Here is a 72,089-nt window from a genome sequence, read left to right as displayed (position 1 = left end):
CTATAGAAAGAAAGTGTATATTAAATATTTGTCGATAAGTCTATAAAAGAAAGTGTATAGAGATGTATAAAAATGAAATTAAGAAAAGAAAACATTGTTATACTTGAAACACCGGATTGCATTTCAAATTGTGTAACTGTCACTGAGGTTTGACAGGTAATGATGCCAAATAAAATTAAACAGTTTCTGTCTGTAACTAGTTATAAATCGGCATGCGTTGTGAAAAAGTAAAACGTTGCTGAAAAGGGGCGTTGAACTCGGGTATGTTGTCTGGACAATTATTGTTGATTTCGACATAAATGAATTATCCATTGTTTCTTTTATGAGTGGTGATGCATACATAAATTATGTAAAGACTATAACCAGACTTTCAAAATTGTTAATTATTTCGTTCATATTCTCAACAAATCGAAATCAAAAGCTAATGAAATTTTAGACGATGAAAAATAAATGTAAAACCCTCCAAATGTCATCTGTTCCAACGCCAGATCAAGTTCCTGGGGAAAATTGTATCAGCGGAGGGAGTCTCAATCCAGAACACGTTGAGTCTGTAAAGAACTGGCCAACACCGAAGAATAAGAAGCAGCTGGAATCCTTCCTAGGTTTTGTAAACTACCACCGAGACACCTAGCAGATATGACATGGCCCCTTCATCAACTGAAGGGCAAGAAAAAGGAGTGGGCCTGGATGGATGAGCATCAACAGGCCTTTGAGGAAATCAAGGAGGCTCTGTGCAATGCAGTGACACTTGCTTTCCCGCATACAGAGGGAAACTTCATCCTGGATACTGATGCTACTGACAAGGCTCTGGGTGCCGAGTTGAGCTAGGTACAGGATGGGAAGGAGAAGGTAGTGAGTTATGCTAGCATGGTCTTGACAGCTCCACAGAGGAAATACTGCACCACAAGGAAAGAACTGTTGGCGAGCATAACCTCCACGAGGCAATTCCGCCATTATCTGCTTGGGCGACCTTTCATTGTTAGAACAGATCATTGCAGTTTAACCTGGCTGCTTAACTTCAAACACATAGAAGGCCAGCTTGCGAGGTTGGTTGAGGAGTTATCACAGTAAAGCATGACAATCCAACATCGACCGGGAAAATGCCATGGAAATGCTGATGCATTGTCACGAATACCGGATGAGTTGTCTCCGTATGAATGCTATTCCCCAGAAGTACCTTTAAGTGCGCTGCCCTGTGGTGGCTGTCCATACTGCACTCAAGCCCGAGCCAGTGGCAGGTTTTTGAGGAGGACATTGATAACGTCGCCCCCCTCACCATCCGTCAAGCTCGTTTGACTGACGACATACAGGTGTCCGACTGTAATTGGGTGGGTGCCCCGACACCTCAGGAGCTACGGAGCAAGCAGAGAGACGACCCTGATCTCAAACAACTAATGGATTGGCTAGAGACAGGGTCAGTCCCGACTAAGCAGGAGTTACGCCTTTCCGGACTGGTGGTCAGACATTGGTGGTCCTGCAAGTCACAGGTCGTAATCAGGGAGGGGGCGTTGTACTACCGCTGGGAGGATCCGCTTGAAATTAAACCGCTGGTTCCCATCGGGATGAAGAAAGAGGCATTCCAACAGTGCCATGATGCAGAGTCTGTAGGGCATCTAGAGCGTGAGAAGACATTTGAGAGGCTCAAAAACTCCGTCATTTGGCGTGGAATGGCAGAGGACTGTCGAAGATATGTCCAGTCATGTGAAACATGTAACAGGGCCAAAAAAGCTCGGGTTAGGCCAAAGGCGGGCCTTGGTGCTTATCGTGCAGGACTTCCTACGGAGAGGTTGCATTTGGATATTGTGGGGTCCCTCCCGGTAACCAGAAAGGGGAACAAATACATATTGGTAATAATAGATCAGTTTACCAAATGGATTGAGTTCTTCGCCCTTCCGAACCAGGAGGCGGATTCCATCTCAAAGATGCTAGTGGAGGAGTTTATTTTGCGGATTGGTTGCCCAATAGAACTCCATACTGATCAGGGGAAGAACGTGGACGGAAATGTCATCAATACACAGGTACTGTCGGGGTGACGTCATAAGATGGCGATCTGCATTGTCCTAATCTGACCAGCTCCACCAAGAAATGCTGTGTTATACATCTGTGTGTGTTCTAGACGGTGGGTACATATCTGTCATTTTGACAGCGTGCTAATTAATCTTCTTGACATAATGCTATCTTCACTCCGATTATACCCACCCATGAAGAGACGTTTATGTTTTTGTCAACCGACTCGTCACTGTCCTTTGTTCGAAAACTTCAGCCATCTTGGTTTACATGTCTTTGTATAGGTCATATACATAGACCACTAAACACGTTCTAGTATTTTTCGTATTTGGTCATTCTACTCTAACTACATAAGGTCGGCTTCAAGGACCACCCCGTCAGGCCCAGCTAAAAGGAAGTCTCCGGACTCAGTGTCCCCCAGGCTTACTGACCACCCAACCCATAGAAGGCGGAATTCATTCTTGGGGGTACCTTCCTCTATGGAGGAGGGCCAGCCACTCCAACTTGATGTAGGCAAAGGCAAGATTATAGACCTTACCAGCTTGATGCATTCCCCCCTATCCAGTCCTTCATTTGTATCCAGTATAGCACCTGCATGGGCTGAGGCGTGCATACCCCACCTCCGTGAAACTTTCCAGACTATTGTTCGCGATACTATGGCAGACATGAGTATACCGCTACAGCAGACGATACATGACCAGGCCACTGCAATCAATGAACTTAAGACATTAAACGAATCCTTGTCATCCAAATGCTCAACTCTTGAGAATCAGGTTAGCTCCCTAGCGTTCCAAGTCGGGGAGCTTGAGCAGTACGGTAGGAGTAACACCCTCAGATTTCATAACATTCAGTTATCTAGAGAGCAACAACGTTTCACTGACCCAGTCATTATTGACATCTGTAAATCTCAGCTAAATGTTGAACTATGCCCTGAAATTATTTATAGGTCTCATGTAATTGGGAAGCCCACTAGCGAAGGGAAACATCAAATTATATGCCGGTTTAGCAGCTGAAATCTTAAAAACTCTGTATTCAAAAATAAAAAAACGCTTAAAAAATAACCCGTCTAAACTCTTCATTACCGAATACCTGACCAAAGCTAGGCAAGCGATAGTTAAGGATCTTAAACAAGCCGAATGGACCAAGTCCATTGATTCTTACTGGACCAGCGATGGGAGAATTTTCTTCAAACGATCGAGAGACTCGGAAAAAATCCTAATCAAAAACATTCACCATCTGCACTTCCATCATTCCAACTCTTCACAATGACTCCTCTGCATGATCAGTACTGAAGTACTCTCAGTACTTTGATTTAGTGTATCGCGTCCTGCAACCAGCATCAGCAACATCTTCATCAGCACCGTCTATATCTTCTGCAACTTTCTCCGCTCGAATAACCTCACTGTTGACTGAAAATGTCACGTACGTTCAAGATGTGTGTACTATTATCACTTAACGTGATGATCCAGTATCCTTTTTATCGATCCATATACATAGTTAATCCTTTAGAGATATTCATATCCTTGTATCGTAATGCAAACTTACCATTATATTGGACATCAATATGGTTGTATTGCATACAGAATGATGTTATTTATTGTTAGATATTTAAAAAGAATTTAAAAAAGTGTCATTCGTTTGATATCTAAGGCAAGTATCATCAGTTTCATATATATATTGCTTGATATCCAAAACACATATCATTTATTGTTTTATAACCAAAATAAGTATCATATAATGTTTGATACCCAAATTAAGTATCATTTCTGGCCTGATAATAAAAACGAATATAATTTATTATTTTATATATCAAAACAGGGATCATTTGTTTGATATCAGAACTAATAGCATTTATTGTTTGATATCTAAAACTGATATAACTTATTGTTTGATATCTAAAACATATATAATTTATTGTTTGATATCCAAAACAAGTATCATTTATTGTTTTGATTTCTAAAACAAGTATTATTTATTGGTTCGATATCTAAAACAAGTATTATTTATTGTTTGATATCCAAAATAAGTATAACGTATTGTTTGATAACCAAAACAAGTATTACTCATTGTTTGATATCCAAAACAAGTATTATTTATTGTTTGAGATCCAAAATAAGTATAATTTGTTGTTTAATAACCAAAATAAATATAATTTATTGTTTGATATCCAACAATAAATATCATTTATTGTTTGCTAACCTAAACAAGTAATATGCATTGTATCATCTATTGTTTGATATCCAAAACAAGTATTATTCATTGTTTGATATCTAAAACAAGTATTATTCATTGTTTGATATCTAAAACAAGTATTATTCATTGTTTGCTCTCAAAAACAAGTACTATTTATTGTTTGATATCCAAAATAGGTATCAAGTATTGTTTGATATCCAAAAGAAGTAATATGTGTTGTTTTGAATCTTCAAATAATTATCCTGTGTTGATTGTCAAGAACCACAATTCCAGATATCCTGTGATGATTGATATCTCAAATCAAGTATCCTATGATGGTTGATATCACAGAAGACAACTATATTGTTTTCACTGATATCACTAAAACAGGTAGCCTGTCTTGATTGATATCCGTATGATTCACGTGTCTCCCCAATAAATGCCTACGTTGTTACCCATGCCTTCTTTCGTTTTACCTATGATCAGATGATATGGTCTATGTGTAACCCTCTACGTAGTCTGATTCTGTCTACCTTGTCAATATAAGCTATCTAAAGTGTCTACCTATAGTACCCTACCCTGTGTTGTTTGTGTACCAATTGTACACATTTGTATAATCAGTTTGTGCCAAGCTGACTTGTATATAATTAATGACTATGTTATTCATATAGTTATACCATGCTGAAAATGTAAATAGTTTTCCCATTTTTCTATACATTGTCATTATATACAAAATTATCATAATCTGTCGGTCTATCTACCTAACACTCAGTTTAACACTTACTCTTCTTTATAGCAGCAGGAACATCCTTCGGTTCTCCATCTATGTTTTCTTTTATTTACCTTTCCTGTTTACTATTCCCCCTTCCCTTCCCACTTCCCTCTTGTTTACTTCTGTGTGACCTTCACCTCGAGTCCGATTGTACTATTGGACAGGTGTATACGCAGGTGTAAACAATGGTTTATCTTACTTTTGGACCAGTGATACTATAAATGGTAATATGTACAAAGTAGTAGAACAACGATTTAAAGATTGTTACGCCCAGGAAATGAGAGCAAGAATTATAAATGCTGCCAGAGGTGACCTATACAAACATCTAATTGATCATTTTTGCATGCAATATTATTTACTGAAACCTATTGATAATATATATAAAACATCTATAGCCAATATTAGATTGTCATCACACCAGTTAAAAATCGAAAATGGCCGCTATCACAACATTGATAGGAGACGCAGAATATGTGAATGTTGCCAAAGTTTTAAAATTGAAGATGAGTTCCATTTTATACTGCAATGTCCATTTTATATAGAAATTAGACTAAGGTATATTAAAGGTATTATTATAAATCACCAAGCGTTTTCAAACTTGTGCAACTGTTAAGTATAAATAATGTTAAGGAACTAAATAATCTTGGAAAATATATTCATTTTGCCTTTAAGAAAAGAAAAACGCACTTTGGCTAAAAGTGAATATTATCGTTAAATACCTCACATATGTATTTCAGGTATATTTCGAATTCCAAGAAAAGCATGTCATCGATGAAAACGAATTATTACTTTTACTTCTGTCTGTCTGTATAACAGAAGTATGATTGCTGATGTTGTACAACATATATTTAATACTAAACTTAATCAATAAGTGATGCATAAGTGGTAGATTGACTCAGCACTAATGTAATCCCATTCAAGGTAACATTGGCTCATCTCTGTCAGTATGTGTTTGTTAAGTTAAATTTAACTTAAGTTAATTTTTCTTGTACTATTATGTTTATGATGTATTTTATACATACATGTTTATGTTACTTTCTGTGTTCGGTATGCTTGTCATGCGAGATCACTCTCCAAATACGTATGCAATAGGTATGTTTTGTAACCATGTATACCTTGGCATTCTGTCGTTAAGTAAAGAAAAACATACTTTGGCTAAAAGCGAATGTTATCGTTAAACACCTTTCATATGTATTTCATGTATCATTTCGAATGCAAAGTAAAGCATGCATATACTGAAAAATAATTATTACTTATACTTCTGTGTGTGTGTGTATGTCTGTCTGTCTGTCTGTGTGTGTGTGTGTGTGTGTGTGTGTGTGTGTCTGTCTGTCTGTATAATACAAGTATTATTGCTAATGGTGTCAAATGTATATTCATTAAACTTAGTAATAATTGGTAGATTGACTCGGCATTTATGTAATCGCAATCAAGATAATATTGCCACGGAGTTACCTCCCGTCTCTGTCAGTATGTTGTTTGTTACTTTCTGTGTTCTGTATGCATGTCATGAGAGATCACTCTCCAAATATGTATGTTATATTATGTATTATATTTATGTATGCCTATGGGTCGTAAGGCCCCCGGAATAAACTTGAATTGAATTGAATTGAATGTTCTTTGCCGATAGCCACCCAACCATGACCGTTCTTGATAATGGGTAACGATATAGTAGCACACAGGGTGGCGGTCGGCAATTTCTACATGCGTACACACCGTAACCACTCGAGCTAATCTTCAATATTTAAAATTAATTTAAATTTCGTATTTGATGAATTTAGAAATCTATTTGAAATCCTTCTTCTTACATTTAAGACCACGCAATACAGTATTCTCTTTTATGTTATTCATAGCTAGTTCAGTAACACTAATTTCATCCTTATCCTCCATCTTTTATTATTGATTTGCATGGACATACATGAAAACCTTGGGCCTGATGTATCTTCCGATGAATTAACAATTTTCAATTTAAATATACGTAGTTTACGAAATAAGCTAACTCACCTTGAAAATATTGCAGACGAATTTCACGTAGTATGTATCACGGAATCCCACTTAGACAACAGTATATCTGACGAAGAAATAGCACTTCCAGCTTTTAATAATAATCCCTTCCGGAAAGACCGTGAATATTCACAGGGTGGGGGTGTCGTTGTTTAGATTTCGCCTTTAATCTCTGCCCAGCGGCGTTTTGATTTAGAATTTCCATCAGGTGAGGCCATCTGGGTCGAAATTATTTTTAATAACTCCTCGTATCTTCTATGTACAGTATATAGACCAAATGACTGTGTAAATCCATTTTGGGAACAATTTGAAAACTCCATTGAAAATGCACTTGATGAAAACCCACATGTCATTATAGTTGGTGACATAAACGTTGAAACTCGTCATAAACTGAACGACATTATCCGCACGTATCTGTTTTCTAATGTAATAAACCAAACAAATCGGGTAGGCCCAAACAAGTGCTTCGCTCCTTGACCCCGTGCTCGTGAGCGATATGTGCGTTGTTGGTTTTTCCGATGTTATTGAAATTGACAGGGACATTTCCGACCATGACGCTACTCTCGTTGAAATTAAACTAAACATTTCTCTTACTAACAAATTTAAACGCATGATTTGGTGTTATAAAAATGCTGACTATCCTAAATTTAATAACCTGTTACAAAACACCGATTGGCAATACGTATTTAGGAATGTTTTTTTACAGATAAGTATTTGGAATATGCCCATCTTTGTATTCCAACTAAGGTTATTACTGTTAGACCGAATGATAAACCGTGGTTTACTACTGAAATACGTCGTGAAATTAGGATTAGAAATAGATTGCATAAAAAAATAAAAGTTATAAGAGTTTTTTCTGTAGAGAATTTAGCTAAATTTTAAAAAACATAGAAACAATGTCAACGATCTCAAACGTAGGACAAAAGAACATTTTTATGCTGATATTAATGGACTTTAAGATAATTATGCAAAAACTAATCAAAAGAATTTTTGGAAACTGGTTCGGAGATTAACTAAAATTGCAGATGTATCTTACATTATACCTCCTCTAAAAGACCCTATTACTAATTCTACTGCAGTAGATGATGAACGGAAAGCTAATATTTTAAATGACTATTTTGTGTCTATCTCTACTATAGACGACTCAGGTGTACCTCTACCACAAGTTGATATGAGAACCCAAAGTCGTATAGATAAAAAAAAATTTACACAAGCTGATATTGTTGACATCCTTAAGTCTCTAAAATTAGGTAAAGCTGTTGGATATGATAAAATTTGTCACCAAATGCTTAAAAACACAGCTCTTTATCTTTCATTTCCGCTATTTCTTATATTCAGAAAGTCTCTTGATCAAGGAATTTATCCCAATTCCTGGAAAAAAGCTTTAGTCATGCCCATTTTTAAGAAAGGTGATAAACAATGGCCCAGTTATTATAGACCAATAGCTTTATTAAGCACTGTAAGGGAAGTTTTTGAAAAAGTTATTACAAAATTTCTGCATAATTATATATTAGAAAATTCATTGTTATAGAAATACCAATCTGTATTTCAGCCATTTCACTCTACAGTGCATCAACTAATTGAAATTTATCATAATGTATGTATAAACCTAGAAAACCGTCATCATACCTGTCTTGTTTTTAGCGACATTTCCAAAGCTTTTGATCGGGTTTGGCATGCAGGTCTTGTACACAAATTAAAAAGCTATGGAATTAATGGAAATCTTTTAGACTGGCTATCCGATTATGTACAGAATCGCCATCAACAAGTCTTCATCCACAATGTTTCTTCTCATACTAAAACAACTAATGCTGGTGTATCCCAGGGTTCTGTCTTAGGTCCGCTTCTTTTTCTCTTGTATATCAACGATATAACTGATAACCTCGTCAGCCCTTCCCGTCTTTTTGCTGATGCTTCTTCCCTATCCGTCTCTTCTCCTTCCGCAATTGAACTTGAAACTACTAATAACCGAGATCTTTAAAAAAAATCATAACTGGGCAGAAAATTGGCTTGTTAAATTTAGTCCTAATAAAACTGAAGCACTACTAATTTCAAATACCAATGCTGAGCTTGATGTCAATCTTATTTTTAATAATGTTAATATTGATTTTATTGAACATCTTAAACATCTAGGGATTTTCCTAGATGCTAACTGTAAATGGACTCGCCATATTGATAACATTTGTAAAACTGTTAAGAAACAAATAGGAATTCTCCGCAAGTTAAAATATACTTTAAATCGCAAGACATTAAACAGAATTTATCTTACTTTTATACTCCCTCTGCTTGAATACTGTTGCGTAGTATGGGACGGTTGTACAACTGCCGATGCAAATAAACTTGAAAACTCGAGTTAGAAGCGGTGCGTATTGTCACCGGCCTGCCATCTTTTGATAGTAGAGCGTCTCTTTACTTCGAAACTGTTTGGGAAGTCTTGTCTCAACGTCGCACCCGCCGCAAACTTCAACTTTTCTACAAAATTCACAACAATATGACTCCCTCTTACCTAACTGACCTTCTCCCGCCACTAGTAGCTACTTTAACTCCTTATAATTTGAGAAACTCTGAGAACTATTCCATTCCTAATTTCCGCTTACAATCTTCACTCAACTCGTTCATACCTTCTACTTTAAGACTATGGAATGAGCTTGACACTAATATTAAAACTGCACATTCTTTTAAGAGCTTCACAAACTGCCTCAAAAAACAAAATGAAACATTTAAAGTGCCTGTTTTTTATTTAGCCGGTGACCGTAAGTTAAATATTTTACTAACCAAACTCCGTCATAAATGCAGCCCTTTAAATGATGATCTCTTTAATGTTAACCTAATCAACTCTCCTATTTGTGCATGTGGATATCCTAATGAAAATGTTCATCATTTCTTTTTTACATGCAGTATATATACTGATCAAAGATTTCAAATGTTTAGAAATCTTTATGAATACTTACCTCTAAGCTTAGAGAAATTATTATATGGCCATGAAGATTATTCGAGTGAAGAAAATAAAAAATATATTTATATATGTCCAACAGCATGTATCGAGTACTCGCAGGTTTTAAATATGGTCACGTTCTTCTGTCTCCTCTCCAAAAGTCCTCATTATCTTTCATATTCATTTCTTAGCTTGTGTCCGTATTACATGGCAAAACGTGCACTTGTGTGTTCCTTATTATTTTAGTAATCCTCTGTAATGTTTAACTTTCTTTTAAGTGCACGAGAGCGTGAATGCAAGTGTGCGTGTGCTTGAATGTATGCGAGTGAGTGTGGAGATGTGCGTTACGTTATTTCTGTAAATAGTTCCACTTACCGTTGTATATAATGTATGTAATATAGGCATGTGATGGGCCATTCAGTTACAGTCAGTGCGGAGGAAACGAATTTTCGAGAAAGGGTGGAATGAAAAGGAGAAAGCCACAAAGCACGGGACGTGACGAACTGTTGAATAGCTCAAAGTATGGAATAGTGCCAGGATATCACTGCGCTGGCTGTGCTGGCTGGTTCCATTTTCATGACAAATTTTAAAATCTACTATAATTTGTACATAAAAGTCTCTCTCTCTCTCTCTCTCAATAATAGATAAATGTAGTGATTTAAACTATGAAAGCCATCTTATGATGTGTATATACAATTATTTAATTATGTATCTTATAAGAAAAGGGCGTTTATAATGTTCATGTAACTTGTGCCAAATCCTTTTGCATTTTTTAGGCAATAAAATATGTTTAAACTAAATTAAACAAGTACTGTATTGTATGCAATCAAATGTTTGAAATGTCGTCGACCTAACATAAGGAAGACACAATGTCGTCGATTTGTCATTAAAAATATTGACATTTAAAAACAGCAGACACCAACGTTGAAGTTATTTTGTAAACATTTTCACTGATATATTTTCGTATCTTTAGACCGTAGAGGTACCACAGTCTGTACCTTTTTTTAATATAAATATTCCGGCACAGAAACTGATCACGACGTAGTGCTGTTCAATGACGACATGATTGGATAAGTTTTCAGTGTAGAGCAGAAACATATAAACAGAGACGTATAATACATACGTCTCTGATATAAATTATATACGTCTCTGTGTAGAGTAAAGAAACTGATTGCAAACTGTCTTTCCAGCTAAAATTAAGAAATATCTTTGATCGAAAACATATTTCTGTTTAATTTCCCTCAAACTCGTATATTCGAAAAAAATCTTAATCTGACGCTATATGACCTTGGCTGTTCTTGATAATCGCCTATTCCTTCGATGGTTACCGCTACATGGGTTGAACTTGTGACGTCACAGCCGATAGGGGTCAAATCACCACGAGTTACGATTATGCCAATTAGCGGAAGAAGGACAGGTCAAAATTGTACAATTAACACGTCAATATATCGGTGGCTTGTTCTCAGTTCCCCTATTTTGTAAAATAGCATGGGGTGATGACGGGAGATCCTCCATACCAAATTCAAATTCTAATTCAAATTAGTTTATTATAGTGTCACGTGTAAAAGGTACAAGTATTACGATCTCTAAAATATGTCTACTCACCCACCCTTGCATCCTGTCTATATTAGACTTACGAGACACTCACTCTTCCCCTATCATTCTAGACTGTAAAAGTATTACATATATGTACATACTTATGAATTAAAAAAATTGCCAATATAAAACTATGAAAATAATTGACATTAAAAGACATGTTACTGCTTAATTATCGATCAAGTTGCGACGGCGATTAAGAATATTAACACCGGTTTTGGCACAGGACCTCGCCAAGTAAGGGTTACAACTAACTTTCCATCTTCACTCATATTGTAAAAATCACTTGTGATTTTACTAGCCTTCTGCAATAGACCCGGTCGGAGATCATCATACAAGTTACATTCTATTACAACATGACTCTCTGTTTCTACTACGCTTTTACACGCGAAACACTTTCTTTCACTCAAATGTATTCTCTCATACCGGCCTGTTCGATGCGTATCGGTGCAACCCCACACCTAAACTTAGCTAGCGCACTACGATGTGATTTAGGCATTACTAACATATTATATTTTTTTTACCTCAAAATTAAACTTAAATAACCTATACGTACGTAGTTTGTTACCTCCAGAACTACAATTTTTGGCTCCGGGACGGTTAAGTTCCCTCTCCCAATTTTCAATAAACAATTCCAAGCCACGGACCTTAGCGTCCTTAAGTAAATTTTTACTATTAATTGGACCTGTGCTATAGTTATCCAAGCCTAGTTCCCCGAGTCTGGAAATTACCCTGAAGTTCCAATTTTTATTTCGGTGAATACCTATATGCTCGCTCCATGTAGATACAGCCTTATTCAATCTAGTATCCGACAGATTATGAAGACGACTCCAATGTCTAAAAACAGCTTGCCATTGGTTCACTATTACTGGAGTCCAACCCATGTCCCCGCTAACCGCTACGTTAGGTGCATAGCGACCAAGGCCTAGATAAATCTACATGCGCGATTTTGAATAGCCACACTACATCTAAATGTACGTGTACCCCATATAGCAGCACCGTAACTAATTACTGGCCACACCGTACTCTCATACAGTTTTGTGAAGGTTTTATATGGTAGCCTCCTATTGATTTAGATTTAGCTATTAACAAACCAAGTGCTCTACCCGCTGATTTGGCCACGAGTTTTGCCGTTACATTAAAATCCAAGTGTTCCGTAAATGTAAGACCCAGGTATGTATACTGGCTACGTATTTCTAGGGCTAGCTTCCCACACGAAAACGTACTATCACTGACTGTTACAGACGTTGGACGAAATGAACAATAGCCGACTTATCAGTGTAATATTAAGTTTATTGGATTCACACCAAGTATTTAGACCATTTAATAATAACTGGAGACCACGCTCAGTACTAGCCATGATCACCAGATCATCTGAATAGAGTAGGGCACCTATTTTACGCTCCGTTACCTCTATATCAACCCCCAAACTATTGAAATATGTTATAAGGTCATTTATATACAAGTTGAATAAAATCGGTGATAAAGTACATCCTTGTTTTAAACAGCACGTGACGTCAAACTACTCCGTACTTAATCCATTTGCTCTCACATAGCCTTGTACATTTTTATATAAAGACTTTATAGCTGAAAAGAGGTTACCAGTAATTCCTAGTTTATTAAGTTTACGGAATAACAAAGGCCTGTTTATACTGTCATATGCCTTTTTAAAGTCAATAAAGACTGTTTAAGTAGAAAGTTTTTTACGTTGTCTATTCTCGATAATTGACGTCATCGTCGAAATATGGTCAACAGTAGATCGGCCCTTCCGTAAACCATTTTGTTCATCGCTAAGTATGTCGTTTGTTTCCACCCAGGAATCCAGACGGTCGTTCAGAATACCACAATATACTGTAAACACCGACGAGGCTAACGTTATACCTGTGTAGCCTAGGGGCTCACGAGGATCCACAGTGGACTGGAACGATCACACCCCTCCTCGTTAAACCCGGTATAACATTTGAAGTAAAGCACAAATTGAAAAGATTACACAGCACATACAGCACTGAATCATTTTTAAGCACTTCCGTAGGCAAACCATCGAAACCAGGCGCTTTACCAACTTTTGCCTTTTTTAACACTTTATAAACCTCTTGTGGTTGTATTACTAATTAAATAACTCAGTATTTAGAACATTCACTGGGACTTCCGCTTCCGGTATATCATCGTCTACTGTGATACCACTGGCCACACGGAGCCACGCAAGTTACAACTCACAGGAAACCCCGAATCGGCGTCGTAATCCAAAACGTGGACGTATGAGGTCTACTCCTGAAGGTCCCTAGGGACGCAGGGGGAACAACACGAAGTCTAATGACGTCAGATTTTCATCCCACCATCTTAAGGTACTTTCACTCAACTGCTGTGGAATCAGGCGTAGACTTAATCGAAGCATGATATCGTAGGTTTCCAGGAAACTAAAACTGACGACATGGATGTGTTGAAATTGGAGGATTATTAGTTTGTCATAAAAAAAACCAGGAAAAGTACAGTAAAACAAGGTCAGGAGGGATTGTATAAGGTTTAAAATCTGAATTGAAACAATACTTGCATGTACACGGAAACGAAAGTAGCTTTGTTTTATGGTTTGAATTGTCCAAATATGTTATCAATTTAGATAAAAGTGTTATAATTGGCGTAGTATACATCCCACCCGAACATTCCAAATACAGTAGCAGAGATGCATTTAACAGTATTGAATCTGAAATGCACCAACTAATGAATGATGACAAGTATTTGTTGTTAGTTGGTGACTTTAACGCAAGAACCGGTGCAGAAAATGATTATTTAAATTTTAATAATGATGAGCATGTCGTTGACTTTTTCCCCAACGCATTTTATCCTGAAATTATAGTTCAACAGGTCAGAAATACCTCCGAAAAACTGTAAACACATTTGGGAGATTACTCCTGGAAATGTGTAAAACTAATAATATCTGTACATACTGAATGGTCGTATAGGCGACACTACAAGTGGGAATACTATACATGTAAAGGGTCAAGCGTAGTTGATTACTTCATTTCTAGTCACAATCTTTTAGAATATGTATTAAACATGTCGGTTGATGATGTAAATATACTCTTATCTGACGTACATTCTCCCATCACATTGTCTCTCAAGTTTCCTTCAAATTCCCCGCTAACCCCGGACAATAACCGTTGCTCTGAAGTAATTAAACCGTGGGATAATAGTAAACGAGATATTTTCGTTAGGTCAATTAATGTTGAAGAGATTAACAACATGAGTAAAGGTATAGACCAACTATTTCAATTGCACCAAGTCACAGCGGAATCGATTATTAAAAGTGTTGAAAAAATTAATACAATGTACATAAATGCTGCAGCTACTGTATTCGGAACATTTAAAACGGGTACTCAAATTACTAATCAATTAAATGATGACAAACATTGGTTTTCTTCGGCATGTAAACAGGCACGGAACAAAATTCAGGAAAAGTAAGAATTATTTTACTAGATGTAAATAGGACAACGCTAGATCTTATATGGCACAGACAAGAAAATATTATAAGTTAATTTTAAATAAAGACTTGGCTAAATACAGGAAAAAGATTAAAAAACAATTACATGAAATGAAGTCAAAACATCCTAAAGAATACTGGAAGATAATCAATCCAAAGAAAAGTAAGCATAATGATATATCTACTGAAGCCTTATTTAACTTTTTCCGTGACTTAATAGTTCACCTACTATCAGCTCAGAAGCAAAGCAAGAACTTGAAAATGAAATAGGCAACGTTGATTTACAACAGATTAACATTAGACTTAATGAGCCAATATCAACTACTGAAATAGAAAAATGTGTTAAAAATTTGAAAAATAACAAATCAAGCGGTGATGATCAGATCAAAAACGAATACATTAAGGCTACCAAAGAAATAATGCTACCTTTTTATGAAAAACTTTTTAATGTTGTATTCTCAACAGAAGTAATTCCTAAGTATTGGGTCGAAGGAAATATTATACCAATTTTTAAAAATAATGATCTGTATTGGATCCTAAGAACTATCGACCCATTACCATTCTGAGCTGTGTAAGTAAACTATTCACAGCAATACTTAGCAATATATTAACTAAATTCTCTAAGGATTTTCAGATTATGAACGAAAAACCAATCTGGCTTTTGTAGAGGTTATTCCATAATTGACAATATCTTCACCGTACATTTGCTATTTGAACTAATCAAAAGTCAAAAACGGAAGAACATATATTGTGCTTTTATTGACTTTGAAAAGGCCTTTGATACTGTTTAGCGTGAGGCACTATAGTACAAATTATTAGCTAATAACATCAATGGAAACATCCATAGAATTATAGTCAATATATACAGTGAGATAAAGTCAAGAATAGTAAATAATGGAGAAACGTCAGATTTCTTCAGATGTGAAAAAGGAGTCAGGCAAGCTGAAAATATGTCATCTTTCCTTTTCTCCATCTTTCTCAACGATATACAATGTTTCTTATCATCAGAGAATATAATGGTCTTAATTCGGTATCTGAATTACTTGAAAACAAGCTCGGTGTGTACCTAAAGTTATTTTGTTTGTTATATGCAGATGACACTGCATTATTAGCAGAAACCCCAAACGACCTTCAAAACATGCTGGATGGTTTCAAAACATATTGCGATAAAGGGAACATGAAAGTAAATATTAGCAAGTCAAATATCATGATTTTCAGTCGCGGGAGAATACCTGATGATTTGAGATTTAACTATGATGGCAAACCGCTTGAAATAATCAAGGAATTTAAATATTTGGATATTTTATTTTGTAAGTCTGAATGTTTTTCTAAAGCAAAAATATACTAGCGCTTAAAGGAACTATAGCCATGTACGAGGTACTGAAAAAGGGTAAATTGCATAATCTAACAATATAGTGTCAACTTGATTTATTTGACAAAATTGTTACACCAGTTTTATTATATGGTTGTGAAGTATGTTTTTTTTCTAATAATACCGTCATAGAAAGAGTCCATTTAAAAATCTGCAAATTATTACTTCACCTTAAATCTTCTACCCCTGACATCACGGTTTATAGAGAGCTCGACAGGCATCCTCTTGGTATAGAAATCAAGACCCGAATGATATCATATTGGTCAAAACTGATTCGAGGTAAAGAAAGTAAAACAAGCAATATTTTGTATAGATTATCAATTATTATCAACGAAGAAAAAAAATGGTTCCTTCGCATGGATAGAAAGCATAAAGAATACTCTGAATAATTTCGGACTCCCTAATATCTGGTTAAACCAAAATTCAATTAATCCAAATGGCTTGTTTCAAAAATAAAACTGAACTTGACCGATCAGTTCAAACAAAACTGGTCAGAAAATGCAGAGACTCTCCAAAATCCACAATATACAGAGTTTTTAAGGAAGAAGTCGTGTTCGAAAACTACTTAAATATTCTCTCAAAAAATGATATTTATACTCTTTGTAGGTTTAGAACCAGAAATAGTAACTTACCTGTAGGACGTCATAGTGTATTATCGCTTAAGGTTATATGTCATCTAAAACAAAAGCATTCCTAAAAAAATTATGTACTTTTATCAAACAAATAAATTCTGTCTGTTCCCCTGCATGAGAGTATTTATTATATGTAACTGCAGTACATCTCCGTTTCTATTATACTGTATCCCTCTATATAGCAACGCATGCTAATTACTGTACATGAAATCTTTGTATTTATATATAGGACCATTCAGTATGTACAGATTATTAGTTTTACACATTTCCAGGAGTAATCCCCAAATTGGTTTACAGTTTTATCGGAGGTATTTCTGACCTGTTGAACTATATTTTCAGGATAAAATGCGTTGGGGAAAAAGTCAACGACATGCTCATCATTATTTAAATTTAAATAATCATTTTCTGCACCGGTTCTTGCGTTAAAGTCACCAACTAACAACAAATACTTGTCATCATTCATTAGTTGGTGCATTTCAGATTCAATACTGTTAAATGCATCTCTGCTACTGTATTTGGAATGTTCGGGTGGGATGTATACTACGCCAATTATAACACTTTTATCTAAATTGATAAGATTTTTGGACATTTCAAATCGAATGAACGAGTTTGAGGGAAATTAAACAAAAATAGTCTCAATGTTATCGATCAAAGATATTTCTTAATTTAAGCTGGAAAGTCAGTTTGCAATCAGTTTCTTTACTCTACACAGAGACGTATATACTTTATATGTTTCTGCTCTACAGTGAGAACTTATCCAATCATGTCGACATTTCAAACATTTGATTGTATACAATACAGTACATGTGTATGCGTTGCTAAACTAGATCACGGACTTTTATAATCTAATTCCAGCATTTTATTTATCTCGAAAATATCATTGAATTATGAGATTGATTCTTTGTGAAAATGCTCATTGGTTTAAAGTGACAAAATTCGCACAGGCGTCCTCGGAAAACAATATGACTTGTTCTTAATCATTTAAAAGACTCACCTGCAAACAACGCACATGTTCAGGGATTTCGGTATGTTTTTCTTTTTCCGGAAACGGCCGAGGAAGACCGATTGAAATGTGACGTAGGTGATGACGTCGTAGTAAGGATAGTAAGCTAATCTCAAAATGACGCTTCATGCTTGGCAGTATCACATTTGTGTAATGAGCTAATCTTATTCAAAATGCGCCTGTATTTGATCTAAATCGGAAAAATTGAAAAATAACAACACAATACTGGATTTTGTTATTATCAAGACTGTCATTTTGACTTCTGTTCAAGAATATACCTCCTGTTTCTCCGTGGAGGTACTGGTTCCGGTTTCTCGGACCATTCGATTTCAAGGGTAGCAAATCTTGTTATAATTAAACAATCGATTGATTAAAAGAAATCAAAATGAGTATTTGTTTAATTTCAAAAAAGGTAACGAAGGGGAAATACTTTTGGGGACGCAGCGAGCTACAAATTAAATGAATGTAATGTGTCCTTTCATTGGTCGTTGCTATACGTATCTAGAGGAGACGTATTGAGAATGATTATGTATGCACGTTTCTTAAATGATCTAATTAATAGAATATAACACTCGTGTTCATGTTAAAAATAATCACACAAGACTTCTGGAATATTCGACTTGAGGAACAACCAATAGCACGCGCTTTCTCCGAGGGTATCCAGTTCCTTGTCAAGAGGGTTCCCGCCGAACTGTCCAGTTCCTTGTCAATAGGGTACCCGCTGAACTGTCCAATCATGTCAAGAGGGTATCCGCCGAGCTGTCGAGTTCCTTGTTAAGAAGGTACCCGCGCGAACTGTCTAGTTCCTTGTCAAGAGGGTATCCGTGCGAACTGTCTAGTTCCTTGTCAAGAGGGTACCCGCCAAACTGTCCAGTTCCTTGTCAAGAGGGTACCCGCCGAACTGTCCAGATCCTTGTCAAGAGGGTACCCGCCGAACTGTCCGGTTCCTTAAAACATGAAACAATTCAATCCAGACGTCAGAATTCTGTTTCCGCGACATTCCCCACCAGCGTTTAATCCTGGTATTTGCTGCAAATAAAGCCTCGATCCCCTGACCTGTCATCAGTGTACTCTGACCGCAAATGCAACTGGATTTTCCTCAAGGAAACATTTTTCGAACCCATATTATAAACCTTACATACCGTCCATGGACCACTGCGGAGTGTACACAATGAAATGAAGCACATCAGCCAACGGGAGATAACTCGTATAAAGTGCTATTCCTTCCATTCCTTCATTTTCTTCATGACGTATACCACTCCAGATCACATAGCAGATATAGTTTTCCGCATTCTTTTGTGCGCGACTATGTGTACTGTTGGTCCGAAATAACAACCCTTTTTCCTAAACACGCAGCAATTGTACGAAGTCCTTTAACTCGGTATTACTGACAAGTCTTCACGTTTCAAGGAAGAAATATTAAAAAATGAAAAAAAAAAAAATGAAATAAAAACCATGCATCAAATGAAAATAACTTTATTGGAACATTGTCAATTAACGCAAGCCCCAATCCATTCAGGGCTATCCTTTATATCGTTAAAATGTTTTCGTTTAAGTTTCAAACATCCAAATAAAAATGTCGCCAACATTTCTCATTTAAGCATTGAACTGCTTTCAGTTAGCATTCACAGGCAATATGAATGCTAACTGGACAAAGGTAAATTCAATGAAGCGCGCTATCGCTTCATGTTGGATTTGCCTTTTTACAGTTGGAATTCATACTGCCTATGAATGCTAACTGAAAGCGGTTCAATACTTATATTTACGATTTTTGGAATCTATTTATCTCATAGAAAATTCAATTACACTTATTATAATTTAGCATTTATTTCAAAAAATGTATGTATCGTGTATGCTTCTTCAATGAATAGAACAGTCATCACTCAGGGAGGGTCAGTGGTATCCAACGTAACAATTATGACGACATAATAATGATGACGTCAACAATAGTTCTATGGCATTCATAGCCTTTATGAATGCCAACTGAATTTGGTAGGGTTATATAGTGGCAATGCCATACGATGGTAAATATTCTGCTATGGTGGTTTCTTCATATACGGTATCTAGAACATACCACATTGAGATCTAAACTTACTGTCAAATCTTCACACCTGCCTAAGTAAATTGTATGTTCTTGAAATACAAAACCAGCGTGTATTTGATCCGTTCACTCACACCATCCTCAGAAAAAAGGTGTTTAAAAGCATTTTTGGCAAGTTTACAATTGTGTCTTGTTGCGATAGATAAAACTAATCTATTTTAGGTAGAAATAAATAATAATGTATGGATATTTTCAAATAATCTTAACTCATTGTACAATACCCGTGTGGGAATATGTGGTATTCACAGACACAGTGTATTATAGATGTACATCGATTGACTGTGTCTAAATTTACGTTAACATGTAAAGAAACTGTGGATAACCTTCATGATGAATCTGTTAGTCAAATTTCTTTAAAGCCTGGTTTTGAACAGTACCTATTTCGATTTAAAGCAAAAGCCATGTGTCGTGACTGAAGTATTGTCTGAGTTTCATTTGGCCCCGACACCAGACTTAATATATTTTGACAGATAGTCAGCCAGATGCCTGCTGTAGGGCCAGAGTGCGCTACTGTATGAAAGCGGGGAATTATCCGACACCGTTTCGTAGCGCTAAGTTTTGAGGTGCTGACGATAACAATCTGTTGTAAAACAACACATACCGTACATGTTTACTTGTTAACGAAAAGAAACACACATCACTGAATATTTGTTGTGTCACAAAAAGAAAGAAAAATAAAACAAGAGACCATGAAGGCCTGTATCGTTCACCTGGATCTGTATGCCCAGCAATGGTAAAATGGATTTGGGAACTCAACCATTTAAGTTATGGCCAAGAAATTATGTCCCTCGAGGTGGGACCACATCTAAGAGTCAGTACTAATACCATGATTGTGTTCGTCTCTTGATGCCCATCAATGGTATAAGTGGTAAAAGGGTGATAATCTCAATAGTTTCAAAGTTATGACCTAAGATTTAAGTCCCCAGGGGTGGAACCAGATCCCATGAACAATTATAGAGGTGGAGGCTGCAAAGATAGATACAGCAATAGGACTACTCTACACTATTTGTCAGGGATGTTTTGAGCTCGGTAAAGTACCTACAGACTGGAACAAGGGGATTATTAACCCGATATTTAAACCTGGAGCTGACGACAGGAGAAACCCGTTAAATTATCGCGGAATTACTCTAATTTCAGTACCGTGTAAGATATATTGTTATGTTTTAAAAGCTAGATTGAGCAACTGGATGGAACAGAGTGATGACAATGTGACGAACAAAACGGATTCAGAAAAGGGAAAAGTTGTGAGTACCATATTTACTCCCTATATTCCGCAATTAATCCAAGGAAAATTTCTAAACAAGCCATATATGTATGCTTTATAGACATGCGCAAAGCGTTTGATTCAGTGGTTTCTATCGGCGATTCAGTCATTATATACTAACTTAAAAAGTACAGTTAGAATAAATAACGACCATACCCCATGATTGGATGTGGAGTCGGGCGTGAAACAGGGCTGCAGTACCTCGCCCAGTTCATTCTCTATGTATATCAATGGTCTAACTAAAAAACCTAACCTTGCAGGATGTGGAATCCCAGCATACATGTATGACGTCACGCTTACTATACTTCTCTTCGCAGATGATATATGTGTTATCGCCCCGGACGAAGCCAAACTTCAACGTTTACTCGACATTGTTTCTCAGTGGTGCAACGAATAGAACTATACTTAAACCCGACCAAAACAAAGATAGTCCATTTCCGAAATCCATCAATACCACGAACAAACGCCATGTTACACTGTGGTGCACAGGACATAGAAATAGTAGACACCTACAAATACTTGGGGATATGGATGGATGAGCACTAGCTCTCAAAATCGGCAAGTAGAGCACTAGGTGCACTCATTGGAAAACGTATATCTCTGGGACGAATGTCATTTGTTGTATTAACCAAACTATATAACACGGTAGTGGAACCGGTTCTTATGTATGGACGTGTCATTTGGGGTACCAAGGAACATGCTGCAATAAATATTGTACAAAAGAAAGCTTGCAGATATTTTTTAGTTGTTGGAAAATATGCATCCATCATATAGCTACCCGCGGAGACATGGGATGGTTATCATTTTATAAAAAACAAAAGAATGGAGGACTGTCGATTAATTAGTAGCAGGGGTCGACACTAACACTAGTCCGCTAGTCCTGGACTAGTAGATTTCAGTGTGAAGACTGTATAGGATCACGAGATGGTCATCCAGATATCGGAAGAGATGGTATTACACTGTTAACAAATTTCTGAATAATATAGATACAGATAATCTTGTGAATAATGTGAACTTCTCTACACAAAATGTAGTAAAAAATATCATGAACAAACTACGCGTGGCAGATAGTGCAGAGTGGCAAAGAGAACTATGGAACGACAATAATAACGCGGACGTCAATACACTCAGAACATATTGGCAATACAAAAACGAAATACAAACAGAGAGCTATGTGAAATCGGACATTCCACGAACCAATAGACTATACCTGGCCCACTTTCTTCCCGTATGTCTTCCGCTAGCTGTGGAGACTGGAAGATACGTCAGGCCGCTCATTCAACTTCATGATAGACCGTGTACCCTTGTGACATGAGGAAAGTCGAAGACGAAAATCACTTTTTAATTGAGTGCAAACTTTACAATGATTTAAGATATAATTCACTAAATCAAGCCTGTGAGGTTATAGATGGAATCTTAATGCAGGAGAGTGACACACAGTTCTTTAATATAATGAGAAATGGTGTACTCCAGCCAAATATAGGTCAATTTATTTTTAATGCGTTTAAGTGTAGAAAACTCTACATGCAGTAAGCTAAGTGACATTTTATCAGTACAGAATTATATATCATTTGATAAAGTGCTATAGCGGTGTTCTCGCTGAAATTGTTGTTACATGTATATGTAATGACTTTCATTGATGTGTTGAAATACCTTATACTGTAATAAGCTATAATAAACTGACAAATAATTGTCTTTTTAAATTTGGTGACACTTATTTTAATGAATATTACTGACTTTTAGTGTCTCATAAGTCGATTAACTTTGGCTGGATATTGATCTAGTTTTATGTACATTTTACTTGTTTTTATATGTTAATCAATATGTGACACTTGAATAAAATATATTATTATTACTATCTATTATTATAATAGCATTAGTGTGTTTGTCACACAGTTATATTGCATGGATCTCGATAATGTCCAAGTTAAAAATTATGTTTGGCCTCGCATCTCAGCCCCAGGGGATCAGCCCCTCCATTTGTACAATTTTGAATCCTCACCGCCTGATAATTCTTCCAACCAAATATGGTTGATATCCTTCTCTTAGTTACAGAGAAGAAGTTCTTAAAGCAATATGGCACATCGTACAATTTTAAATCCCCACCTCCTAGGCTTGCTTTCAATAAAATTTAGTCAAATTCCAATCAGCAGTTTACAGAAGAGGAAGTTGTTTTTAAGAAGTTGTTGACGGACAGATGACAGAAGGACGGATGACAGACGCCATGGTACGGCATAAGCTCAACTTGGTCCTTCAGACCAGCTAAGCTAATAAATAAATTATATCGGTTTTCAAATGAAATACTTAATAGTATTAAGCCAATTTTCCCTCTTAAGCCCATCCAAGCCCCCCTACATGAACCTTCGGGGTTGGGTCAGAACTTATTTTCTGATACTATATAATTACGATGTCGTCATAATTATGTCAACAAACCAAATTAGAATTGATAAAATATTAAAAGTGATATTTCCTTATATAAACTACAATAAACTAACTAAATTTTACCTACTCCCAAGGGTACATAGGCAAGTTGACAATGTTTGATTTATTTTAAATTTTGTGAAAATTGTCCGTTTTTTTCCAATAGAAAAAAGTATCACTACGCTTACTTAATGTATACCTGTATGACATATTAAGTATATAAATAATAGTAGTTGTATGTATACACTATACACTATCATAATTAATTTTCAAAATTACATTCGCCTGTGACATCTATCTGTCATGTTTTTAGGATACCCCCGTCACTCAACCTGGTGTTATGCAAGGAGGTCCACTATATCAGTAGTAATTATTAGCGAGCGCAGCGAGCGCTTTTTGTATCGTACGCGTGGATAGTTCAAGCAAAAAGCTATATATAGTAACACAAAACGAAACTACAATACTTTGCGATCGGTTTTCTTTACATCGTGCAGAACGGACTTAAAAATTTGCTACGCTCTGATTAGTTTTTAATAGATCAGAAGCTAAACAATCGCCGTTTTAAACATCTCTGTGGGAATAAAAAATATGTTTCAAATCGTATCTTATTTACGTGAACTTTGCAAACATATGCGTTATGGTTTGAAGTGTTTCTTCCTTAAAAAGGGTTTAAAATTTAAAGTTATCGACGTTTTTGACGAATCAGGTTTCGCAATAAAAATATTTGCGGTTTGAAAATCGCGGGCTTCAAAATTTGCCACATTCTGATTGCTTGAAAAAGACCGGAACAGAAAATTTCACCGGGAAGCCTAGTCTGGTTCCCTGCTGCGAATGCTCCGATGAGTCTGCGCTTTTCTGATTTAGGTGAACGCCACCGCCATGTTGTTGCGCAATACAAATCCAACAAAGGTAGGTACAAACCGACTCTGGAAGCAATTTCTCCAATGAAAAAGCGGTACAGGATATTAATGAGCTCCTAAGCAAAGCTGCCAAAGCCTCAACTATTGGTGCTCCAGATCATAGACGTAAGTCAAATTGTCTCACAGTTTGGAATAAGAACATTGCATCCTCTATACGCTACTCACGTAGGTGCCACTGGGAATGGAAACTCAACGGTCGGCCAAGTGATCCAACCAACGCTTATAGCCAGGAACCTTGTGAAGCAGGAGCTGAGGAAACATATTAGTGATCGCGTCTTCCCAGAAATTCCTGCGTGACCGAAAGGAGATCATGGAAGCTAGACTAAATGATCCAGGGCGTTTGTACAAGCTTATAGACAAGCATCGAGAGAAACTGAAAGGGTGCATATCTTATGAGCTTAAGATGGGTGATCATACTTACAACGGGCAGGAAGTACTATTAGGTTGGAATTAATATTTTGGCTCGTTAGCACGACCAACTGACATTCCTCTCTTTGATGAAAAATATGCAGAGCTAGTCCAAACAGATGTGGTTAGCATCTCCGATATCTGTCGTAGATACAGCAGACGATACATTTTCCGGAGAGGAAGCTGAAAGGGTCATTCTTTCCCTAAATAAGAACAAGGCAGACGATATTTATGGTTTGGCAACAGAGCACCTTCAATACGCTGGTGAACGGGTACTGGATGTATTGACTTGGATCGTCAACTCGATCATGAAGGCTGGAATCGTCCCTCCTGCTCTGAAGAATGGTACTATAGTTCCGGTTTTCAAGAACAAGAGGAGTAAATTTGAGGCGGAAAACAACCGTGGGATCACTGTGACGCCAGTGATAATCAAAGTCCTTGAGGCCTTATTACTGACCTCCATAAAATCCTCTACAGAGAGGCTTCACAAAGCAAGCATCACCTCTAATGGCTGCCACTATACTAGAAGAAGTGCTACGAGACGCCAGAGACTGTAAGAAAGACGTCTATGCCGTTTATCTAGACGCCAAATCAGCCTTCGATGTGATAAACCATAACAGTCTCCTCAGGAAGCTATTTCTAGCTGGAGTCGACGGCAAACCATGGAAGGTAATACAGGATCTCCACTTTAGGACGACTAGCTGTGTTAAATGGGATGGCCAGTTATCTGACAGCTTCCAGATATTGTAAGGAGTAAGGCAGGGAGGACTGCTAAGTACTGAACTCTACAAAGTCTATGTGAACGACCTCCTCAACCGTATACAGAGCACAGGACTAGGCATCAAGATTGGTACAAACGACTGCAGTGCACCGACCTGTACTGACGATGCTACCATACTTAATCACGAACCAAGCTCCTTACAGACGCTACTCGATATTGCGGTATATTACAGTTCTAGGGGGAGATATATACTACAACCAGAAAAGAGCACTGTCCTGATGGTTCCATCATCCAGTCGTTTGCGTAGTCAGATATGTACCCCAACGTTCAGAATCGCCCTAGATCCCATCAATATCAGGACCAGGACTACACATCTGGGGATCCAGCAGGATGTTAAATCTACCGCTGCTGCCACTGTCGAAAACAATATACAAAAAGCCAGGCTTAGGTCAAACAGTCTGATGAGGCCAGGGCTACAAGGTGAGAATGGACTAGACCCGATTACATCACTGCAACTGTTTACTGTGTATGTGCTCCTCATTCTCCTCTATGGGCTGTAAATCTGTTTCCCAAAAGGACAACAATTGAAGAGACTTGAATTCTTCCTGAAGAAGTTCCTTAAGCAGATCACGTCTCTTCCGGTAACTACGGCGGATGCAGCAATATATGTATTTCACCTAATATGCATTTTAGTTGGTGTCCCATCTTAGTTTTGGATTTATGCTTTGATCGAGCTGACAACAAGAAATACCAAAAATCGTAAAACTGACGAAAAAAAACACTTTCTAGCTGCGACATCTTATTTTCTTGGTTTTCAATCGATTCCACGGACAATTTCACCTTGGAAATGATACATGTCTCAAAGACTTCGCACTGTTTTTCCTGGGAAAAAATATCCCCGATTTTCACATCAACCCGGTCTACCACCATGCATTTCACATTTGTGTGATCAAGCGACGTGTTCTCACTATGTTACACAATTATTGTATTAAAAGGCCTGCAGTTGGAGCATGGGGCCACAACTATTCATCACTTGGCAGGAATATTAGACTGCCGCCACACCCATGATGAATTGATGATACTATTTGATAGTGATGACAGATTCTAGGCATCAAAGACCAGAATCCTGAAAGCCAATACCCCTGTCATTGATGAAATTGGTATGATGTTTAAGACTGTGTTTGAGATGGTGGAGTTTGTGTGTCATTATGTACTGGGAAATACATTTTTTTGTATTTGGAGGGTTGCAAGTAATTATAAAAAAAACAGTGTGTGGTCTGAACACAAATTATTCATACTTGTTACTGTCTCTTCACTAGTCAGTTTCTCTGCGTCAGTTCAGTTGTGTCACAGGTAGAAGGTGCTCCCAACAATTCTGCAGCCAACGACAAAAACCTGTTGTAACTTAATTTGATTGTTGTAGATACATTTATCAAACCAATGCATGTGCTGGAAGAACTATGATCTTTATTGAAGTAAGAAACATAAAGGATATGCTTAAGGCCAACAGTTTGCTTTGATACCAGATAAAAGTGTCAGTAAGACAGTACTACATGTACTAAAAGTTACTTTTTTATATATAAATTTTACCAATAAAGTGAAATAATTTATATATGAATTTTCAGGTGATAGCAACATGAGATTTTACACAACTGCCTCCCGTGCCAAATAGAAGGTTTTCTGATGATGGATCCTATTGCTTCCTTAGTGAATCATTTCCCAGGACATTTCCATACCACATACACTTAAAAGAGGTTTGTATGATGATGTCTGAAGCATTCATACTTCTATATAGGACTCACACAACTAAATCAGCCAATCAGCAAGTGTTGCATACGTTTGTAGTTCCTATCTGAAATAAGTTCCGGCTAATTACTGGGCCACTGAAGGTGTTTAATAAAGAACTGAGGACAGATTTTTGAATAAATAAAATGTTCAGGTATTAAACTTTTGACAAATATATACTTTTGATATATTTCCATGTCTGTGTGCGGATTTGCACAGGGGCAAAATGTCTGGGGGCATTTCTGTTTTGGGTCACCGGTTTTGCTTGTAAACTTCCGGTTGTCAACTTCTTGGCGCTGTGACACTCGAATATGCCACTAAACCTACCAAAAGAGTCATTTTGTAGCCTTTGCAAAGTATGTATTTACGAATCTAGACAGTTGTCACTAGTCTTGAACTTCAAATATTAAAGTTATTAGCTAAAATGTTTGGTAATAACATAGAGTAAATGATTTAGTTGTGTGAGTCCTAGCTGTAAAATAAGTATTTTAAGCATGGCAGTATAAACGAGCAGGAGTTAACTCCTTTCCATGCTTAACCTTTTGAAGGATATCCAAAATATTTTCCATGGTAATGTTAATGATGCATTACTAACTTTGGGTAGGCAGGTAGTTGGTTTGGGCTTACTACCAGTCATTGGCTTAATTAGTACAGAGCATGATCTCGGAATGAAACATAGGCTTATGGTCTGTCATAATGTTATCTGCTTAAATAAGTATACGGGGTATTTTTTTTCTATATATAGACTGTTATACTTATATTGATTAAACGTCAGTCTCCTGCGGTTTATCAACGACACTGCTGATGAGCCGCCTGAGATACATGTATGTACGCGCATATGTGGGTTAAAGGTAAGTCTGCGTAGCCTACTTTGTCAGTTCGTGTCTGTGTCACAACATGACTCCCCCGTCCCCCTCCCTACCCTGGTCCGATTTGCTTCAAGTCAGTCAGTGTCTGAAATACACATGCTTTACTGATATGAGTCACAGAACACATAATGCTGTGACCGATATCAGCATAGAATATGGTGTATTTCAGAGGTTCAAGGTGGGAAGTCGAGGGGGATTCGAGATTCTTTTATATATAATTAGGCGGCAGGCCGATTGCTGGTAGTTTGTAATGTGTTAAGGACAATACATCGCCATGCTTTTTAACTGTACAAAATGTATTTAGACGTGTTGAAAAAAACATACAAACATATATATATATACATAATTTGCTAAGAAAGTATTTTGTTAGTTTTCAAATGTCATCAAATAATGTTTCTTTTTCTTTCTTATAATTATAACTTGGATGAATGTTCTAGTCATATGTTTGTGAGTGTATATGAGTGTGTCTTGTTGAGCAATGTATTAAATTTATGCTTTCTGTCCATCTATACCGGTAAGGAGAAGACTTATATAGGCTAAACCTCTTGTCTCGTCCAATTTTTGTGTGTTTTTTTTGTCCAATAAAATTTGTTGAAATAAATAAGTCCCCTTTACATGTACAATGTCTTTAACCATTAACATTATTATTTCTAATATTTGTTCTACCCTTTAATTGTATCTGTATTTAATGAAGGCGTTATTTTATTTGTAAACAAATGACATATGGTTATAAATGATAAATGCATATTTGCCAACCTTTTGAATTATTCGTATGGGGAGAAGCCGTGTGATCAAAAGAAAGTATTACAAAACATGAATAATTATATAAGATGTGTATATGCCCCCTAGGTAAAAAAAAACAAAAAACCTTTAGAGTATCAAATTGTCAATCGTATTTTTAGTTTTTCTTTCTGATGAAATCATTAGGTATCAGAATAAATAAGCAAGTTTAATTACTGGCTGAAATGGTCAATTCTAGCACGAACTTATATATAGCAATCTAATTCCGTTGTCTGACCTATGAGACGTAAGGTGTTAAGGGGACGTAACTCACGAGATCTAGAAAAATAAGCTACATGTAGATATGATTTTTCATTTCACCAAGGAATTAGACTAGACCTACATGTAGGTCCATTAATTTGACTAATTCTTATATGTTTCACTTTTCGAAACGTGTGAAATAATCAGTTCTTAAATATGAAAATGAAAAATTGATTAACTAATCACCTGTAACGTGTAAGTCTATTTTCAACCACGTGTATAATCCATTCAGATACGAGGTCACTCACAAACTCTACTTACAGATCATTGATATATCTGGTCAAATACTCTTATTATACTATAAACCACTGAGATACCTGGTCACAATCACTAATTATAGTTCACTGAGTTACATGTGCCTAGTTACGAACAGTAACAGACGCACTACCTATGAACAACTGAGATACCTGATCACAAAAAAAAAATAGGTCACCGAGATACCTTGACACAAGAACGTACTATACACCACTGAGATCCCTGGTTACAAACTCTCACTATAGACCACTGAGATACCTGGTTACAAACACTTATCATAGATCATTGCGATACCTGGTCACAAACACCTACATTAAGACTATTGATGCAACACTTCCTCAGATATCACGGTTGTGAGATGTTTACATAATTGAGTTGTTAGTTTGTAAACAACTTTATGACGAGCACTGCTTTAATATGTTATTTGCATTCATAGCCTTACGCATCGAGATATATACAGGTGTGAACGTTAAGTGTATAATTTACAAAATTATATAAATATAATGTAGTATGGCAGGTTTTGACTTATTGTAACGGAGGTAATTTAAAACCTTGCAACTGTGAACACGTCAGATCTGTTTTCAGAAGCTGAGATCATTAATATTGTCTTGAGCAAATCTAAATAACTTCATAACTGACGCACCCTTAAAATCTTTTAACTTGTTGATGTATTGGTTTTGTGTATCCAATAAACTGTGTTATAGTCATATGAATAACATATCTGCAGATGTCGATTACATTTTGGATTAATTTTAGAGATACAGTTTGAAGATGCTTCAGGATCTGTAGATATCTTTACACACGTGTGCCACGCCACCGGTCGTAAAAATTCAATTTATCATAACTCGGTCAATTTTCAAATATCTAGCTGCAGTTTGGTACATAGGTGTATTATAGTTATATGAATATAACACAGGGGCTCGGTTTTGGGATACTTTCGGTTAGTAATAAGCCTATACACACCAGTAAATAACAGCAACACTTTTTATCAGGTGCTCAGTGGCGGATCCAGAGGGGTTTTTTGGGCTTCAGGAAACCCCCCCACCCTGAGAATTTTCTTTAAAAATCATATATTTTCACCATTTTTCTCAATTTTTTCCAACATGGAAACCCCCCTAAAACCTATACCCTCATTTTTTTTATAAGGTTTACCATTTTGATAACTAAATACTGGTATATGAGATATCTAAAATTGAAACATATTGTATGAAGGTTCTTATAATTATGGAAATTTAAGGAGTTTCCCTATCAACTAAAAGTAAATGTAGAGATTCAACTTGGGAGAATTAACTGTGATAACCTGTGATGAATAACCTGAATGTACCAGTATATGTGTGCAATCTTATTTTTGACAATTATATTGCAGAAACACAATTAATATTAATGGAAAATTGAGGATCTTTTTATTTTACTCGTATATATCTTGGAATAAAAAAACTCATAATTATTTTTTACGCATTGCAAATTGTAGTTCAGAGACTGGCATAAACTTGGTTAATACCGGAGTAGTATATAGATGTAGCCTTTGGGCCACTTTTTGAGGAGCCAGCTCCTCATATGAGGAGCCAGCTCCTGCAAAATGGCCGCCACCGAAAAATTTGAAAAATAAATTACAATTTTGAGAAAAAAACAAAAACCAAAACCAAAAAGGAGAAAAAAAATGGAAAAAAAACAACTTTTTCTTAACTAAAAAAAAAATTACAATTTGATGTTTTCCAAAAAAAATGATTTTACATTTATTTCATTATTTGATTTTGTTTTTCTCGAAATGGCCGTCATCTCGAAACATTGATGTTGTTTTCCAAATAGAATAATTATACATTATCATAAATTGATTTATTTTTTCTCAAAAAGGCTGTCATCTCAAAACATGAAGTGTGGAATGTACGTGTCAACCAGGCATGCAAAATGGTCGCCTCCCCTGTTTAAAATCGGACCAGCACGGCTAGTGGCCGGCACGAGGTACAAAATGGGCGTCATATCAAAATGAGAGAAACATTTAATTAACGTTGAATGGATAAACTAATTTGGCTGACATCACACATGTATGGACAGGTACGAACATGTACAATATACCCTTTTAACAAAGATTTTTATAAAGTTTGGGGATAAGACAATATTGGGGTGTGAATGTTTGTTCGGCAAGGAAAAAAATAACTAACACACCCGCAGGGTGTGAGAGCGTTAGCTAAAATCTCCAATCGAGGAGACAATACATGTATACAAGTAGTCACGAAAACTTTACGTTGTAACAGAAATATACAATACTCAGTTTTCTCCAAGTCCGCGAAGTAATGCGTAATGAAAAACAAAACAAAAACATTTTTTATACTCATAATTTCACAAGAGGTTGTCATAGAGAATGGAACATTCACTTGTCTACAGACGGATCTATTTTCTCAGGGAACTTAAATGGCGACCAAAATGAGGTGACACGTGTCACCAGCTTCTCATATGAGGAGATGGCTACTCAAAAAGTGGCCCAAAGGCTACATCTATATACTACTTACCGGTATATTTATTTTCAATGTGATAAGAAAAGCAGAGGGAGAATGTAAGTATAAATGCAAAGGTTAAAACATTTTAAAAATGGAAATCAATCTTAAAACAAAAGGTCAGTTGTGCTATATATATTTCTATTCCGTCTTTGCGTATTGCAGAGTTATCTTCTCTTGGGAGCAGGTATTGATTGTTACGTCACTTGTTTGTGAGAGTAACGTCATCAATTTTTGAGAAAACGACGTAATTTTTTCGCACAAACCAATGACGTAACAATCAATACCTGCTCCCAAGAGCAGATAACTCTGCAATACGCAAAGACGGAATAGTGTAGTGGTCATCACACTCGCCACTCTGTGGTGGGAGACCCAGGTTCAAATCCTGGTGGAAATAATAGTACAACTTGAAATTATGTAAATACTGCAAACATATATAAACATAAACAACTATTTATATACAACTCATTTCCCATATGGATATATATATACTTGTTAATTTGTTCTTTACTGCATACAACAACAGGACATTCGAGCATCTTGGTAGGCAGTGAGTAATACATTTATGATTTGTGAACTTAAGCTAGAAAATGGATTTATCAAAGTCTTGGTGTTGGCCTCTTGTGAATGGCTTTCGTCCGTCATAGTAACCACTTGGTCAAACTTTATACAAAGGTCAAGTATGATTACAGATTTTGTGAACAACGACATCTTGGGGTGGTGTAGTGAAGTAGGTCAGTATGACCTCACGTGACCTATTCATATGCTTCCTGACATAAGTAAACTGTTTGTGTTTAGAAATTCTTACCGATGGCCATGGGGGTCCATGGATTGTCTTGTTATTAAATATGTTCTATGCACAGTAGATCCTATTTCTTTCATTTTGTCTTAAGAAAATGTTGCCCTAAATGGATCAGTCGATATATTGACAAGGGTGTTAAAATAATAGTAAATTAGTAACAACAAAAAGGCCTACATGGAATATCTGACAGGTTTTCTTAATTGATATACAATTGTTTAAACTACCATTCATTTCATTCTCATGGAAGAATATTCAGCGCACGTATGTCCTAAGGTGGGATTCTGTTCGTTTTGTTATCTTATAGTTCTTATCTGGGGGCGCCACAGGCGCCCGAAATCTACACTATCATTACAAAGGTTACTGAACTATGTGCGCTCGCTTATAGGCAGTGCATATTTCATATTAACTTTTAAGAAACAAAAAGATTGGAATTGGGGGCCGAATGTTGACCCCACCTTTACATTTTAGATAATTACCAGAGTACCAACTAGTAAAAGTAAACTTTCGAGAAAATAACACACCCATTGGATCACATCTACAATCACGCATCACATTATTCTTTCACAAAAAAATAACATAGTTAGACCACAAGTGCGATTTCAACCTTCACTTAGTCAGAATTTTACATCCGTATAAATTCACTTGATAACCCAGTTATTAATGCAAAAATGGACTACATGATACAAGCGGAATCATTGCTAACAATCGTATAAGTTCGTTCCTTTTGAAACACCGCTGTTGCTTTATATCAACCCAGGCAGCCATGTTGTGAAAGCAGGGTTTACGATTATCTAGACCGACATCTACATTTTGTGTGTTATATGCATACTATACTTTTTTTTAATCTGTAGCATATAAATGGAGTCTATATTACATGAACTGTGAATAAAAAATCGTTGTCATAAAGTTTTGAACCACTAACATGCAAGTAAGTTTTTCGTGTCTAATGTGTTCTGCATCAAAGAAATAGTATAGGCCTAGTTCAGAAATAAGAGGTCGCGCGGCATATCCTTATCCTTATCCGTAGTTGCAGAATTCGTGATTGCTGTTGACCCCACGGGTACCGTATCCGACAACTTGACTTACTGCATACTTCCCACCTCTCACAATGGAAAAGTGTGGGCAATAAATCACTTGCTACCACAGTCCACCGCACACATAATCCCCTTTCATGGCCAATCATGATTACATGACCATGAAAGGGGGTGTGCCCAGTGGACTGTAGTCACAAATACTGTAAGAAAGGGGAGATAATCAATCAGTGAGTAACGATCTGTATCTGTCTGTATCTGTATAAATACATGGACTCCTTCTGATAGAAGATAGCTGTCCACGGGATGTGCGCTCAGTCAAGGCACAAAGTTCTTTTGAAAGTGGTCAACTTATCAGCCGAAACAGGGCCCGGGTCTAAACTGTTCCAATCCTTGACTGTCCTTGGAAAAAAACTATTTTTAAAAAGGTCCGAATTTGCAGGTATGATTTGGTAAGTTTTGGTATGCTTTTGGCGAGTTCTTTGTGAATTTGGAGTTAAATAATTGTCCGGAGGTATTGCCACCAAGCCTGAAATAAGTTTGTAAAACAACACTAGCCGATGTTCCCTGCGTGTTTCTGCTAGTGGTTTGAGTCCTAAATTTGCTAACATTTTAGTTACTTTTGATTTCCGTCCATAGTTGTTATATATAAATCTGGCTGCACGTCGTTGAACCGATTCAATGGTATCTGTCTCTTTCTGGTTCGCTGGATCCCAGACTGTGTCACTGTATTCTAAAACCGAACGAATTAGTGCGATGTAAGCTGTTTTCTTTAGGGATTCAGGGCTGTGTTTAAGGTTGCGGCGAAGAAATCCGAGGGTGGAATTAGCTTTTCTGGCAGTTTTGTTGATATGGGTGCTGAATTTCAAATCTTCACTAAAAGTAAGGCCTAAATAGGGACTGTCCGAAACTTGCTGTAGAATTTGGTTGTTTAACGAGTAAAAGTGTTCATGCTGTTGTTTAGACCGACTCACTCTCATTACATGACATTTTTTAACATTAAAACGCATTCCCCATGTTGATGCCCACAGCTGCAATGCATCCAGATCACGTTGTAGTTCGATTTGGTCCTGCTGGTTCCGGATCCGTCTGTAAAGCAGACAATCGTCTGCAAACAGACGGATTGTTGAATGCACGACTGATGTTATGTCGTTGATAAAACAGAGGAGCATCATCGGCCCGAGGACCGTTCCTTGTGGAACACCGGATATGACTTTGGCCTCAGATGACTGTTCCCCTTCCACTACTACTCGTTGTTTCCTACCTTCTAGAAATGAATGGAGCCAGTTGTGTAGTTTTCCAGTGATTCCGAAATGTTCTAATTTGTGAAGTAATTTCCTATGAGGTACAGTGTCGAAAGCCTTACTAAAGTCTAAAATAATGATGTCCGTCTGAATTTTGTCGTCAAAGTTTCCCAATATATCGTGCGATGTACTAATTAATTGTGTTTCACAGCTGTGTCCCGAACGAAAACTGTGTAGAACAATGCTTCAGTATTCTATTAGGTATGCCGTCTGGTCCACTAGCCTTACTTACTATCAAGTTAGACAAAAGCTTTTCCACACCTTCCGTTGTGATGGTTAGATCTTTAATGTCAGCATATTTGGCACCCAAATCTGGGAGAATCTCCTCTTTATCTTCCTTTGTGAATACTGACGTAAACTGATCGTTCAAGATGTTGGCTTTCTCACTACTTCCTTGATGTAATATTCCGTCTTTAAGTGGGGTGCTACTCCGATGTTATCCTTTTTTTTCGATTTTACATATTTCCAGAATGTTTTCCTATTTCCAGTAGTTAAAGATGTTTCTAGCACAGTGTTTACATAGACCCAATGTGATTTCCTAATGGTTTTCTGAGTTTCCCTTTTTTCTCTTTTATATTTGTTCCAAAGTTCTTTACTGCCCGATTGTTTGGCCTTTATATAATAACGATGTTTCTTTTTTATGAGTTTCTTGATATTGTGAGTTATCCATGGGTGACTTTGGTACTTGGATGATAGTTTGGATGGAATAAAACTCTCCATAGCCTCAGTGATGCCTTTCCTCAAAATGGTCCATAATGTGTCAATATCGGTGGTGGTACTATTAACGACTGAATCCGACACTCGCGATAGATGTTCCTCTAAGGAATTCCAGTCAGCCTTTTTGTAGGAGAATATTTTCCGCCTCTTGTTTATTATGTAATGTGGTTTGATGTCGGCGTCCACTACAACACTATGATGGTCTGATATACCTGGTATAACCTGACAGTTCTTAACTAGCGTGGTGTTGTTGGTTATGTACAGGTCCAATATGTTACCTTCCCTGGTGGGTGTGTCTTGTATTTGGGACAGACTGAACTCATCCAGTAGGTTAAGTACTTCCTGGTGGACTTGGGGTTGTGATGTTCCGGATGTCACCGCTGAGTTTTCCCAGTCCATGTTCGAGAGGTTAAAGTCTCCGGCCAGAATAAAAGAATGGTTGTCTATGTCCAGACCAAGACTTTGGATGGATGAACGGAGTTCCTCTATGGTTTGTGTACCAGTATTGGGTGGACGATAGAAAGACCCTATAATTAACGGCTTACCCTGTTTAGGCGTTAACTTACACCATGTCACTTCACAGTCCTCTGAAGATGTTATATCGCAAGTTATAAGGTTGTCTTCAACTGCTATGAAAACACCTCCTCCATGTTTATTTCTATCTTTTCTATAAACATTTTGCTGAAATTCAGGTGGAAATATCTCACTGTTACCTATGTCATTTGCTAGCCAAGACTCATTTCCTATTATAATGTCCGGTTTTATATAGTCCACTAAAGTTTCAAATTCTGCAGTTTTATTTTTTACGCTTTGGCAATTCATAATTAAAGTCCGGAGATTCTCCTGTTTAGGGGGCAAGTGTGTGGTGTTGCCGGTCATTGATGACGCTGTCGAGTGTAGCGTTGAACGACTCCTTGCTCGCCAATGTTGGGGACTGCTGTATCTTTTAGGACTGAACACAGAGTCGGGGGAGGGAATTGAGTCAATGTCTGTAGTAGCACTATTGGACAGGACACTGAATTGATTTGAGATCTCTAGTTCGTATGAGTGGAATGTGAAACTGTCTACGTTTAGATTGTCACACTTACAACACAACCATGATACACTTGAGCGCTGTAGGATTTCGATATTGTGCGAGCTCATTTCAAGACATGTAGAATGATACCAAATGTCACAGCCTTTGCAACAAACTGCTCTCTGATGATCCCATGTGACTGGGTGTTCACAATAGCCACAGGGATATACATGCGGGGGCCCAGGGTTCAACTGTATATCGCCGCTCAGTAGCAGCGCACTGAAGAGAATAAGCAGGTGGGGTTTTACTTCCGTGTTAAATGCATTTCTCCTCGGTCGGTACACAGTTTTCATGATGGAAAAGTACGTAAAGTTCTCGTGTGTTACTGCCCCAATGTTGTTTATGATGGAATGTCTCAGGGCTAGTGCCAAAAACACGAATGTAAACATTACGGACATGGGCGCCGCCATATTGGATTTTTGCCCGATGATACCTTCCTGATGGATTTTGGCTTGGTGGTTCCCTCAGACTTAATTTACTCCATTTTGTTACCCTCTGTCATGTTTAGGATGGTTTAGGATAATGCCCAATGCCAAAATAGAATGTTGGGGTATTTGAATTGTCCAAAACTGTCCGAAACATACAGTTTTTCGCGGAGCGGTGGGCTTAAGATGTTACTAGTTCCGCTCATGCGCACATGTTCGATGAATCAATACAGTGGAAAGGATAAACTTAGTTGACTCATTTTAAAATAAGGGGGGAAAATGAAATTAAAAAATGGTAATTTCATGATTGAAAAACACAAAAAGATTTCCTTATCACGCGAGAGGATAAGCATTTCCTGGAAAAGTTTATAATCTTTTGGAGCTGTTCCTTTATACAAAATTGCACATTCAAATATACCATTCATTGAAAGAACTGGAATTCCTGAGGGATTGTTAAACCCTTACATTGTATGCATGAAATTGGTTTCAATATCCTGTACCTTTGCCACATCTTGAAAATTAAACTGAAAATGTAGTCAGAAATTCAACATTCTGTCCCGTATTTTGTTCTAATTGTTGAGCAGACACTCCTTACCTTCCCTGACACTGGACCTGGATAGTAATCCAAAAACACTTGTATCCATTATGAAGGATACACTCAGACTGGGCTATTGAGAATAAAGACAAACTTACCTGGTTCTGATTAGTACTCACTCACACAGGTACATGTAAATTATCTGCAGTGTAGGGTAGGTAAAAAGATTGTCCAGGTGAACATATAAATCCCTTGTTACTCGAAAACCATGCAATAACCTTTACATGTTAACTTCACGACACGGTTGACCGTTTATGGATTGATGAGCATGTGAACGAGCTTGAGTTGTTGAAGACGGAAGAACAGAAGGTTAGTTCCACGTAGTCAGCGTAAACACACGTCACAGAATTAATGTGCAAAAAGCATATCGAAGGGGCTCCATACGGGTTATTGCCGCTGATGATATAGAACTGTATTTAGTGTCATCACTTCTTGGTTTGTTATTCTGCCTTCTGGTAATTCCAATAAAATGTCAAAGGCTTACAGAGTCACTGATTTTGTATGGGAGGAGGCATACACCGATGATATTGTTGTATTTATACGAAAACGCAAAACGGTTGCAACGTGGATCAATAATATGGCGCCCCTGCATTTAAAACCAGCATACATTTGTATACACGTTGGGAAATGACACAGTTACATAGTTATAACCCATCAATGCAGCTGTCATCATGTCTCGTTAAATTAATTGTGTTACCATATGCTTATTCCATTTGTTAACATTTACCATTTATCTTCTGTGTTGATGGACCGTTACGAATATAAAAAATGATAATAACTAATTGTTCAAGCACAAGCTGTCAGAGTTAGTGCTACATTAGCATTGGATGAGAAACTGCCTCACCTTTTCTATCAATGTAAGCACGATATATCTCACCCGGATGAGAAGTCGTGTTTGATGACTAATCGTGTCCTAAATTTGTATGTTAGCCAATGCTGAGGAGTTATCGTATGTTGTGTGAAAATCTGGCTTTAAAAAAGCATGAAGCTGGATACTTATAGTTTTGTTTACAGCTGGTCTTCCGTAGAAAGATTGCGATTGCCTCTCTCGCTCTCCATAGATTACATGAGACAACGGGCTATACAGTACATATGACCGAGTTGGTGAGCTGGGAGGTTTATAAAAGTGTTTGTCTACACATGTTCACAGAAGGAGCCAACACACACATGCATGACAGGTTAGTTTATTTTCATGTTTATCTACATATAATACCGTCACGTGTATGTGCATTAATTGTCATAGATAACTATTCATACCGTTCGAGTAAATATGACACAAATCAGGTCATAAACAGATAAAGTTGCAAGTATTTAGCTCACAGGGCCTTGATAATATATAGCATTTGGTATATATTATATGATTTGTAGAGAGAAATACTAGACGTTTCAGGGCCCGTATTCATGAAACCGTTCTCATCATGAAACCGTTCTCATGCTCAAGCATGGATTCTGTGCTCAAGCCATGTAACCCACCTAAATCATGTCAACGATCAAAAAGTCAATTTTAAATTTGAGAACAGTTTTTGGCTTCAAGTTTCTTCAATTTTTGTCCACAAAATTAACAAAATAAGATTTTTTAAATAATTTATAACTGGAACAAGAAATTAGACTTTAGCACAAAATCCATGCTTGAGCATGAGAACGGTTTCATGAATACGGGCCCTAATGTTTGTCAACGCTCCGTAAAAATGCATCATTGGTGGTGACATTTTACACAGGGACGTGAGATTTTGTTATAGCTATATTTATGTCCGACCTTATATTAAGTGTTCAGAGTAATTGTGCATATATTAGAGTTTAAGATTGACTTTCGGTTAATGCCTATCCAAACGATTATTTATACGAGTTCAGAGTAATTTTGCACACGTACATATAATAACTGGGGATGGCATTTTTACCGAAAGTCACTGAAGCAAAAATGTGGGAATCTTTCATTTTCGCATTGTCGTTTCTTTTACTTGTCCTATTGGTCCTTTGCTATTGCGTTTTCGTTTCTTCGTTTTTTGCATCGAGCCCTCCCTACTGTGGGTTGCTTTATTGCTCCTTCGTGCTTTGTTCATCTTCTCGTTTTCGACTCTTCCTAGTCCTTCGCCATCGCATCTCCAAACTCGAAGGGATCCGCTCTTGAGAAACACACTATCGAAGGCTCGCGTTCAGCAATTTGGTTGGTTAGAAACATCACTAGCTGACCTATTGCAAGGCTTAGAGACAATGGCTTAGAGACAATGGTACCTGTGCTTAGAAAGTAACCAAGAGCAAATCCAGTTGATGTTAAAGTATTTAGTTTTATTTAACCGATGTTGATTTGATTTTACCTATCTCGTTTTCGCTCCATCTCAACATCACTTACATTGTCAGAACGCTAGCCTGTGATATCTTTCCTATTATCAACACATACGTGTTTGCTAGAAATACTTGATGTAATAAATTCATCAACGACCATTTTTTTTCTTTTTTTTTTTCTACAAACATCCAGTATGTTGTTTTTAGTGAAACTGGACAATTCATCACAAAATAAATTGCTCACCAATATATATCTCTTATTATTCGTTTAGAGTGGCCTCAATAATTATTCTACATGCATTATAGTATTGTAGTTGTCCAAAGATTTTATTGTTGATAAGACCAAAATAAAATATTTGAACTTTGAACTATGTCGTTAAGGTACCGGTAGTTGATATTGAGAGATGCGGCTTAGGAAATGATTTTTTTATTAGCACCATATACGATGCAAAACACAAGTATAAGTGTCAAATATACGACACGAGCTACAATTATGTGGGTCATAGACCGACTTTCTGCTTTAATTTATTCTATAGGTCAGCAGACTATATATGTGTCAAGCTTTGAAACATACATGGCTGGTGTAAATTGTCAATGTGTATATTTTGAACATTGTTCATCACATAGCCACGGTTATAATTCACTTTGGTCCCCGATACGTGTACTATGTACGGTGACCGATAAGCGTCAACTAACACATGCGAGACACCTCCCCTTTTTTAAAGTCAACAACGCGATAATATGACGACGGAGAGCAGAGAGACACGCGAATACGGTGGCGACAACGCGAGAATATGACAGGGACAGAACGTTACCAATCTCGTTCCCTTTCTATCTTTTTTTCTCCCCTTGGTACTAGCAATCTCGCTTCCCTTTCATCGATATCCTTGTGTTTCTGTAATCTTGCGTAAGGAAATTGAAAGTTGCGCGTTTCGCATTCTTGCGTTGCCGTTCCCTTGCCATCACATTCCCGCGTTGTCGCGTTGTTACCTTAGGTCAAGGACACAACATTATGGGATTTACTATTTCGCCCTAACCGAACATCATAGTTAGCGACAAATGCCAATTCCAATTCGCTTCAAAACCGAAATGGCAAGACTACAAACGAACAAGAAATTTATTTCTCAATTTATGTAAAATTTATTGTGGGGAGGGCTTTTGTAATGTTGATATAACTCGTGCCTAATCAGTTTGCTTCATTTATGCAATAAAATATGTTTAAATCAACGAGAGACTAAGACAGCGAAAACATACACCAGTAATAAAGATCGATGAACTATCTTCATTTATCGTTCTCCCGTTTTCGTTTATCTACGTATAGTTGTACTGGCTGTTATCTGATGATTATTTATTGTTTTAGTTTAAATTTGACTACAATCAATAAATAAGTCCCCGGCTGCTGTTACATTGCAATAAATTTAAACATTTCAAAGAGATATGGCGGGTTGCTATGCCTATTTCCCCAAAGCTATGTCACGCTAGTGCGCGCATCCAACCGTGCACTGTTATGACGCGTCCTCGGGGATTTTTTTTTTATACAGGTAGCAATATCGGAACCCGTGTCTAACAATAGACTATTGTAAACAGACCACATATTTGGTATTTCGGCATTATTTGTTGGTGTTTAAGGACTTGATATAATTACTATTGCCAGTTGGAGGGTAAAACAATTCATAAACTTCATCAAAAATAGTCTTACCTACAAAGCGTAGCTGTACTGTACACGTGTACAGGGAGTTGTTGACCTGCTTCGATAGAAGTATGTCGCACTAAATAGTAAAGAAATTATTACTAACAAAACTGATAAAACAATAGGTATGTTATTAAAATGAAAACAAAATTTTCCATCGATTTAAAAAAACTATTGCCTTATTAAGGAAAATGATCACATGCCTAAATATTTAAAAATATATATATAACTGAAGGAGGATTCGAACCTATACCGTTTATTTTCTAGTCGCAAGTAAACTGCGTTACACATTCGGCTACATAGAACATATATATATTGGCAATTACAAACTTATTTAACCCGAGAAACACCGGTCGCAGTTTAGAGAAACTTGACCACCCCTGTTTTTCATTAATTTGAGCACTTTCCCAAAGGAGGACCACTTTTCCGTAATACGATTTGTTTTTGCAAATTACATCACGGTCACAAAAAGTTTATTCAAAAGTTGGTCCTCGGATGGGAAAGTGCCATCACTTTCATAGATATAGTGTATCTGGCTATATTTGCAGTATCATATTAGCAATACCTAATTTCTCAGCAGTTTAAAAATTCATATTCAATTGGTTTTGTATCTTTTGTATGCATTTTTGCTACCCGAAATGTTTTACGCCTTAATTTTTTTCCCCGTTTTCATAAATGCCGACTTAGGGAAATACGGGCAGTTTTCCGCCATACCTCTTTACACAATGGTTGTTTACCACCACTTGTCAATACCGTTAATAACAAATACTGTACTTCTTTGGAGTTTTCATTAATCTATATATCTATACAGACATGTCCAATGAGGAGAGGACCGTCGTTAATCCGGGGGAAGTAATTCGACCGTATGTTGATCTCGACCTCGTAAAGAAGCTTGTTAAGCGTCTCTATGACTTGGATGTTATAGAGGGAAGAGAACTTAACAGTTACGACGACAGGAATTATCATGTGAACGTTTCCAAGGAAACGACAAACGAACATATCGGGCATGTGTGTATCCATGGTTACGTTTTGAAAGTACTGAACTCTCTGGACTCTAGACATGAAGATTACGTAGGTAAGTAAAACATGGTTTGTCAAGGTCAGGGTTAAGGTCATGACGATACTTCTGTCCGATAGGTATATATCACAGGAACCTGCGAATATTGTACAGCTACATTTGGACCTAAACTGAAGTGTTCTGAGAAAATTACTCGTTTTAAGGGTTTATATGATTTTACCCGCCTCCCTATGATTTTATTTCATGGTTACCGAGTATTGATCTTCAACCCTAAACCATGCAAAATTACTCAAAGCATCTCACTTTAGGTCCAAATACAATTGTAACAAATTATCAGGTCCCTGTGGTATATTATCACACAGGGAATATTTCGATACTGATTAAAAGCAAGATCCTATTTTGATATGCTTTACCTTTGGTTTTAATCTCCTTTTAAAACCAAAAAAGGTTTAATGTTTAAAACCCGATTATGGTTTGTATTTCAAAATAACAGCTACGAGGTCACCCTCGCATGAATGATCATTTAATCAAATATCGGTAATGGGGGATATGAACTTTTCGGTAACATTTTTATGATCATCAGGCTGAAGTTCGGAGTGCCTGTGAACTTATATGATGGCGCGGCGTCCGTGCGCCAACATTCCTTAACAGCCAAAAGTGTAAGACAATAATGATTGTCTTGTTATTGAAAGGATATAAAGTTTGTTCAAATAAATTACCATGGCTGATTTTCAAGGTCACAGAAGAAAAAATTCGTATTTTTTTTTTATATAAATCACTCCCTCAGAATTTCAACTGAAGCATGTTGATAAGTGTGTGTGTTTACGATGGATGATTGGATGGAGTAAGTTGTGGGAGGGGGCAATTTATATACTTTATTCATATTCTCTAAATGCACGTGTACCTAGCATCATTAAAATTGGTCCTTTACATTTGGAGAAATGATAAGTGAAAAACGTTTTTAAACAAGAGACGTAACTCTGTGACAAGGGGAGGTAACAATAAGTTATATACCATTTTTCCTTTCCATGAAAGGGTTTTGTGTACAAATTAAACTGTCATTCAAATCAACGCAGTAAGTATGAACCCTGTTTTATATTAAGGTGCATAACGTCAATAAAATATCGTCGGATCGAAATAAAAATAAAAAACTTCAGAAGGTGCTAATTACATCAGTTAATAAGTTTCGTGAAATATGGCTGAAAGCTATGCAGACAAGATTGTTTCTACAGGCTGACGGACGAAGAACCAGATTCCAGTATACCCCGCAGCGAAGTTAAGGGGGGTATACTTATACGGTCTCTTTTTGGGCATTTTATTAGTAGTATTTGAGCATGTATGGCATCCAAAGCACTTTTGATCCTTTCAACAATGACGTCAGTTATTCCTTAATGTCATCCCATTTGACATGTTATTTTTACGCAAGATCCATTTTTAGCGTGTTATGTACCCTTTGGCAGGTCAAATTTAAAAAAATGATTTTTTGCTATACGGTAATTGTTCTCGACATCATTTCAACATTTCAGAGGCACAGAACGGCATGATTATACATGTGGCAGACAAGGGGATACCCACCTCTCGTCCGGTCAAAAATGTCCAGGGAAGGCTGATGTCACTGGAGAGCTTCACATGTGAAAAGAAATCAAATCGAGATCAAGGTTAGTAATACTGATGAGTCCTAAATGGGCGATATTGGGCGAAATGGTCAATTTGTGCAGTAAGATGTTCACTTTGTTTTTCTTTCCGCATCTCCAATGAAAACTTACAATAAATTTAATTATGCGTTTCAATTCTTCCATTTATTATAAGACATTAACACTGCATACAAAAAATCGAATACGCCTGCAAGATTGACGTTTTAAGTTCTGTACTAAATCCAGTATTGCTTTCTGCTGAGGACACAATAGTTGCAAAGCATTGTCTTGGTGTTTAGGTCACTATCGTTTTTTTCGTGTAAAGTTTTACTACATACTAAATTTTGTTAGATATCGGTCATGTTGGAAGGTAAATTGATGTGTTATGTGTGCTAAAAAAACTCGTAACGTTTTACAAATCAGTCTTCGTTATAGAATCTCTCTCGTACATGTGAAAAATAGACCCAAAAACGATGTACAAATAACAGGGAAATGAGTTTGAAACAAGATGTTCGTCGATATCATCATCAATTTCCGATGACAACTATTGTACATATATAAACACGTTGTCAAACTGTTAAATTGATTAAATTATAAGAAAATTGAAAAATAATGTATTTTGTCCTTAGCTCCGGTTCTCGTGTGTGTGGTTCGGCTGCTGAAGTATCTCCCGGGTCGCATCCTTCTCGGAGTTCCCTACTCGATCTCCCTACTGTCACAGATAGGGAGACTCACTGGTCGCCTGGACAACGCTCTCACGGTAGGCCACGTGGCTTAAAACCGACGTCATTATAAGGGATGGGAGTCCTAGAAGGCCTTTTATGAGCTTCTTGATTTTCGTATTTGAGCCTAAGCCTATTGTGATTTGTTGTTATCCGTTCGTCGTTCGTTACATTGTAGCAATTTTTTGGCTTTTACGAAATCTCGTAAAGAACCATAAGGCCAAGAGTCGTGGTATTTGAACGAACCTGGTATTGAGAACTATCAAAAATGTTAAAATAAACGACCTTGACCTTCATTCAAAGATACTGGGGCTAAATAGGATAAACTAACTAATTGCGTCTCATACTATTTTACCAGATATTTGACCTGTGGGTACAGTTCAATATTGTACCTGAGTTGTATGTCAAATAAATCAAACAAATGTTCAAATTAATCATAAACGACATTTGATTGCCATTTCAAGGTCAAATATATTAAAACTTGTTTTTGGATGACTTCTTAATTTGATTAGTGGGTAAATTGGTCCAATGTACTCTACCAAATATTTACTGAATACGGAGTTATGGCCCTTGCAGAATATACATACTTGCCATTTCTCGGTGTTTATCTAGTTCAGAATCAGTAAGGTTGTAGCTAAGGATAGAGTATCGTATATGTTTTGTCTGTTATTTACGTGCACCTTTTTTTAAATTCACAACTGAAATAAAATCTCTCCTGAAAAATAAGGACCCAGTGAAAACCCCTGTCGTAGCCGGAAATACAGCTTAAAATATATCACAACACACGCACACTACTACAGATAGAAGTGAAATGTCACCACCGAATAAAAACAAAACAAAAATTATGACTTCTTCCGTTCCCTACCCTCAGCCCATCAAGGAAAAGATATCAATCAGTTATCAATTGTGAATTGGAAAACCATCTCTAAACTTTCATGTGTTGTCAATGTTTGCAAACAAGTATCTGTGCATTCCTCATCTTCGCTAGCCAAGAAGGTTACGATCCGGGCTGAGAGCGTAAGTGAGCGTAACCCCTGGAGTATCGAGGATGTGTATTCCTATACAACCTCAAAATGTGAAAGCCTGTTTTATCGATAAACAAGCAAAAGTTTAACAATACTTGAATTCACAAACGTAAATATCAACAAAATAAGCCATAGCAACTATATTGGGAATATTCAGGAAGCATGACTTAAATGGATTTCGGTTATTAGTCGGTCATTAGAGTTACCGCCCTTGTTCACTGTTACACTGGACAAGCAGAATTCCAGTCGAGTAATCTTGAGCATCCATATAAATTGATGTTAAAACAGTGATGCACCCACCCAACACACCCTACTATAAAAGTGTAATAAGTTGCTTTAGTTTGAATCAAGCTGTGGTTTGCTGCGGGTTTTCTATTGTATTTACTATTTTCAGCTTTATGTATAGAGTTTATACAAATAAAATATCACCTCAAAGAAATTTGAAACACGTTATAATTCGTTGTTGCAAACATTGTTTCCAGGACTTTCAACATCCTGCACATACTCGACACCGCCGAATCTGGAACCTGACGGAACTTCCAGATCTCCAGAAATTCCTTTACTGTATAAAAGACAACGACAGATCGAAACTCATACAGGAAGTGTTGGACAGCTTCCGGTGTGACGTCACTAACAGTTATAGCATTCTTAAGTCAGGTATGATAAATTGTAGGTCATTCATTAATCATTGCAGTACGTGACAACTTTAAACATTATTTCCTTTTCCCATTTGATGATACAATGTATAAAAAAATGACTAGATAATTATGGAACGCCAAATAACCATACATGCAATTATTGTACCATTTTCAAATGTAGATATATGCAATAATATTGAAGATATGTGCACCTAAATTGAAGATAGGCGCAATTCAATTGAAGATAGGCGCACTTCAATTGAAGATAGGCGCAATTCAATTGAAGATGGGCGCAATTCAATTGAAGATAGGCGCGCTTCAATTGAAGATAGTCGCAATTCAATTGAAGATAGGCGCACTTCAATTGGAGATACAATGCAGTTTTTTTTATTTCAACATATTTTATTGCATAAATGAAGCAAACGGATTAGGCACAAGTTATATCAATATTACAAAGGCCCTCTCCATTTTACATAAATAGAGAAATAACATGATTTGATCACAATGAATACCATTTTTTCATTCAATAAATGAAATAATACAACAGATATAAGTGTTTACTTCTACCGACAGATTTTCATTTCCTATGAGCAATACATTTATATCAATGACAACATCTATATTTGAAAGAAGAGTACGTCTTTTTATATTATAACCAGGACATATGAAAAAGAAGTGGTAGGCATTCTCACAAGGATTTCCACAAATACATCCAGAGTTCTCAGTCAGATTTACTCTAAAAAGGTCATAATCTAACGGACTACATTTGTACCTCAACTTTGTATGCAATATATTAAATTTTCTTTAAACTGTAGAAGGATGGTGCTTTTTGATTAACTGGATGTGAAATAGCAGATTTAAAAGTAAAGATCAAAGGAGAAGATCTTGTTTCTACGTCTAACCCGTTCCAAGAAAGTAATGTTGATAGTAAAATAGAAGAGCGTGTACAAGAAAGTCTATGATTTGGAACGATAAAATCATCTCTGTTTCTAAGTGGATAGGGATTGTTAAAAACAACCGTAGGTGGTAAGAGATCGTTAAGAAAATAAGGAGTAATTCTGTTTTTCATCTTAAATAACAACTGCAGTTTTCTCATTTTTTCTTCGGTCTGATAACTTTTCCAACCCTGTTTCAGTGATAAAGCAGTGTTGTTTACATATGACGGAAGACCAGTAATGATACGTAATGCTTCTCTTTGAGCCTTTTTAAGTAACTCCGATTCGTTAAGAGTACATCCATCCCACAATTCACAGGCGTACTCAAACACCGGTAAAATAAAAGTGGTATACATTTTCAACAAAGTATTCCTATTAAGAATATATTTTAACTTCCTGAGTACATTTATCTTTTTCATTACAGAATTATAAACATAATTGACATGATCAGACAATTTCCCACTTAAATTGAAAACAACATCCAAGTGTTTATGCGTTTCAGTAAAATTTCAAATTTCACCACCAAAGATAAGATCAAGTTGACCATTTAGATTTACAGAATTAGTTATAAACAAAACCTCTGTTTTACCAGGGTCAAATTTACTAGCCACTGCTTTGCCCAGAAATCGAGCGATAGTAAGTCTTGATTTAACTCGGTTTCAATATCAACACAAAGCGTGGAGGATTTAAAAATAGTGGTATCGTCAGCAAAAAGACGAGATGTAGAACGTCAAACTTCAGCAATATCATTTATTTATATTAAAAAAGTAAAGGGCCAAGAATGGAACCCTGCGGTACTCCTGCTTTGATAAAACCCATGGACGAAAGTGAGTCAGCAATGAAAACTCTCTGGTTTCTATGACAAAGATAATCTTTAAACGATCCCAAAAGGTTTCCAGTAATTCCATAAGATTTCAATTTTGCCAATACCCCTCAGTGCCAAACCCTATCAAAAGCTTTTAATATGTCACAGAATATTAAACATGTATGTTCTTTTTTCTCAAGTGCCATGCACATATTGTGATAAATTTCAATCAATTGATAAACAGTAGAATAGGTACACTTCAATTGAAGATAGGTTTCATATTTGAACCTTTAATTGAATTTTACATATTTTCAATTATTTGAAGAAAGGTGCAATTATTTGAATATATGCTAATTTGGCGTTCCATATATAGCAATGTAGCTCATTTAATGATAAACTTTTTTCAAAGATTAACAGATACGTATGAAAAAAGTACCGTTAAATCTAACCATGGGACCGTTTGTATGGTAAATATGAATGAATGTAACACACGTTTTATCTTAAAGGAAACGAGCAACTTTTCGTGGAGATAATTATAAGCTTTTTGATAAATATTATAGTGACAACTTGTATTTCGACATAAATGTAATCACAATATGGTATGATCTTCATGGAAACATGACTGAAATATTTCAAACTTATTTTCTATTTATAGGAACACTACATGCTGATGTTAACGATTATAACATCCTCGTGAGTGAAACTCCTACTAATGGAGATCATGACGTCATGGGCATATTGGACTTCGGTGATTCTGTGTATTCTTGTTATGTATTTGAGATTGCTATAATTATGTGTTACGTCATACTCGGAAGTGACGTCATAGATCCCATAGATGCCGGAGGTCACACTCTTGCTGGCTATTTGTCCGAGTTTCCCCTAGGAAGGGATGACCTGAAGGTATTGAAGCAATGCGTGTGTGCTCGATTTGCACAGTCGCTTGTGATGGGGGCGTACTCTGCAGAAAATGATCCAGAAAATGCTGAATATGTGCTGTCAACAGCACAGAAAGGTTGGGCAACTCTTACAAACCTGTGGAACACGCCTCAGATTGAATTATACAATCGCTGGAGTCGGATATGCCGTGAACAGTATGGAATAGATGCAAAATTTGGTGGATATAACTAGCCACTGACAATTGTCATAACTCTATTGCAGGCAAAAAGGACAAACAATTGAATTAGGTTATTGATAATGTTTATTCAAAATATTTTAAAGTGGAGGAACGATAGTAAGGATAGAGAAAGTTAGGAAATTGAGCACTGTAGATTTACATTGTCGACAATTAAACGACCAATTAATAAATTAAAATCTCATGGTTTTTTTTACAACAGTTCATACTTACAGTGTGAGTTTAAGATACACACATTTTCATACAAAACGCAGTCACACATCTGTTCATCCAAACCATACATACATTCCACAATATACAATCGGTACGCCCATTCATGCAGTTTTGACTATCTACCCCGGGGGTATATCCATACATTCATCCTTTAGATATGTACATTGAGCATACGTGTACGTAGTTTACACAATATTACTTCAATGGTTTCGACTAGGCAGAGTTTGTAACTAGTCCGACAGACTTTAGTTACAAACTCTGCCTAACTAAAGCTCTGTAATACGATAAATAAATCACACTCAATGCGATGCGACAGATAATAAACGTTCAGGTATATATACATACACAGAGGAGGATAGAATGATAAGATAGGTTGAGAGAAACGGACAACAGGCGTACATACAACATTGTGGTAAAATAAATAAAAGATAACAGAAAAAATACGACAGGTAGTAAGGGAAAATACGACAGGTACACAGGCCACAACGTAGATGAATAAATACAAGATAACAGAATATATGACAAAAAAAAGTTGAATTGTGTGTGTGTGTGTGTGTGTGTGTGTGTGTGTATGTGTGTGTGTTTCATATTGTCTGTCGTCTCTGTATTGTTTTGTATATATGTTATGACTGATAAGACAACCGACTTAAAGTAATAAAGAACTTGACAGGTAGAAAAGGAAAGAAACGGACAACAGGTACACAGGCCACAACGTCAATAAATAAATACAAGTTAACAGAAAATATGACAGGCAGAAAAGGAAAGAAACGGACAACAGGTACACAGGCCACAACGTAAATAAATAAATAGAAGTTGACAGAATATATGACAGGTAAAAAAGGAAAGAAACGGACAACAGGTACACTGGCCACAACGTAAATAAATAAATAGAAGTTGACAGAATATATGACAGGTAAAAAAGGAAAGAAACGGACAACAGGTACACTGGCCACAACGTAAATAAATAAATAGAAGTTGACAGAATATATGACAGGTAAAAAAGGAAAGAAACGGACAACAGGTACACTGGCCACAACGTAAATAAATAAATAGAAGTTGACAGAATATATGACAGGTAAAAAAGGAAAGAAACGGACAACAGGTACACAGGCCACAACGTAAATAAATAAATAGAAGTTGACAGAATATATGACAGGTAAAAAAGGAAAGAAACGGACAACAGGTACACAGGCCACAACGTAAATAAATAAATACAAATTAACAGAAAATATGACAGGTAAAAAGGGAATGATACAGAGACACTATGTACACAAAGCACAACGCGCATGCGCGTCTTCAGCTGTGCAAATACAATAAATTACGTCATTATTTACAAATAAATACTTTGTACCCAAAAAGGGAACATTGAAAATACGTGGGATTATGAGCACTCAAATGCTTCCCTGAAAAATAAAAATACAAATGATGATCACTGTAGACTTGAGTGGGATACACTTGACAATGAATGGTAATTAGATATAATTCTACCCTTGTTACACACGTGACGTTGTATATATGCACGTGACACCCGTGTTTACCCACACGTGATGTCTTTGTTTACTTGCACACGATAGCGTAATGAATGGTGGTATAAATAGGTCTAAATGAAGTTTTAAAAACAGTCAACTGCACATATTCAAAAATGAAAACTGTCCATGAGTGCTTCTTAATATTCAGAGGCCACTTCCGGTTTTGCATTCAATACTCCGAAAACTTGAGTCTATGCTGTGCTTCTTAATATTCAGAGGCCACTTCCGGTTTTGCATTCAATACTCCGAAAACTTGAGTCTATGTTGTACGCCGCGTCTCCTGTCTCCTACGCACCAGGATTTTGACTTGGTCCGGAAGTGACGTAGGTCCGATGTGTGGTTGCTGTGAAGCATTGGCATGTATCCCATCGGCTCACAGTGTTCCTGCAAGAGTTGAAATGGATCGGTTATAATATGTTTCTCTAATTGATAGAATTATATAACGGATACTGTAGATATCGTGATATCAATAAAATGCACATGACTCAAAGAGAGAGAACATATCCCTGTATAAATAGGAAATAGTTACTGTCAATCTCATCATTATCGCGAGAATTTATTTTTCGTGAATTTGCAGTGATTTGAATTTGCGAAAGGCACAAAAACAACAGTGCGTTTTAAAAACACACACAAAGAGTGAAATAAACAACATTCTTACAGGATTTATTTACTTCACTTTTAAATGCCAGCAAGGTAAACTACAACTGATTACAGAAAATCGTCAAGATTATCTGAAAGTAGTGACATCTTAGCATTATAAGTAATCACTTACCTGACAGGAATAATAGAAGGCCTTGTAGCCTTCGTGCAGAAGATACACTTCGGGATAGTTCAGGAGTGGGTAGCGATCAGAGTTCAACTCGCGGTCAAGTTTGCGCAAAAGCCGAGACCTAAAAAATGAATAAGAAATATTTAACTGAAACAAAGATAAATCAATTTTAGTGCTGACTTTATCTGAATTTCCTTATAAATGGACATTTTCTTGATGAAATAGTTATTTGAGATATTCAAAAACATATGCACAAGTTAATGCTGCATGTAATATCTCAAAGGGCTATGAACTCAATGCCTAAACAGTTAATCTTGAATTGTTACAACTCCATTGGGTCAAACATCTAACAGGGTTTCCATTTTATGACATTCAAATCAGAAATATTAAATGAAAAATCTAAAACTAAATTTCTCATATTATCAAACAGGGCGTATTTTGAGGACCAAAGAGTATGTTACACTTACATCCTAGGTCCTCTAGCGGAGGAAAACTCGCAATGGAATATGATGATGTCTCGCTTTGAGGAGATCGGCACGGGATTTGACTTCTGACGTAAGAGTTCTTCAATCATTTCATTGGTGTACAGGTTTTCTGCTCCCTAAAATAGAAATTACGTGTTATAAGATTTGAACGGATGAAAAATAAATCACGATGTAACAAAATTCGTTTAAAAAGTAAATGACTTTCAAACACGACTACTTGGTTGATTCTGTTTTCTTATATTCATATTTTTTTCAACGAATAATCGGTAACAGTAAAGAATAAAAGCCAATTATTTGGATATTTTCAGGGGCAGTTCTATGTGAACAACTGTTACGTATACTTTGGAGACCTTGTTTTTATTCGAAACTACTTACTTAAGGCAAGTTTATTGAAATACAAAGCGAAGGATGTTAAGATTATTTGTAATTTGGCCGTAACCGGCCATAATATATAGATTTGTATTATAGTTGCACCTATGAGCCGTATGGCTCTCGGCCAATGAAGAATCTGAATCTGACCATGAACATACCTTGATATGGCCACTCTCAAACTCGTAAGGGTATCGACAGTCGATAATTCTGAAACTTCTGATGACGTCATCGTATTGACCATCCAATACGCCCGATAACTACAACAAAAGAATAGCAATGTATAAGTGAATCAAATATACGTATGTTTAACTTCTAAAGCGTAAATCTAATAAACATCCAACAATTCGTCGATTAAGCTACGTGGGTGCCTTCGATTTAGAAAAAAGGACACATGTGAAAACATTAAGTCAAACTTAAGACGGGAGAATTAGAAAACAAAGTCGTTCGTTGGTCAATTCATTAGCTCCATATACACCAAGCGCTTTAGCCAAGGAGGCCGTCTTACACAATGTATTTTATCACTTGATAAATCCCGGTTGAGAAGTATACTAACGTTAATTTTCAAATAGCTGATATGCTAACAAACAAGTTTTACTGAAAATATACTTAGCTTAAAGTTTCAATGTTAAGATAACTTACTGTGTTCGGAGTGATGCTTTTCAGATCGCTGTGTTTACCGGGTATTATGGGTAAACAAAATGGCTGACTGCCATTTCCGGTTATGTCATCGTGTTCTACGAATTTGTTTACGGCTTCAATCACAAAGCCTGAATCACATTTAGGGGGTGTTGCTGTATCCTGCAAAAAGATTGACATTCATACAATATTTGTCACTGAATCATGAAATAAAACTTTGTCATTATATTGAGGATTTACGCAGCTTCTTCGTTGTTGTTATATTACGTAGCATACAACAATACACTTAGTTTGAATTGTTGTTAATCTAATACGTCAAGGCATTTTGTGTGAAATACACTTTAAATAACGAAAATGAAAATTACCATAAATAGTCGGTGAAACTTAACATTTTAATGGAAGTGATAAGAAGAGCTTTATTGTGAAAACTTTAGAACATGTACTTATCTGACAGAATAATGAAAATATTTGACTTCATAATTGAAGAGAAAGTTTTATCAAGAAACTTACCTCAAAAGAGAGCATGTCGAACCCAGCAACAATATCTTCGCTTTCGGAACACTTCTGTCTCTTTCCAGACGACAAGGTGCCGTCCTCTACAGTTCGCGTCCGTTTCTGACTGAACAGAGACTTCCGAACAGTAGATTTAGGGTTTACCTGTGATAGATAAACATTGATAGTTAAATCTTTTATTATCGAAATGTTTACCCAAATACCTTGACATTTTTATTTTTCAGATCATTTTTTCGATACGATTTAAGACGTTGCATTTCAAAGCTATCTCAAAAATGGCGCTTGCGGCACAACGTCAAACACAAAAAAACAAGATAGGTATCAGTTTTACCCTCGAGCGTTTAGGAGACCACGCCGGGTTGAAATAAAACCAAGAATTTTAAATGAAGAATTTCGTTACAAAACCTATGGAAACATGACATAAATATAGATATGTTTTATTTTATATAATAAAGGAGCAGACTTATCGATGTATATATTTCCGTTAATTAATGAATGGACCTAACAAAAATTGTCAAAATTAATAAGCTCGTTATAATAATAATAATAATTGGAGGTTCTATCACAACCTAGTTCGTAGGTCGTCTCAAAGCTAGTTCATAAATATTTTATTAAGTAAGACACTTAATATATTTTATCTGTTGTGACGTCATAAGATATTCTGGAAGTCTGTTACGTTATTTCATAAAAAAATAGTGACGTCACGCTACAAATAGTAATATAACATGCGTTCATACGCAATATATTATATAGACATATTCTCCAAATAACATTGTAATCATTTGACAATACGATAAACATCACTGGCTAACTTAAGATGCTTACTATAGCATTGTGTCGGTGCGTTACACTTACCTTTTCTTTTACAAATCCTGGAGTATCGATTGATAATGATGTTGATTCCTCATCTTTGAACAGATTTTCCGTCTGGTGAAACATAATAATCAAATCATTAAATATACACGTTAGATTTTAATTCAAGTAATACTTTTTTTTATATAAAATACGCCATAATAGCGAAAAAGTGAAAAGTTGACTCGGTATGTAAAATGTATGTAATCAGTACCCTACACAAGTTTTGAGCATGTTGAGCAATATTGAAAGGTTGTGGGAAAAGTCGCGGTGGGACATTTCAGCATTGGCTCTAGTACTGCTGTTGCGATACCTATTCATCGAGTGGCTTACGTTAGCGCATGCGTAGTTTCGCGCTTAGTAAATAAAAGCAAAATAACTATAAGAGGTTGGGGTTGTTTTTTTGCAGCGTAAGTAATCCTGTTATGATAGCTAATAAGGATTCTAAAGGGGATGTTTGATCTATTCCCAGTTGCAATTAAAGGAAAAATATTGTAGAATTCGGCCTTGACACGACGGAAGCACGTGTGACACGGTCAGTAATTGCAATAATTGTCCGTGTATCTGACCTTATATCAATTTACACTCGCGAGTGGCCGGAGGCAGGGCGACTGTTCTAACTGACTGATACTGTTTGACCTTCCAGTGAGAGAATCAGACTAGTGTGCTTGCATGCCGATTGGAAAATCAAGAAATTCGTTTTTCTATTGACTTACAAGTTTCATACAAAATTGACATCTAAAAAATATATATTTGTAGTTTTGCACATTATTAAATGGTCCGGAATCAGTGGTTAAAGTCGTATATACAGCAGCACTAACTCATAAATTAGAATTTCGTTTAAAATACTTACATTTAAAGTTTTTGTTTTCACATAAAAGCTGAGCTTAAAGTAATATATTTGATCGTGTTAAGAAATAGTACGCGCCTGTATTGTCTTAGATGCTTCATAATCAAATTAGAACAGAAATGTCGAAGTTAAACAAACACTAGTCAGCTCTATCAACCGAGGTTTTTCTGAACGCGAAACATTGAAAAATAATAAACTTCGACACCGATGTCAATTTCAGAAAAAAAAGACATAAAAACTATCAAACTTTGTTCCGAGAGCTATACGGGTACCGAATGTAAAGCCTATCAAAGGAGAGAACAAAGAAAAATATATTCTTTAGAACAGTACAAGTAGGATTTATCGATTTGTTACGTAAGATATAGTTGTTCTATCAACTTCAATATCAATTTCAATTTCAGAAAAAATAATAAATAAATAAAAAGAAAACCGAAAATATACTATCAAAATCTGTACAGATAGCTAGGGGTACTGAATTTAAAGCTTATCATTGAAAGGATGGAACAAAGAAAGAAAAAACCTTTAGAACAGTACAAACAGGATTTATAGATTAGATAAGTCAGATATAGCTTGTCAATTACCATGTCCATTCCCAGGCCAGAATCTTCATCTTGGATGTCCATCGGCCGGAGGCTTGCTGACCAGCCCGGGGTCAAGAGGTCAGGGTCAATATTGACACTCGTCAGACAATAGTCAACATCCCGGGGGGTTCCGAACATCTTCAAATCCATCTGAAAACAAGTTTAGACATTTTTTTAAGATTATGTAAAGATTTAATCATGCTTTTTCTCAGAAAATGTTTGATCCTAAAACCTGTTATTTTACCTATGGACTTAAAAGACAGGAATCATTGTTCTAAAGGCCATGTCCAAATCTGTTTTAAAAATTTGAATTTTAAGCTATATATTTTAAATGTGTCATGTACTTTTTCCACTAGTTTAATAATCTAAATTAAAAATGTGTAGATATTAGTACTATTTGTATTTACAGTGTGGATATAGATGTATATATATGTATATCGATGTAAAGTTACATAATTCATTAAACTGAAAGTACATTTTCAATATCCAAGCAGTCTTAAATTTATAATTTAATCTGTTATCAAAATATTTTTCTGTAAATCGATACAGCTGTCGGATATTATTTGAATTAAGTAAAATATGCATGTGCATATCATTTAGGTTTTAAATATCCCGAAGGTTATTTCAACATCCCGAAGGTTATTTCAATTCAATATAAACTATGTACATGACATTTTGGTTTTTTTAATATCCCGAAAACAAAACCCGATTATTTTAATTTAATAAAACCTAACACGTCAATTACACTTTGATTTGAAATAACTCAAAGATGATTTAAATTCAATATATGTATGTGTATGGCATTATTTATTCAAAAATACCCACAGATTACTATAATACAATTTAAAATATATATCAACATGACATTTTAGTTTTAAATAACCCAGATATTATTTAAATTCAATACAAAAATGCATGTACCTGATATTTATTTTTTAGATTAATTTAATTCAGTAAATCAAACATATAGAAAAAATGTATATTTTGATTAAAACTAAAAATGTTTCACTTACCTTTTAAGTTATAATCCGGTTGTCGATATCCTTATTGAAACTGTAACACAATTGGCGAAATACATTACAATTCATTCAGTACAATATAATACAATACAATACAGTATACAACGACAGCACCATATTACCGTACACATGTAACACAAATACATTCCGTAAATATATGACCGGGATTCGTTTTTATGATTAAGAAACGATAATATTTCTAGAAAAAGGATATTTTTCTATTCTATATACATTTTGAAAATTAGTAAAATCCTTTGCTCCGAAATGAATAAATCCAGATGGTACACGCATGACACTGATCAAATAAAAATCTTGATTTCTTCTAAAGGAATAATGTCCATGGCCTATATTAACAATAACATCCTTTTAGAAAAGCTGAGCCGATTGAAATTGCGGAAACTGGTAAAATAAACATGAGATTTGCTATGTCGATCAAGATGTCATGATATTTCTGTAATAACTCACAATAAGATATATACAATTGTATCGATATCCAGAAATTTCTGGAGCTCCAGAACCCGAAGTGTCGCTCCCAGTGTTGACAGATGAAATGATGATCTTACATCAACAAGCTATTGTATAGGGTCAACCAGGAATAATGAAATAAATTTGTCAATTTTTCAACCCATAAATTACATGGCAAAAGAACATTAAATTCTTTGAAATGAAATAAAATAAGAAATAAATCAAACAAATATCATTAATATCAAAACCCATAAAAATGTCAGTCGTTACCTTCTCCTTTGGGATCTAGAGAATGACTGATGAGGTTTGAACGTCTTGTGTAAATATAGACACTTTCTGACCGGTTTTAATGTCTTTATCGACACGTCTATCTGAAAAAAGGCACAATAATTGAACCCCAAGGGTTCCAAATGTCCGTTCGTATTGTCAAAAAAGATGTTCAGCTGTTTGGCTAACAGATGTCGCCACTGGGCAAAAGTGGTACCGTCCACCGCTCACCAGATGTCGCTACAGGCAAAAAACTTAAGATCTTTTAATCTGTTTTCAAAATATTGAAAAAATACTTGTTCTGTTACCTGAGTTTTAGCGTTTGTTCTTTCTCAAACCGGCTATGTAGCTGGATTTGGATGCGTTATCGATCAATCGCATCTTGTTAAACGTATAGATATCGCTAATCAAAGTCAAATTTCCTTAAGTCCTCGCATCTCTATGGATAATTATAAGTTCGCACCAGTATTCTTTAATAACGAAGATAAAATTGGCGTAATTTTTAACATATCAATTAAACTCTTATAATAGAAATAGTATATCGATACCAATGCAGAATATGTTTAATTTTTTATGATTTTATTTTGTTTTTATTTGGGATGGAAATAGTATATCGATACCAATGTAGAATATATTTAATTTAATGTTTTACTGTATCTTTTTTCATGATTTTATTTTTGTTTGTATTTGGACGTAGGCAATAATTTTGCGTAAAAAACACATAGATAGATAAAGAATTTGTTTAATGCAAAATTGTAATGAAAACGAATTTATTTAGTTGGATGATGGTTTATGTAATAGGCCATCAAAAGAACAGAATACATATGTATATAAGCTTAATGTGATATACATCCTCATCCCAGGGGATTTTCACTTGAAGAAATCTGTTAAAAAACAACAACACCGATTTGATCGTTATGAAAGTTTGAATGTTATGAAAGTAAAGGGACCCTTCAATTTGTTTGCTTTTACAGTCCTTTTATCATTTAAATTCATACTTAGGGAGTAAGAACGTTTAGAAATTACTCCCTGTAACGCTGCAGAGAAACTATTGCAGCTGGCATCATCGCCATCAAAGTACAGTCAATCATTGCTTTATACTCAAGAGGTCTAGGGACCGAATCTTCTCGACGTGATTTTTTTTGTGAAAAGGGAAATTATATTAACTTTATTTCTTTTACAACAATAATGAAACTAGTTATTTCATTTCGTACTAATTAAGTCACTCTTGTTGGCCCAGATTGAAACGAGCGAAGTGTTTGAACGCCTTATTGTATATAAATTACGATAAAATATGTTTAAAACAAAACACATGAATATCCGGAGAAAATCCACGTGATCGAACAGATGACCCAAATGCCTTTTCACGTAAATATGTCATTGGATTTTACATTATTACTAAAGTAAACAACCTTACATTATACTTAATTGCTAGATTACACTGTACAACACTGTAATACGATGTTCTGTTATATATGGTATGGCATTGTTTCATACTAGATAATGATGTAACGCATTGTAATATGCTAAAAATATATAATTAATGTCATTGTGTATTACTGCATCTAACTGTATTATGTATCAGTACTTATATTGTGGGGCATTATATTACATTAGAATATGATATATTTTACAACACTATATACCACTGTACGGTTAAGATGTGCGATGTGCTATATTGTAAGTGTTATGTCAACTCCCCGAAGTGTTGTATGTAACACACAAGGAATAAAGAATCTGAAACTGAATCACGTCTGATCGGGGAATCGAACCCCGCCCGTCTTGGTAAGCGGCGAGTGCGTTATATTTATCCACTGCGCATCTCAACTACCATTGAATTAAAATAACTATGCATGTAATTCTTTCCTATATACATTATGTAACTCTTTGAAAAGTAAATGAGAAAGCAATTCCAAATCAAAAAAAAAATGCCGAACAAATTGTAATTCTTCAATATACAACGCAGAACGCTATGTTTAGATATATGTTGACTTCCAGAATTCTACCACATCGGTAAAATGACGACATTAGTTCATTGGTCAACAACCATCATGGTTTATTGGATAACAGAGCATGCACGTGCCACAATTACACATGCACGCAACACAATAACACAGGCACGGTGCTGTTTCCAAAACCCTATCCCTTTCCCCCCATATCTAGGCCGCTCATTGAAAGTCAGTCAAAAATAAAAATATAACTCGGAATCTAAATAATGTTGTAAAAATATAGTTGCAATGTTACTCTAAAAATCTGAACACATATTTATTTTTTCCACAACATTTTGAAATCCCGAGCTATATAGATTATCTTTACTTTAACTATTAAGGGGAGGTAATGCCTACAACTTATGAGACCAATAATGTTGTTTTCTCTGTATATACGTTTTCATCAAAGCCTAAAGTGACCAATACTTTGCGGTTTTTCCTTTCAATTATAAAAAAATAAATGATTGATTATAAATGCGAAATAGTAATTACATACATGAAACAATATATATTATAAATTTTCCATTCCACGCCTCATTTAATTAATTAGCAGGAATTGTGTGTGATATTAAAATGGTGCGGTTGTTATTAATATAATTATTGCTTTAGTACGACTTAATTCTTATGTGTTTTGTTTGTATATAAATATTGAGAAGTGTCGTTTTTTTTATATATAATTTCAAGATTTTGTTCCGAAACCCATGAGCTTTGGGAAAAAATAAATGTATTTTAACCAATGAAGAAAAACTTCACATGAACGATTTAACCAAAAAAGTAAATTTCAAAAATCATCAAGTACAAATATTTGTAAAATATTAGATTAAATGTAGGGGGGAAACTAGCCTTAATGTTTAACGTCATCTACCATTACATATTTTATTTCCCCTTTCCACCTGTAGAAACAAAAAATATTTCTGGAGATCACACTTTCACACGTGCCACTATAAATTGCCGCAAGCCAGTCACACTTCTGTACAAGCTGGGCTGGAGGGGAGTGAGAGCCGGGCGTCACAATTACCAGTTTGTGTTAGGCTTAAGACATAAACCATCATGACATGTCAATTTCATTACCAGGTCACTTTTTGACTGACTTTAAATCGTCATAGAAATCAGATTCCGGTAATCGATATCAGTTTCTTAATTGAAATTGACACTTTTTCCCTGTGTGATGTTCCTGAAATGTCAATTTCAGTGTCATTATGTTACAAGGCAAAGCTATATATAACATAGTTCAGAAATGACGTGCCGATTATGATATGATACTAGTTATTCAAATGTATCAAGATAATGATTTAATGAGGAATATAACGATGTTGTTTATATAGACAATGCTGTCCACGTAACTCCACAATATAGATATATATATATATTACGACAGAAACTTGCTGGCCACCTACATGTATAATGTTCAACGGAAGAAATACTATGATCACTATATTCATTAGTATAAACGTACATGTAAGAGTGTCTTTGGAAATCTTCAAATATCGACTAACATCTAGAAAATTGTTGAATTAATTAGAAATGAAACTGACTTACTGTATAATCTTTGGAAGTACCAATATTTGCTTATTTTTTACGAAGAATGGAAATCGCTGAGTTAAAATAATGACATTTATTTGTATATTTGTCTTAGCTCTAAACGTTTTTTAATAAGATGACGCTACTTTACGCCAACATTAGGTAAGACATTTCCTGCCCTTCCCACACTTTAAAAGTAGCCATTGCTAGCTCCAAACTATTAAGTATTTAACACGAGAGACCGGAAAGAGGAAAGGGACCTAGACAAGTCCATAATGTACCCTTCCTCTGTTTGTGCTTGTCCTCTGTTGGTACTTGTCACCTTTTTTCGAACAGCTTAAACATACTTTGTTTACCTTCTGAATATTTGCTCATTAGATGAATGAATGTAATCCGCTTCGTCCCAGGTACAAAATGTGTCTCAAATTTCACCTTCGATGGGAACTTAACCGTTTAACGACATTTTTTCTTATTTGATTCAAACTTACTTTATTGCCACAAAACGCAACAGTAGGATTTTGGCACAGGTTAAGACAAAAAGAAATATTAATGCTCTTTCCAATTCAATACAAGGTACAAAAAAATAAGAATCACCAATTGATTATATAAGTAAGGTAAGATTGTTGCTTGAATGAAATCGAACACAATATAATTTTGTCAGTTAATTGAGATTAGTTGCTAGATTTGATAAAGTTGTGTAGTTTTTTAACACCATTACGTTTGTTGTCTTCGGGCAGACTTTCATTGCCCCGTAAATTGTGTCTGTGTTGATATGTGTCCAAGTTATCGATATTAAGAAAAAGTAAACAATCAAAGGAATAGTGAAATTCGCTCTCAGAAGGATTACTGCTTGTGCGTTAGGGTTGCGCGTAAGATAAACAATAACATAAGCTATAGTTTCGAGAACTACAGTAGTGAGGCAACTTCGTTGGTATTACATTTACATTTCTAGCGCTAAGTTAATAATAATTTGAAGTTTGTGATTAATAATACAACACCATAAGACAAAAAACCTGTCCAAGTAATATCCGACTTGTCTTGATTGAATGCAGCGCGCAGTATATCCATTACCCCCTCAAACAGGGTTCGAAAATTCCATTTTATGTGTTTAAGACTCAATTAAGTATTTCACGTATACTACTGAGCAACATTCGGGCTCAAAATTTACAGCGGACAATAACGAGAAAATGATTAATCTATTAAGCTGATGTAACACGTTTTTGTGTCATTTTTTCCCCGTCAGTTTTCGTGAATTTTAAATCATACCCATGCAAGCGGTATTTAGCAGATCATATGTGTAACACAAGTCCACGGGGACTGTTTACTTTGTATGTCTAAGCCCGGAATATATTTAAATGTGCTGAAATTATAATCAATATTGATCTAAATCGAAATTGGCTTAAATTGTTCTTTCTCGAAACACGTCATTTTTATTAAAATAATTGAAGAGCTTATAGCTTAATTATAAACAGATTTAATGCAAGTAACGGGATGATTTCTTTTTTTCATAAAAACGGCGTTTGGTGTGTTCTCAAAGTGCTAAGCTATATCGCCTGAAACAGACAGTGCAGACCAACATCTTTTCCCCTGAATGAATTTTAACTGAAATAAACACAAGGTGTCAAATTTTAAATTGATTTGAATACATCTAGAAAATCACCTGGCTTAAGCATTATCTCGATGAATTGGTAAAGCCTACTGAATGGGATAATTCAAAAAATATCTTCTTCCGAAATATTTCATAAATTTTTATGACAATGATAATAAGAGTATTGGTCTATAATTTATTTCTTTAAATCGATATCTCAAACAGGTCCCGTCCGCAGGTCGGTGGTTTTTCTCCAGGAACTCCGGCTTTCCCCAACCACCAAAACCTGACACGCCCTTAAATGACCATAAAAGAACGTAAAACACAAACAAACAAACTCTAAGAAAAAGTTGCATTAAATCAGGACCTAGCCAAATCAGGTTTTGTACTTTTTGCACACAGTGTGTTTTGTTGGGTAAAAAAGGTTAAAGGGAGATAACCTTTATGTTTGTATTTCTTTTCTATCCTGCGCATATCTGAATTTCATTAAAATATTTAAAATGTTTTTTGTTCAATTGCTATTTCCTTTTTATGCTCAAATATTTAACTTTGAATCTTATGCTAAATTCACGAAATCATATTATTTTCCGAAAAATATTGCAAAGAGTACCCATTCACTTTGGGTCGGAATATTGTCAAATTGTGTGTTTTTGCACACTGTCGTTTTAAGAGATGAAGAGAGTATGGTATGTAAAACTAAGACTGATAAAGTAAAGGAACACACACAAACGCATCACCAGGGCCCGTATTCATGAAACCGTTCTCATGCTCAAGCCTGGATTTTGTGCTGAAGTATAATTTCTTGTTCCAGTTATAAATTATTCAAAAACCTTATTTTGTTAAAGTTTTGGACAAAAATTGAAGAAACTTGAAGCCGAATACTGTTTTTCAATATTTAAATTTGACTTTTTGATGGTTGGCATGATTTAGGTGGGTAACAAGAAAGCTGGCTTGAGCACAGAATCCATGCTTGAACATGAGAACAGTTTCATGAATACGGGCCCAGAAATATCCCGTTGAGACAATGGTCTTCTTAGTTGTTTGTGACGTCAACTTATTGTTGACGTCACAATAAAATGACAAAATATTTGTAGTTGCCTTGGATCTCATTTCCGTTCTGGACCATTGATATGAGATCTGCACGTAAACAAAATGTTGAGGTAAGTCGGTCTAGGTGCTCCAGTCCAGCGTGACAGTACATTAAACAGTTGGACAGGGTGACCTGTTGAACTATGTAGTCGAACCTAGCTATTTAGCATGAACTCAAATATCACAGGTATTCCATTATCTCGAAGTCGTTTTGTTCGGTCGCATGGTGTAGCGACGTCACGTCTTTGGAACTTTACCTCCCATACATCGAAGACTCAATTCTCTCGAATTCTTCATTCGTTTCGGAGATGATGGTATACTACGCGTTATACTATTAATTATTTTTTTCATTCACTGTCTTCCATCTCTCTATTTCTTCATTCGATCCGGAGATGATGGTATACTACCATATCTTAACTTCTTCATTCGTTTCGGAGAGAATGGTAAATTATTCGTCTTATTCTCCCAGTGATCTGCAGCAAATCTCGTAAATCGATAAAACTGTTGCATATTTGCAAGTATCTTTAACATACGTCAGGAAGTGACTTAGTCGTTGATTAGAAATGGTAGGTTATACGCATAAGTAATTGTAGTTTTTTAAAGGTTTTACGGTTTTTGCCGATCGATCCAGTGTTTTGCTTATTGATTTTTCTGTATAATATGTTTGACGTAATGGTAACCTTTATATTCTACTTCCATCTCTCCACCCCTAGCCCGAAAATGAAAAAAAAATAACATAGAAAAATAAATGCAAAATATCCTCAATCAGACCGAGTCTTGACAAACGAAGTTCTTTTGTACATAATAAAGTATTTCCAAAACGAATGGATTTATCTTCATCGTTTCAGGATATAAAGAAGAGAATCAAGCGGATATCCACACGTGGCCGTCGTATACCGGAAACGGAAAAAATGGCCATTTTGGTTCAGGAGCTAAAAATACGACTGGCGTCGCGTGCTCCAGTCGTGAGTGAAGTGCGTGAACCACGCGCATCATCACGGATGAAATACAAAGATAAGTGGCCGTCCCATCGGGTTGTACCTCTTTTACGGATAAACAAGAATCAAGATTGTGTTCAAACGTCTTCTGTAAGGGTACAGATGTGTAGATAAGTAAGCATAAGTAAGCCACAACGGTACCCAAATAGTCCGAAACACTGGCAAGGCAAGTTCGGATAAATCGGACCAAACATGAAGTATGTTCCAACTCTAATCCAGAAAGTTTTGCAATGATGGACACTAGACTTAGGGTGTGGGCGTACGAGCTAAACATATTGTCTGTAAATTAGTAAATTAGTGCAAAACATGATATTTGCCTTTTTATTTTGTATCTAACGACACGTAGGTAAAGCCTTCCGCGGTTGCCGAGTGGCTGATGTGCCTGACCGTCTACGATCACTAGCTATACACCACTGGGTAGCAGGTCCGAGTCCTACGTGGGGCAATCGCCAGGTACTTGACGCAGGTCGGTGTGTTTTCTTTGGGTACTCCAGTTTTCCCTCCACCACCAATACCTGGCAAGTCCTCAAATGACCATAATGTATGTGTTAATAGGAGTAAAACACCATCAAACCAAAGGTTTCAAATAAAGAAACCAGACGTCTATTTTTATTTATATGTAAAATTCATTGAATGAATATGTATGTCATTTATAAATAAGAGTACTCCAGTTCTACATCGTTCTCGATACTACAATAGCTTAGGGACCCGAAAACTTTAGTACGGTTAGTTTGTATGGACCTATTCTATTGTGTTGAGTATACTATTAGACGATGAAATGCCATCTTCGATGCCCACTCCAATAATTTGGAGATGGCATTTTCCTCGAGAATTGATCTAAACTCCTAAATCGTGTGAAGTTATTCTCTACATAACAGAATAGGTCCATACAAACCAACTGTAACAAGTTCTCAGGTCCCTGTGTACAATTATTGAACCAAGTATTTATGAAGAAGTTATGATAGTGGTCGGAAATGAGTTTAATTATCTAGACGTCTATTACAGGTATAGCTGGAAATGTATATATTGAAACCATTTAAAAGACACAACAACATATCGCTGAGCACGTTTGTGTGTGATATTAGAATGTACATATATACCAAGTTTACACTGACTGAAATCTATTAATTCTGTTCCAGTAGTAATATTTAATAATCAAATCATAATGTTTTCTAGAGGTAGGCGAACGACAGTTTATGTGCAAACGCTCTTGACACAGATAGCATCATCAATAAACGTTAGAAGTAATCATTATCCCATGAAAGAATCTTCTGGGCCACTTGTATAAAACATCTCAAGGTTAAGGAAAATCTCAAGCAATGTATTGCCTATGGGAAATCTTAGACTTGAGGAAATCTCAAGAGTTGAGATGTTTTATGCAAGTGAGCCCTGACACCCAACTGTTAGTTTACCTTTTGATAAAGATTCACCTATAATTTTACTAGATTTTTATCATGTTAATAGTCTTTCATCCAGTTGATAATATTTCCGATATAGCCAAACACAAAGTTTTTTTCTCCAAACTGTATAAAAGGATTTGATATATATGTCAGAAATAGCAATCACGTTCATGTATGATGTTTGTATTCTAAATAAACAATGCGACAAGTTTATACCAGGTGATATACACACTTTAATGAATTGGCACAAGCACAAGACAAGTGGATTTTGTTTTTACAAAATATAAGTAAGAGGTAGCTATCACACGAGTCACAGGTACAATGTGTAATGCAGCATGCATCATAAAGGTAAAACTTTAAGCCAAATCATAAAGGTCTCATAAGTACATGTTATACACCTACATTAGCATCCAATATTGGCACCGGATCCGAACAAATACATGCTCGTCGAATACGTATTACTTCTATAGACATATAAGCAAAGGAGTAATAAAGAGAGTGCAGGCAAAGGAATTTGTCAATTTTCAGGGTAACCGCCCCTTTTTCAAGACGGAATTATGAACACTTACATTTCAGAACATAAACAGTCACTACTAAAAAATCTACAACATAAAAAGTATAAACAAAAAAAGTTACAGTGTATCATATATGAAACATGCTGCCGTTATCCCCTTGATCAGCTTGCAACCAAAGGCTTATTATTGTAAAAACGAATCCCTCTTGAGAGCAAAACTCTTCAAAAGGGGAGATAACCTGTATAAATCGTGAGTTTATATATATATATATATATATAAGGAAGACAACACTATAACAAAAGCATATATTTAATGTATAAGATGACATGTATCTTTATGGAAGAAAACTACATCTCTAATAACAGGTATGATTTGTAAGATGATATACATCCTAATGTTCTACAACAGATCACATGTTCATTTTGAAGACGATATCCTTAACGGAGACAATTATATAGTAAGTCACATTTATAACGTGTAAAATATCACATATATTGTATATCTTTTATAGGGATATAAACTAAAAATAAACGAGTTATAATGTGTAAGATGGAATATGTAATATGACATTTAAGGGCGCATCTATAAAACAAATCACAGATTTAACTTGTAAGGTTTGAGAAGTTCTTAAGTAGAGATGACTCTTATATATATCTAAGGGAGATAACTCTTTGACAAATATTATAGTTCAAAATAAAGCATATACTGTATAATAATATGAAATGTTCGTTGTATATAAATATTCGTGGTTTTCGTGGTTGTTATGGAGTTGCGATATGGAACCACGTTAATAAATACGACGAATTTAATTTATATACTTGAAAACTGTCTGTTTATATGGTATACCCCATCTTCGCTAGCCAAGTGTTCGCTTCGTATACACTCCACTTACACGAAGCGAACACTTGGCTAGCGAAGATGGGGATACCCAAGTTTGTACCACGAAACGATCTGAATAGCTTCACACCACGAAAGGAAGTAACTACGAAGATTAAATGTTATACAAGTACTAACAGTGTTTTGTTTTTAAATAAGCACAGGTATAACGTGTACATTGACATATACATAAGGGCAATAACTCTGAAACACATCAAAGTAACGATACAATTATATGATGACAGAAACTGTTAAATGGAAAGACACGTTTTTCTCCGCCATTAAACAAAGATATCCACGCTTATGGTCGGGGAAAGATATCTCTTGTCAGCCCCTAAGGGGAGATAGCCTCGTCCAGAATGGCGTGATCAAAATCATAACAATAGTATGACGTCAAGTCATCAATGCTTTGGCTTCACGTCAAAGTAGCAGACCATGGAAGACAACTCTAGATTTGCTGGAAATACATGCAATCAACGCTTATATTCCATGCACTCACCGCTTGTCGGCGGATTTGTGAGTGAACAGAATGGGAGAAAAACTATCATCCCCTACCTTGAGGGCGTGCCAGAGAAATCTCCAAACCTCGGGATGATATTCTCGAATGTCAAGAATATCACTCCTCGGGTTGGAGATGTCTCTGTCACAACCTCAAGGTAGGGGAATATTCTAGTATTCTCCCATCCTTCACATGTGCGTCTCCCGTTTAAGCCAGAGAAGATCAGGTCACCCCTTAGGGAACAAAGCATTGTGCAAAATGGAGCGATCTAGGTAATAACAATAATATGACGTCACGTCATCAATGCATTAACGTCATGTCGAATGTAGCAGACCATGGAAGACAACTGTGGATTTGCTGGGAAAACATGCTATCACCGCTTGTCGGCGATTTTGTGAGTTACACTGGATGGGAGAAAAACAATCATCCCCTACCTTGAGGGTGTAACAGAGAAATCATCAACCCGAGGGATGATATTCTACAATTCGGCAAATTCTCGGGTAAGAAAATAAAGAATATCATCCCTCGGGTTGGAGATTTCTCCGTCACATCCGCAAGGTAGCGGGAGATTATACATGAATTAATCTTTCCCTAGGGTGAAGACGAAGGACCGCCTGTCATAGCAATTACATGACGTCACGTCAGCAGATCACGGAAGATAACTATGATCTGCTTGAAATTATAAAACAACTTTAAACGTTTGCATTTCATGAAATTATTACATATATTTGATGGAGGAAAAAATATCAACCCTCGGGGTAAGATTCTTTAATAGCTGTCCCTCCGTAAAGCCTCAGGCTAGACGTTCTAGAATCTTACTCCCCGGATTAAAATTGTTTTGTATAACCCCAAAGGTAGGGAAGTGTTTCTACACTATTTATCACAATTACCGTCTTTTCAGAAAAGGACGTCGTCATGCGATGGATTATTAACTCTTCTCACTTGGTAAATGATATACAAACCACCAATAACTGACAACATCAAAACCACGCCCCCAACTGTTCCCATGACGATGGCTAGGGTATTACCAGACGTTGACTTAGACTTAGTATCTTCTGCTGTTAACAGTTTACTGTTTAAATCACCGCCTGCTGCGGACGAAATGTCGCTGTATGGAACATGCGTGGCAATGTCATATCGTGGCTCATTACCAGCGATTGATACATGTAATTTGACTGTCGTTTGCTTAATAGAGTATATATGATTTGAAGGCTGGGTAGCTGCTACAGGGATTGAAGGCTGGGTAGCTGCTACAGGGCTTGAAGGCTGGATTTGGGATGCTTTGTTTAAATATTTTTCAGGTATTTTGCGCGATATCTTGACGGAAAATTCTCCACGTGAAGTTTTAAGGTGTTGCAGTTCTCTTGAAGGCTTGGTGGGTTGTATTTCACTTGAAGGTTTCATTGGCGTTATATCGCTTGAAGGCTGGGTAGACAAAATATCACTTGAAGATGGGGATGGCGGTATGTCAGTAGAATGTTGAATGAGTGAACTATCGTATGAAGACTGTCTTGCCAATATATAGCTTGAAGTACGTGTAGGTGATATATTATAAGAAGGCGGAATGGGAGGTTTGCCGTAAGAAGTCTGGAATGGCGACATATCTCTTGAAGGCGGGTTGTTCAATAAAATACCTGTAGACATGGTCGGGAATAGTAGCGATAAATATCTTGAAGACTGCATATTCGATATAACACTTAAAGGCTGGGTAGGCGATGTACCGTTTGAAGACTGGATGGGTGGTAGATCGTTGGTAGAACGAATGATTGACATATTTCTTGACGGCTGGATGTTATATTTCTCACCTGAAGACTGGGTTAGCAACAAACCGCCTGAAGACATTTTGGACGGTGTATAATAGGCAGGTTGATTTTTACTTGAAGGGTGAACGGGCAATACATTGCTTGAAGGATGAAGGGCTGACAAACTTCTTGAAGGTTGACTGGATGACATATCTTTTGAAGGCTGAATGGATGACGTATCTTTCGAAGGCTGGGTGGGTGACGTAGATTTTGAAGGCTGAATGGTTGACGTATCTTTCGAAGGCTGGGTGGGTGACGTAGATTTTGAAGGCTGAATGGTTGATGTGTCGTTAGAAGGTTGAATGGATGATAAACTGCTTTCAAGTGTAATAACTATTATACTGATAGACGGAAGAGGCGATATGTCATAAGATTGTCGAATGTGTTGTATTTCAATTGACGGTTGAAATGATGTCATGTCGTTTGACGGCTGGATATTAAGTATACCAATTGAAGACTGGGTTGGAAAGATATGGCTTGAAGGGTGGATTGGTGGAATATCGCGTGAAGGTTGACTCGGTGATATATAGCTAGAAGATTGGATAGGCAATATACCCTTTGAAGCCTGCATAGGCAATAAAACCCGTGAAGTCTGAATCGATGATTTATATATTGAAGGCTGAGAAGGCGATATATCATAAGAAGACTGAATGAGAGGTATGCCATTTGAAAACTGGAATGGCAATATATCGCTTAATGGATGGCTATTCGACAGATCACTTGAAGACTGGGTAGGCGGTATAGCGCTCGGCGACAGAATGAGCGATATATCTTTAGAAAGATGAATATATGACATATCGCTTGAAGGCTGGATGTTAAATATGTCCTTTGAAAAATGAATTGGTAGTATACCGCTTAAGGACTGTATGGGCGATATATCATAAGAATGGTGAATGTGTTGTTTTTCACTTGAAGGCTGAGTGGGCGGTATATTGCTTGAAGGCTTGGTGGGTGATGTATCTTTAGGTGACTGGATGGACGATATACCATTTGAAAATTGAATAGGGAATTTATCATAAGGTGGCTGACTATGCGGTATTTCACTTGAATGATGGAAGGGTAATACATGGCTTGAAGACTGATTGGATACCATGTCGTTTGTTGGCTTGATGTTATATATACCGCTTAAAGCCTGGATATGCGATATGCCGCTAGATGATAAAATGGGAGTTATTTCAGT

The 72,089-nt window shown here is 36.2% G+C and overlaps 4 protein-coding genes across 6 annotated transcripts in view; 1 reads left to right on the top strand and 3 right to left on the bottom strand.

The window, feature by feature from the left end:
- Window positions 1-7,350, bottom strand: part of LOC110459152 (solute carrier family 23 member 1-like) — a 55,794-nt gene extending 48,444 nt beyond the window's left edge. Inside the window, exon 1 of the mRNA XM_021511263.1 lies at window positions 6,956-7,350. The gene's annotated coding sequence lies outside the window, so the exon portion shown is untranslated. The remainder of the gene's footprint in view (window positions 1-6,955) is intronic.
- Window positions 7,351-35,754: 28,404 nt separating this feature from the next.
- Window positions 35,755-37,590, bottom strand: LOC110459148. The gene has a single exon (XM_021511254.1). It carries the CDS (start codon window positions 37,588-37,590, stop codon window positions 35,755-35,757), a length of 1,836 nt encoding a protein of 611 aa, XP_021366929.1.
- Window positions 37,591-39,220: 1,630 nt separating this feature from the next.
- Window positions 39,221-50,813, top strand: LOC110459149 (hydroxylysine kinase-like). 2 transcript variants are annotated; one of them, XM_021511257.1, is made up of 6 exons: window positions 39,221-39,378; window positions 43,099-43,248; window positions 44,718-44,849; window positions 45,455-45,585; window positions 47,055-47,229; window positions 49,606-50,813. In XM_021511257.1, exons 1-6 carry the CDS (start codon window positions 39,372-39,374, stop codon window positions 50,076-50,078), a joined length of 1,068 nt encoding a protein of 355 aa, XP_021366932.1. In that variant the 5' UTR covers window positions 39,221-39,371; the 3' UTR covers window positions 50,079-50,813. The 2 variants fall into 2 exon arrangements, with proteins under 2 accessions (XP_021366932.1, XP_021366930.1); XM_021511255.1 differs by having other exon boundaries at window positions 42,985-43,248.
- A 518-nt stretch (window positions 50,814-51,331) lies between these two features.
- Window positions 51,332-58,671, bottom strand: LOC110459158 (M-phase inducer phosphatase-like). 2 transcript variants are annotated; one of them, XM_021511271.1, is made up of 10 exons: window positions 58,637-58,671; window positions 57,896-57,935; window positions 56,883-57,032; window positions 55,455-55,526; window positions 54,597-54,743; window positions 54,090-54,248; window positions 53,609-53,707; window positions 53,061-53,194; window positions 52,597-52,714; window positions 51,332-52,208 (listed from the first exon to the last, which is right to left on the bottom strand). In XM_021511271.1, the coding sequence occupies exons 3-10, from the start codon at window positions 57,030-57,032 to the stop codon at window positions 52,062-52,064; spliced, it is 1,026 nt and encodes a 341-aa protein (XP_021366946.1). In that variant the 5' UTR covers window positions 57,896-57,935; window positions 58,637-58,671; the 3' UTR covers window positions 51,332-52,061. The 2 variants fall into 2 exon arrangements, with proteins under 2 accessions (XP_021366946.1, XP_021366947.1); XM_021511272.1 differs by lacking the exon at window positions 58,637-58,671 and adding an exon at window positions 58,367-58,441.
- Window positions 58,672-72,089: the final 13,418 nt, after the last annotated feature.

The sequence above is a fragment of the Mizuhopecten yessoensis genome, unplaced genomic scaffold (genome assembly GCF_002113885.1).
Source record: "Mizuhopecten yessoensis strain PY_sf001 unplaced genomic scaffold, ASM211388v2 scaffold9977, whole genome shotgun sequence".
Taxonomy (NCBI): Eukaryota; Metazoa; Mollusca; class Bivalvia; order Pectinida; family Pectinidae; genus Mizuhopecten; species Mizuhopecten yessoensis.
The sequence above is the reverse complement of the archived record's forward strand: the minus strand, read 5'-3'. Positions and strand labels throughout refer to the sequence as shown.

Bases quoted from the DNA above. Each gene is read 5' to 3' on its own strand.
- LOC110459148 (XM_021511254.1), bottom strand. From the start codon at position 37,590: ATGGCGGCGCCCATGTCCGTAATGTTTACATTCGTGTTTTTGGCACTA.
- LOC110459158 (XM_021511271.1), bottom strand. From the start codon at position 57,032: ATGGATTTGAAGATGTTCGGAACCCCCCGGGATGTTGACTATTGTCTG. The intron at 55,527-56,882 runs GTAATTGACAAG...ATGTTTCACCAG, and splicing joins CTGGCCTGGGAATGGACATG to ACGGAAAATCTGTTCAAAGA. The intron at 53,195-53,608 runs GTATGTTCATGG...TTTCTATTTTAG, and splicing joins TTGAGAGTGGCCATATCAAG to GGAGCAGAAAACCTGTACAC.
- LOC110459149 (XM_021511255.1), top strand. The intron at 44,850-45,454 runs GTTAGTAATACT...TTTTGTCCTTAG, and splicing joins GAAATCAAATCGAGATCAAG to CTCCGGTTCTCGTGTGTGTG. The intron at 45,586-47,054 runs GTAGGCCACGTG...CATTGTTTCCAG, and splicing joins GCCTGGACAACGCTCTCACG to GACTTTCAACATCCTGCACA.